Source organism: Vulpes lagopus, chromosome 1 (genome assembly GCF_018345385.1).
Source record: "Vulpes lagopus strain Blue_001 chromosome 1, ASM1834538v1, whole genome shotgun sequence".
Taxonomy (NCBI): domain Eukaryota; kingdom Metazoa; phylum Chordata; class Mammalia; order Carnivora; family Canidae; genus Vulpes; species Vulpes lagopus.
Window position 1 is genome coordinate 72,557,499 of NC_054824.1, and position 63,325 is coordinate 72,620,823.

The 63,325-nt window shown below is 51.1% G+C and overlaps 6 protein-coding genes across 15 annotated transcripts; 5 read left to right on the forward strand and 1 right to left on the reverse strand.

The window, feature by feature from the left end:
• Positions 1–10,180: 10,180 nt before the first annotated feature.
• On the forward strand, positions 10,181–11,621 carry IER3 (immediate early response 3). Its single transcript, XM_041725246.1, has 2 exons — positions 10,181–10,506; positions 10,586–11,621. Exons 1-2 carry the CDS (start codon positions 10,297–10,299, stop codon positions 10,844–10,846), a joined length of 471 nt encoding a protein of 156 aa, XP_041581180.1. The 5' UTR covers positions 10,181–10,296; the 3' UTR covers positions 10,847–11,621.
• Positions 11,622–12,142: 521 nt separating this feature from the next.
• On the forward strand, positions 12,143–22,750 carry FLOT1 (flotillin 1). 2 transcript variants are annotated; one of them, XM_041753366.1, is made up of 13 exons: positions 12,143–12,407; positions 12,701–12,757; positions 13,059–13,134; positions 13,220–13,310; positions 13,549–13,692; positions 13,816–13,935; positions 14,026–14,121; positions 14,348–14,500; positions 19,845–20,026; positions 20,208–20,253; positions 20,370–20,507; positions 20,753–20,917; positions 22,335–22,750. In XM_041753366.1, exons 2-13 carry the CDS (start codon positions 12,715–12,717, stop codon positions 22,362–22,364), a joined length of 1,284 nt encoding a protein of 427 aa, XP_041609300.1. In that variant the 5' UTR covers positions 12,143–12,407; positions 12,701–12,714; the 3' UTR covers positions 22,365–22,750. The 2 variants fall into 2 exon arrangements, with proteins under 2 accessions (XP_041609300.1, XP_041609307.1); XM_041753373.1 differs by lacking the exons at positions 12,143–12,407; positions 13,220–13,310 and having other exon boundaries at positions 12,697–12,757.
• Positions 22,751–24,376: 1,626 nt separating this feature from the next.
• Positions 24,377–28,088, reverse strand: TUBB (tubulin beta class I). Its single transcript, XM_041753356.1, has 4 exons — positions 27,841–28,088; positions 26,429–26,537; positions 26,106–26,216; positions 24,377–25,607 (listed from the first exon to the last, which is right to left on the reverse strand). The coding sequence occupies exons 1-4, from the start codon at positions 27,895–27,897 to the stop codon at positions 24,550–24,552; spliced, it is 1,335 nt and encodes a 444-aa protein (XP_041609290.1). The 5' UTR covers positions 27,898–28,088; the 3' UTR covers positions 24,377–24,549.
• A 2,944-nt stretch (positions 28,089–31,032) lies between these two features.
• On the forward strand, positions 31,033–44,831 carry MDC1 (mediator of DNA damage checkpoint 1). Of its 8 annotated transcripts, none has more exons than XM_041762428.1 (15): positions 31,033–31,162; positions 33,556–33,694; positions 34,250–34,630; positions 34,717–34,786; positions 35,303–36,765; positions 37,493–37,558; positions 37,724–37,816; positions 38,368–39,132; positions 39,248–39,291; positions 39,770–41,776; positions 41,857–41,976; positions 42,105–42,287; positions 42,501–42,626; positions 42,738–42,848; positions 44,125–44,831. In XM_041762428.1, exons 2-15 carry the CDS (start codon positions 33,559–33,561, stop codon positions 44,290–44,292), a joined length of 5,733 nt encoding a protein of 1,910 aa, XP_041618362.1. In that variant the 5' UTR covers positions 31,033–31,162; positions 33,556–33,558; the 3' UTR covers positions 44,293–44,831. The 8 variants fall into 8 exon arrangements, with proteins under 8 accessions (XP_041618362.1, XP_041618382.1, XP_041618356.1 ...); XM_041762422.1 differs by having other exon boundaries at positions 31,151–31,322; XM_041762439.1 differs by having other exon boundaries at positions 31,151–31,322; positions 37,727–37,816.
• Positions 44,832–48,392: 3,561 nt separating this feature from the next.
• On the forward strand, positions 48,393–51,472 carry NRM (nurim). Of its 2 annotated transcripts, none has more exons than XM_041758384.1 (4): positions 48,393–48,618; positions 49,090–49,286; positions 49,874–50,050; positions 50,610–51,472. In XM_041758384.1, exons 1-4 carry the CDS (start codon positions 48,447–48,449, stop codon positions 50,889–50,891), a joined length of 828 nt encoding a protein of 275 aa, XP_041614318.1. In that variant the 5' UTR covers positions 48,393–48,446; the 3' UTR covers positions 50,892–51,472. The 2 variants fall into 2 exon arrangements, with proteins under 2 accessions (XP_041614318.1, XP_041614399.1); XM_041758465.1 differs by having other exon boundaries at positions 48,393–48,579.
• A 1,600-nt stretch (positions 51,473–53,072) lies between these two features.
• PPP1R18 (protein phosphatase 1 regulatory subunit 18) lies at positions 53,073–60,587 on the forward strand. The gene is made up of 3 exons (XM_041760214.1): positions 53,073–54,706; positions 58,837–59,068; positions 59,724–60,587. Exons 1-3 carry the CDS (start codon positions 53,081–53,083, stop codon positions 59,741–59,743), a joined length of 1,878 nt encoding a protein of 625 aa, XP_041616148.1. The 5' UTR covers positions 53,073–53,080; the 3' UTR covers positions 59,744–60,587.
• The last annotated feature ends 2,738 nt before the right edge of the window (positions 60,588–63,325 follow it).

Consider the following 63,325-nt stretch of genomic DNA (forward strand, 5'->3'; position numbering starts at 1 on the left):
ACAAGCAAGGACGCAAATGTCAGGACAGTATAAAATCCCAAAGACACTAAGAACCAGGGCAGCGATCCAAATAATAACATAAATAGGGATCCCTGGGTGGCTCAGCGGTTTAGCACCTGCCTTTGGCCCAGGGCGTAATCCTGGAGTCCCAGGATTGAGTCCCGCGTCGGGCTCCTGGCATGGAGCCTGCTTATGTCTCTGCCTCTCTCTCTCTCTCTCTCTCTCTCTCTCTCTATCATGAACAAATAAATAAATAAATCTTAAAAAAAAGTTCAAAATAATTGTTAAACAAAAAACAAATAATAACATAAATAATGAGGATTGTTGAGATACAGGAAAACATAGAGGTTGGTTGCTCTGTCTCTGGAGCCAAACTTCCTGCATGTCAATTCCAGCCTTGCCGGTCTCCTGCTGTGTAATGCCTCTTTTCACTTATAAAACAGATGTTATAATAGCCCTCCTTTCAGAGGCTTATAAATACAAACTTGAACATGAAATTGAACCCAAGTAGACTAGCTCCAGACCCGTCTCTGACCAATATGCCATATTGTTGGCCTTCAGAATGAGGTAGACCAGAGTTCCAATCTAACTCTTACTACTTTATGGTTATGCCGTCTTGGGAAAGTGAGCTGCTTCATTGTCTCATTTTCCTCATCTGTAAAATGAGGGTATAAATAATAATAGTAGGGATGCACCTGGGTGGCTCAGTCAGTTAAGCATTGGACTCTTAATTTCCGCTCAGGTCGTGATCTCAGGGCTGTGAGATTGAGTCCTGTGTCCAGCTCCACGCTCATAGGGGAATCTGCTCGGGATTCTCATTCTCCCTCTGCCCCTTCCCACCCACCTCAAATAAATTAATACATAAATTTTAAAATAATAATAATAATAGGGTTTGTGAAGGCTTAATGAATTGATTTATGTATAGTAGTCAGAAAGAACAGTGCCTAATGGCAGTATGAGCTCAAGTTACTTTACATGGTGCCATGCGACCTGTGCAGAGCCATATAGCAGAAACTGAGTGGGGAGCGAGGCAGACAGATACCAAGCCACGGGTGGTCTGGGGGGCAGGCAAGGTGTGTTCTTGGAGCTGCTGCAGTTCCAAGGGAAACTACTGCGGCACCCCGAGAACATGCCAGTTCTTTAAGGGATAGGTCGCTAACCAAGGAGTTAGTTGCATTCCAGCCCATCCCTGTCCCTTGAGGTAACCTGAGATCCTGTTCTCCGATGAAGAAATCATTTTCACTTGGCAGATTTGGTAGACAGGGATTTTTTTGTTTGTTTTATTTTGTTTTTTAAGTAAGCTATACTTAGCCCAGAGTAGGGTTTGAACTCACCACCCTGGGATCAAGAGTTGGATGCTCTACCAACTGAGCCAACCAGCGCCCCAGCAGAGATACTTTGAGGTAGCTTCCTTAAACAGTCCTGTCAAAGAATAAAATGATAAACCACTCTGAAAAACAACATGGCAATGTCTTGTAAAGTTAAATCCATACCTAATTATACTACTCTTACAGAGAAAATATAAGAGCACAAGAAAAATAAGAACAGGGGATCCCTGGGTGGCGCAGCAGTTTGGCGCCTGCCTTTGGCCCAGGGCGCGATCCTGGAGACCCGGGATCGAATCCCACGTCAGGCTCCCGGTGCATGGAGCCTGCTTCTCCCTCTGTCTGTGTCTCTGCCTCTCTCTCTCTCTCTCTCTCTGTGACTATCATAAAAAATAAATAAATTAAAAAAAAGAAAAATAAGAACACATGTCCACAAAAAGATTTGTATAAAATATTTATAGTAGCTTTATTCATAATAGCCAGAAAGAAGAAAAAAACACAAACGTCCACCAACAGTGAATGAGTAGCCAAATGTAGTATATTGATACAATGGAATACAATTCAGAAATCAAAAGGAAAGATCTTGATTCATGCAAGAACACGGGTAAATCACAGAGATATTATACTGAGCAAAAGAATTCAGACACAAAAGAGTGCCTAGCATAGTTTTATTTATATGACATTTTAGAAAAGGCAAAACTACAGAAATGAATATCAGATTAGTGGTTGCCAGGGGCTGAGACTAGAGAGAGGGTACTGACCACAAAGGGGCATAAGGAATTTTGTGAGGCAATGGAAATATTCTGTATCATGATTGTAGTGACATTTGTACAATGTATGAGTTTGTCAAAACTCATCACACTGTACTTCTATAAAGGATGCATTTTACTATACGTAAACTATACTTCAACGTGCCTGGCTTTTAATAAAGACAATATCACTAAGCACTAGCAAATTCTCTGTGAAAGAGTGGGAGTCAGAAACAGGATGATCACAACCCATAGGAATAGGTTGAAAATATCTGGTTTATGCATTTTTTTCTGATTTTAAGTGCTGACAATTTCTTTAAAATTTTTTATTTATTTATTAGAGATAGAGTGTGTGTGTGTGTGTGTGTGTGTGTGTGTGTGTGTGTGTGTGTGTTGGGGGAGGAGCAGAGGGAGAGGGAGAAGCAGACTCCCTACCAAGCAGGGAGCCTGACACAGGGCTCCATCCTGGGACTCCGGATCGTGACCCGAGCCGAAGGCAGATGCTTAACCGACTGAGCCATGGAGGCACACCTAAATGCTGATAATTTAATAACCTTTTTTTGCCTCGTCAAAAGGTTCCCGGCATCAAAATGGCTGCACCACAATGTCTGGTGATGGCGACCAAAAAGGGCAATGGCAGGTCCAAGCAATTAGAAAGTTCAACAGACAGGACACCTGGGTGGCTTTGTCAGTTAAATGACCAATTCTTGATTTCAGCCCAGGTCATGATCTCAGGGCTGTGAAATCAAGCACTGTGTTGCATTGGGCTCCGAGCTCAGCAAGCGAATCTGTTTGAGATTCTCCCTCTCCTGCTAGTGCTATCTTTCTCTCTCAAATAAATACTTTAAAAAATAAAAATGATCAACTGTGTTTGATGCCTCAAGAGGTACAAAGTAGATGGACTAATATTACATGCAGGAGTCAGGGCAGGGTTTTCTCAGGAGAATGGAGAGGAAAAATAAGAAGAAACCACATATGTGAAGGGTCCAATACGTAAGAGTTTGGCACATGTGAGAAAAAGCACAAAACCAGATGTAGTGCTGTATCTCAGGATAGCAGGAAAGCACTGGAAGAGTTGAGAGAGAAAGCCTGGATTCAGGTTGGGAAGCCAGTATAGACCCATGAAAGTCTGGAAGCACAGAGTTGCTAGGCAGACACTGACTTGGTCAAGTTTATCTTTTAACAAGAAAGCTCTGGGGAAGACAAAGAAGATGGATTGTGGGGAAAAGAGTTAGGAAGGTTCTTTGTGGCCCATCCTTGTCATAAAATACACTGAAATAAAATGTGCCTCTCTGGTAGTGGACTGTTCTGCATGCCAAAAGTATTAGATAAGTCTCAGTATAAAGCAGCCCTGAGGGTAGCTCAGCTGCCCAGTACTTTGGGACCACCCTGTATGTCTTCCTGAACTGGGAAACCCTAGCTCCCAAGCAACCCCTTAGTTCAGGCTCCCAGGATTAGCACCACTTGGTCTATTTCAGACCTGTAACCACCATACAATGGTTACAGGAGCAAACCTAAACAGTCATGGTTCACGGTACAAATCAACAGACGCAAGGGACACAGCATTTTCAGCCTCCCCTGGTGAGCAATCCCCTTTTGTGCTGGGTGGGATTTCCAACCTGGGGAAAAACCTGACCAGGCTGGGAAGGGAGACTCTCATAGAAGGGTCAGGGCCGCCCCAGAGCCAGGATGATGACAACATGAGGCCCAGACACTCCAGGGAATCTGTGAGGCCATAGAGAGAAAACATGAGGGAAGGCAGGGCTACTGTCTGCCTGGTCCAGCTTCCTCTTTCATGAGCTCATGATCAAAGTCAGGCCAGGCAGGAGGGTGCCAGAGATCGAGTGAGCATGTTTTTTCCCTAACTTGGTTCTGAGTCACACAGGCACCTACCCTTCCCAGAAAACCACTCCAGGGCTCACCCCCTGGCAGCCAGTCAAGCCTAGTGCTAACACGCGATACTACCAGGCAGGCCAGCAGCTGGAGATGGGCCAGCAACTGGAGACAGGCGGGTCAGGAACACTCATCCCGCCCCCAGAGGCCTCTTCCAACCTTCAAAGAAAAGGCAGCAGTGTTGGAAGTAGAAGGAAGGCTTAGTTTAACTTTTGAGAACCCATGGGAGACATTGCTGAATCATGGGGTTACAGAGGAGGGAAAGACATCAAAGAGCCTTTAATCTAAGCACTTGACTTTACAGATCAACTCATCCAGTAAATGCAGGGTGTCTGAAAAGGCAGGACAAAGGGGGAAATACTTATTTGTTTCACTTTCTCCTCCCCTACCGCCCATCTTATGCTTTGAGTTAAATCACAATCATACCCTCTAATGCTGATGTAGGAGCGTTCTACAGTGAGATACAAGCTGCTTCCCACATGAACAGCTCTGTAACATTAATAAATTAAAGGGCCCTACATTTCTAGCCTTTTCAAGTAGCCTGTAATGATGGATAAGCACAGTTTTAGGCACTGACTATAGAGCAGTGAACAAGACTGATAAAATCCTGCTCTCATGGAGTTATTATCTGGTAGGAAACTGAGAGGCCAAAGGGAGGAGCTACAATGCCAGGCCCTGGGAAGCCTGTGTTGGCAGAACAGGCACATTGCACCCTTTCCCAGCTCCCCATCTCTCCCAGCAGCCTCCAGGGAATTCTGGTTGAGTTGGGCTGAGCTAGGACGGGCCAAACTACATCCTGGGGCAGGGGATACTATGTTTTCTTGTGACCTTGCGTTGGTGCTCCAGGCACTCTTGCCTTCCTTTTGCATCAGGGGAAACTGCCAGGGACTGATCTTGACCCTCCTAAGGTCCTAATGGGTGTCTTTGATGGTCATTTATTAACTTGCTGCCAAGAACTCACCACACCACCGTACCCTACATGCCTCTGGCAAGAATTGTTCCAGCTAGAATGTGTGTGCATGGGGCCAAGGGAAGGATGTTTAAAATCAGTCACTTTGGCTCAACAAGAACTAGGAATGCAGAAGTCTCTGCTTCTTTGGAGAAAAGCAAAAGCCACAAAACCTGCCTGAGTTGGAGAGGGAAGGAAGGGGGGATGAAAACAGAAAGAGAAAGTCTATCTCCTGATGATCTTAGCACTTGAAGGCTATTTGTCATCCTGGTCACCTACTCCTGGGTTAGCTCACTGCTGCCCATTTCATCTCCAAAGGAGCTCCTCTTCGTATAATCATAATAATGGCCCTCACAGAAGTGCCTAAGAGCAGTCCACTTGGTATCCTTAATCTTCATAATAACCTTAAAGCCAATATGCCCACTTTTCAATAGAGGAGACATTTTCAGAGACGAAGTAGCTGGCCCAGTATCATGTAGTTAATAGTAGCAGAGCTGGAATTTAAAGCTAGTTTCCTCTAACACCACCAGATCCTAACATGCTCTTTTTGTTACACCATGCCTCCTTTCTATCACAAATTCATCTCAAGTCAACGAAGTTACTGAGTATCTACCAAATGCCGGGTATAGCTGAGGTTTTAGTTTCCATTTCTTGAGCACCCTGACTCCAGACCTCTGTTTCCCCTTTTCAAATGTTCCCACTTCCAAATATCTGTCTTGTTCCCATTACCCTCATCCCCCATTCTAGACTTTGGTCTGCAATGCAGCAGTTATCTAGGTGGGCCATCAGGCAAGATTCACTCCTTTGCCAAGGAGGGCCAGTGCTTTGCCATCCATCACCTGCACAGTTATTCTCAATTTAATGGCAGATCCTTCTGTGCCATGGTTGAGCATCCCGCATCCCATCTTTGAAGAGGAAGCATTTGAACCCAGGAGGGGGCCTCTGAAAGGACACAGCTGGGTAACAGACACTTCCAAGGCTGAGGGGTAGCTCCTCAGAGGGGATGTTTTTAAGGATACACATTAATCCCCTACTAGGTGAAAGGCCAAGTACTGGAGATACTACCAAGATATCATGAGAAAAAGAGTGGATGTGGTCCTGTTTATTTATGGAGATTATATTCCAGTGGGGGGACACAAAACAACAACATACATAAAAATACATAAAATGATGCCCCACTGTAGCAAGAGTTCTAAGAACATGAACAAGGGGCTAAGAAGGACGTTGGTGGGAGGTCAAGATCACAGGTCAAATGAGGGAAAGGAAGGAGCATTGGCAATCTTGGGGAAGATGGAGAGGAAATGAGGAACAGTGAGAGCAGTGAAATGGAATGGGGCCAAAGGCCTGTCTCCCCGGGATTAGGGCAGTGAGAACTGGTCCAGCTGCTGGTCTCAGCCCCTGGTCCTTCCTGGCCTTAACTCATCCTCCAGCTCTACCCCCACCCCACCCCCACCACAACCTTTCATTGGCTTAATGATTCACTCTCAACCTTTCCCTAGCTTCCTGCATGGCAAGGAGGGGGTAATGCAGACCCTTGGCTCTCTGAGGGTAGCAGGAACAGGGATGACATTGGTTGAGAAGGAATGATGAGCAGTCTAAGATTTCTGGTTCTTCTCTGTCCCATTCTGGTCTTGCCACAAAGAAAGGTCTCTCTGTGCCAGGAGGACAGTGAAGATAACTAGGCCCAGCTGGAGGCCCTGATTCCAGATGTGGGAGGTAGTGGTGAAATAAGATCCTGACATCCCACTTCATTTCCCCTCCCCTGCCCCTGCCCTAGAGAAATTTTCCATCATAAACAAGTTATGCATTCCTGACCTTGGGTGCCCCCCCAAGCCATCTTCTCCCATCATCACCATCTCCCTCACCCCTGATTTATATCTGTGTGAGCCTGTATGTGGGCCATCCATCCGCATATGTAAGTAGTTCATGTATTAATGCTAATCATTGTGTAGTGTACAGCTTGCCCTGCAATAAGGGTGTAAGTAGGTGCAGGCTCACTGCTTGGGTGTAAAAACAATGATGGCAGGTGTGGAAGGCACGTATGGGGAAGGGACATGTCTCTGTGGAGGTGTGTTTTATGCTGGTCAGGAAGAAGTGTGGTAACACATGAATTTAGACAGTAGTAATAGGTGTAAAATCAAGCGACATAGAGGCCCAGGAAGTGGTTGTATATACAGCAATAATGTATCAATTGAAGCCCAATTGTGGGAATGTCCCTGTTTGCATCCCACACATCTTGGTTGAGAAATGCCATTAGGTGTTCCTTGTTTGATGTGTGTGTAAGAATTGTCACAGCTGTTCTTAATATACTGTAAATTAAATTTTAAAAAGATACTGTAAATTTGTATGTGGGGTTTGAAAGAGTATATCCACGTCTCAAAGCTTGGGGTGACACAGCCAGGGGGTGAATACCATATGTGTGTGTATAGTTCTGCATTTTCAGCCTTCGGTTAACAAGACTGTGGAGCAACTACTGCATGTAAGGCAGTGTGCTGGGTTTTATGGAGGGCACAGACATATGTGTGACACAGCCTGTGGTGGAAGAGATCATATGTGTACTCTGTGTACACCAGACATAATATGATCTGGAGTAAAGACCTGAGCCAGATGCATTTCAAATCCCTGGAGTTAGCCTTGATGCCTTCATGCTCTCACAGTCAGCACCCCAAACTCTCCATGCTCTCTGATTCTTCTTTTTTAAGATTTTATTTATTTATTTATTTATTTATTTATTTATTTATTTATTTATTTAACTTATTTATGAGAGAGAGAGAGAGAGAGAGGCAGAAACACAGGCAGAGGGAGAAGCAGGCTCCATGCAGGAAGCCCGACGTGGGACTAAATTCCAGGTCTCCAGGATCACGCCCTGGACTGAAGGCGGCGCTAAACCGCTGAGCCACCCGGGCTGCCCCATGCTCCCTGATTCTAATGATTCCCATCTCATTACTAAATCCCTGTGGTCTTAGGCTAGGAAAGTTGCTTCCTGCCACTCCTCCTCTTGGCTCCCTTTGCCATGGCCCATCTCCGGCCCTTGTTACCATCCACCTGAACATTTCCAGTAGCCTCTGATCCCCTATTACAGTGTCTCTCCATGCAGGGCATACTTGGCATCTGATTTAGTTCCCAGCTTGAACTGCCTTCCTTTTATAATCTCTCATGATCCACGGAATCCAGGATCTAGTCTGGCCTCGCAGCTCAGCTCTCCACACTCTGCCCTCCTTTCCAGAATCATTACTTCCCACTACTCCTTTACAGGAAACTTACTGTAAGATTGTTTTTCTAGCAATTCCCCAAACACATCCTGTACTTTTCCAGTGCAGGGCTTTTGCTGATCCCATTCTCTTCCTCACAGTCATCTTCCACATCTGATTTTGTGGTATCCCACCCACTGTTCAAAGTCATCTCAAATGCCACTCTTCCATGAAGCCTCGCCTTATTGACTAGACAGACGTGAACATTCGTTGTTTTGGGTCCCTCCTCCTCCTTTGCACTTAGTGTTCAGTTGTCTTAAGACCCTCCAGAGAGGGACGCCTGGGTGGCTCAGTGGTTAAGCATGTCTGCCTTCAGCCCAGGGCGTGATCCTGGAGAACCAGGATCGAGTCCTGCATCAGGCTCCCTGCACGGAGTCTGCTTCTGTCTCTGCCTCTCTCTTTCTGTGTCTCTCATGAATAAATAAATAAAATCTTAAAAAAAAAAAAAAAAAAGAAGACCTTCCAGAGAGTTCTCCAGGTCCGGGGTCCAGGTCCCCTCTGCATGCATAGGGTGAGCCGCCTGCTGAATCTGGCTTGCCCTACTCATCAGCCCATACACTGAAACCAACCTCAGTACTTTCAAACCAACCTCAGTACTTTCAACAGGACCTTTACTGCCTGGCTCCAGTAAATGCTCAAAGGTTGTTAAACTGTGTCCATGAGGAGCTGTCTCTAAGGCAGTTATGAAAATATGCAATTCTCTCTTAGTACCACTACCACACTTAAATAACATCTCACAGTTTAAAATGTTCTTTTCATATAAATTGTGTTAAAAAATAACAAGGGACAAATCTGATGGCAAGGGACAAATCTGGGTGGCTGCTTACCTCTTGCCTTTGTTTTGTAGCACCTTCCCTACGTGAGCATTTCTGCACACATCTATGTGGGTAGTAGCTCTGTTGTGTTGCCCCTGTGAAGTCTCTGCCCCTTTGCTCTGTGTATGTGTGTGCCCGCACACACATGTGTTATGTGCGTGTTAAAGGGGAACAGACCAGGCCACCCCAGTATGTGCTGACGGCAATCAACACCCAGCACACAAGAAGAGCTTTTTACCCCTCTCCCTTAACTGCCTAAAAGAATTTAGATAGGGGGCAGCCCCAGTGGCGCAGAGGTTTAGCCTGGGGTGTGATCCTGGAGACCTGGGATCGAGTCCCACATCGGGCTTCCTGCTTCTCCCTCCGCCTGTGTCTCTGCCTCTCTCTTCACTCTCTCTGAATGAATGAATAAATAAATCTTAGAAAAACAATAATAATAATTTAGATAGGCACCTGAACTATGAAGACAGCTATTACCACAGATAACTTTTTATCAGGACAGAACAAACATCTGCCTCAGAGCATCTTATCTTCCTGTGAATTGCCCTCCTCCCCTTTGAAGCCCCAGGCTCCTGTTCCATTCCTTAGCTCAAGATAGCATGTAACCCCCAATTGCCTTATTGCCTTTGAATCTCATGGCTTCCCAGGCTCCCGACGTATGTAATTAAACCTGCTTTTCTCCTGTTACTCTATCTTGTATCAATTTAATTATTAGACCAGCCCAAGAAGCTAGAAGGAAAGAAGGGACGTTCTTTTTGTCCCTACAACATGTGTGCTGAGGTCAGCAGCATGGTGGACTAATGTGTTCATTTCTGTCTTCTTGGCTATTTCTGTAACTACTTTCCTCTTGAGGTGTGTGTGTGTGTGTTTTCTGTGTGTACCTACAAGTGTATAAATGTGCGTGTGTAACTGTAATTCCTTGATTTTGCTGAGTGGCTATCGTCCCAGCGTGGCCAGATTTGTCAGTCCTCCTGCCTCCCCAGAGATGGGGCCGGTGGCCCAGGCATCTCCTAAGCTATCCGGCGGTCCCTGCCTAGTTGCCACATGCCCCGACATGTGCCTGCAGCCCGGGATCTCACCCACCCCACTCACAACCCCCACACTCCCAACAAACACACACTTGGGCGCCTGGCGGTGCACAGACCAAGTCTCCACCCCCTCTCTTTGCTTAACCGTCGGAATTTCCAGCTCGCTCGGGCCATCCCTCCCGGCGGCGGGAGGAGTCGAGGAGGACCCGCCCAGGTCTGAGGCGCCCTTAATGCGCTCGGCACCGCCGCGGGTCCGCATCTGGCCTTCCGCTCCGCTCGCCGCGCGATGTGTCGCTCCCGCAGCTCCCTCCCCACCATGACCGTCCCGCGGGCTCCGACCTCCGTCTCGTCCGCCAGCCCCGGACCCCGGCGGGGCTCTGGTCCCGAGATCTTCACCTTCGATCCTCTCCCGGAGCCTGCGGTGGCCCCTGCCGCGCGCCCCGGCGCGTCCCGCGGGCATCGGAAGCGCAGCCGTAGGGTCCTCTACCCGCGAGTGGTGAGTGCCGCGGGAGCCGGCGGCGGGCGGGGGCGGCGACGCGGGGTCCCGCCAACCTGTCCCCTTGCTTGTCTCCCAGGTCCGGCGCCCGCTGCCGGCCGAGGATCCGAGCCCGGCCAAAAGGCTCCTGTTCGTCCTGCTCGCCGTCATCTTCTGCCAGATTCTGCTGGCCGAGGAGGGTGTGCCGGCGCCCCTGGCCCGGGGGGACGTCCCCAGCGGAGCATCCCCTGCGCCCTCCCCGGCGCCCCCGGTCCTCGAGCCCCTCAACCTGACCTCTGCGCCCTCGGACTACGCTCTGGACCTTAGCACTTTCCTACAGCAACACCCGGCCGCCTTCTAACGCGAGCTCCCCACCTCCCCCCGAAAGAGCCGGAAAACCCAAATAAACACCAGGTGTGCCTGGTGCGCGAGAGCGTATCCCAAACTGGGACTTGAGAGGCAACTTGAGCGGAGAGAGAGCACGTCGGCAGAGACGCCAGCCCGCGCCGGAGCCGAGCCGAGCCGAGCCGAGCCGAGCCGAGCCGAGCCGAGCCGAGCCGAGCCGAGCCGAGCCGGAGCCGAGCCGGAGCCGAGCCGGAGCCGAGCCGGAGCCGAGCCGGAGCCGAGCCGAGCCGAGCCGAGCCGAGCCGAGCCGAGCCGAGCCGCGGCCCTCCGGGGCCAGGCCCGGTGCGGAAGAGCGTCATTAATTTATTTCTCACTGATCCTAATTAATATTTATACGTATTTATGAATGTCCCCCTAGGTGATGGCGGGGTGTCTAATATTTATTCTAACTTATGCAGGGGAGCGCGATGTGCCCCCTGCTGTAAACGCAGAACTCTCGGTATTCGTTGAGCTTCGTGGGAGAGGCGGAGGCGGGCGCGTGGAGCTGGAGCCCGCCCGGAGGGCCGCGGACGCCGCTGGGAGTGGGCTTGGGGGCTGGTGTTCCGCCCCCCGGGATTTCGGCTCCTCGGATCCGCTGTGAGGCCTCGGCGGACACTGGGGCGAGGTCCTCGGCCGTCGGTCTTCTCCGAGTTGCCCCCAGACCGTGGCGGGGGTGTCGAGGGGCGGCGGGGGCGGCTGCGCGCCGCCCAGTATGTTCCGTGAACACCAATAAAGTCGACTTCCAGTCCGTAGTCCTGAGTGTATTCTGCCAGCGGCGACTCCCCCCTCGAGTCCCTGCCTCCAGGCGCCAGCGGCGAGCGGGGGGGGCGGGGGCCGCGTCCCCGGGCGGCCGGACGCAGCCGGGTGCGGATTCCCAGGTCCCGCGGGGGAAACCAGAAATGAGGCAACCTCCGGGCCCGGCTGCCAGGCCCGCGGAGGTCATGTCCCGCGTCCCGCGGCGGAGCTCACGGCTGGGGGAGGGCCCAAGGCGGGGGCGGCCTGCCGGGAAGGGGGCGGGGCGCGGGCGGGGCGGCCGCCGGGAAGGGGGCGGGGCGCGGGCGGGGCGGCCGCCGGGGAGGGGGGGCGCGGGCGGGGCGGCCGCCGGGGAGGGGGGGGCGCGGGCGGGGCGGCCGCCGGGAAGGGGGCGGGGCGCGGGCGGGGCGGCCGCCGGGAAGGGGGCGGGGCGCGGGCGGGGCGGCCGCGGGGGAGGGGGGGCGCGGGCGGGGCGGCCGCGGGGGAGGGGGGGCGCGGGCGGGGCGGCCGCGGGGGAGGGGGGGCGCGGGCGGGGCGGCCGCGGGGGAGGAAGGGGCGCGGGCGGGGCGGCCGCCGGGGGAGGAAGGGCCGCGGGGGAGGGGCGCGGGCCTGCGGCTGCCGCAGGGTGGAGCCGCGCTCCTGGAGGGCCGTTCCCCCGCCGATCCCCGGGGGCTCCTGGAGGGCCGTTCCCCGCCGATCCCCGGCCGCTGCTCGCCGCGCTCCTGGAGGGCCGATCCGCCGCGCCCCCCGGCCTGCGTGCGGGGAGGCGGGTGGGGCGCCGAGAGGTAATCGGACCGCGGAGGGCCGGGGAGGGCGGCGCGCGGTCTGGGGCCTCTCGGCGCGGGAGCGCTTTATCCGAGGATCGAGAAACCGTCCTCCCTGAAAGCAGGAAGTGGCCGTGAGCCGGCGGGGGAGAGCCCTGGCGATCGGCGGGACTTCACGGGGAAATGCCTTAGTGGACCCATGGGTTCGGGAGGGACCGGGCCCTGGTGGCTGGGGATGGGGCTAGACTGCCGGAAAGAGAATTTGCACTCCCCCGGACCCCGCCCGCAAAGGCTTTCTCTCCCTCTTCCTCCAGCTTCAGCCTGAGCCATGTTTTTCACCTGTGGCCCGAATGAGGCCATGGTGGTCTCTGGTAAGTAATGCTCTCTTCCCAGCCAGTGCCCCCAAGCCCTGTGGTCCCGCCTCTACCCCCTACCCTTCTCCCCACCAGCTCCCGGGTCCAGGCCTTCTGTCCACACAGCACCCTCCCGCGACCTCCCCATGGCTGCAAGCCACCCCACTTGTGATTCCCAGCGCTACCTTCCAAGGCCTGGACTGCCTCCTCTTCGACTCCCAGATTTCCTTTTTGGGATCAACCCCCACCCCACGTTTTCAGTCTTCCGTTTTCTAGCACTACTCCTGTCACTGCAGTCTGCTACCCCCTCACCTTGCAGGTTTCTGCCGAAGCCCCCCAGTCATGGTGGCCGGAGGACGTGTCTTTGTCCTGCCCTGCATCCAGCAAATCCAGAGGTAGGTAGAAAAGAACCAGGAAGGGGAACCCCAGTTTTCTCTCTTTCCTGTTTTCCTCACTGTCCACTCCTTCTTTTTCCTGTAGGATCTCTCTCAACACACTGACCCTCAATGTCAAGAGTGAAAAGGTTTACACTCGCCATGGGGTCCCCATCTCAGTCACTGGCATTGCCCAGGTGAGGCTTTCAGAGCCTTTTCCCCCAAAGGCCATTCCTTCATCCCCTTCTTTGTCCCCAGACATTAAGAATCTTCTGACCATGGCCTCCCCAACCTCTGGCCACAAAGAAATTTCTCTGCTAAGTTTCACCTTCTCCAGGGACTCCCAAGGCACTTAACTCTTCCATTCTCTTCCCGCTTGCTACTTGGCTTCAGGAGGGCTTCACCACACTTTCCCTATCCCTGCTCTGGTTACAGGTGAAAATCCAGGGGCAGAACAAGGAGATGTTGGCAGCTGCCTGCCAGATGTTCCTGGGGAAAACGGAGGCTGAGATTGCCCACATTGCACTGGAGACTCTGGAGGGGCACCAGAGGGCTATCATGGCCCACATGACTGTGGAGGTGGGCTTGAGGGCAGGGAAAGATCTGGGAGAGATGCCCTGAAGAACCCAGCTAGTCTGTGGGAAACAGTAGCCAGAAGACTGAGAGCTTCAGTTCCTCCTTCCTACCATTCTGTTACCCTAGGAAATCTATAAGGACAGGCAGAAGTTCTCAGAGCAAGTTTTCAAGGTGGCCTCCTCAGACCTGGTCAACATGGGCATCAGTGTGGTTAGCTACACCCTGAAGGACATTCATGATGATCAGGTAAACTTAGGTGGGGCTGATCCTCTCCAGTTCCCTGCTCCTATCTCTTAAGCCCTCCTGAGGATTCTGATTGCTGCTTCTCTTCCTCAGGACTATTTGCACTCCTTAGGGAAAGCTAGAACAGCTCAAGTCCAAAAAGATGCTCGCATTGGGGAAGCAGAAGCCAAAAGAGACGCTGGGATCCGGGTGAGCTGAATCCCATTTGAGGGCTCACTTGGTCACCATGGGCTTCTTGGGCATGCAGTGGGAGATGGGGATGGAAGGGGGCACGACTGAGTGAGGACTCGGAGAGCGGGGTTGGCAGAGGAAAGAGATGAGGCCATGGGCAGGGGAGCCTGGTGAGGAGCTGGCTCTCTGCCTTGGGGCCTTCCTCTCCCTACTCTAACTTCCTCCCTGATCTCTGTGTGGACAGGAAGCCAAAGCTAAGCAAGAAAAGGTGTCTGCTCAGTACCTGAGTGAGATTGAGATGGCCAAGGCGCAGAGAGACTATGAGCTAAAGAAGGCTGCATATGACATCGAGGTCAACACCCGCCGAGCCCAGGCTGACCTGGCCTATCAGCTTCAGGTCAGACCTCTCACACTGGGCAGTTATTTCCTCTCAAGCCCTCCATTTTAGCCCTCCACACTTTCCCAAGTTCTAACTCTAATCCCTTTATTCTGGCTCTACATTTCTGACCCAACTTCTTCATATGAGGAAGATTTGAAAGACCTAAGCATTTCGGTTGAAAAGCAGAGGCCAAGAAGGGACATGGTCAGTAGGATGGGATCATATGTTTGGGCAGACTGGGCAAGGGCCCTGGATGAGGGGGAAAGCAGAGCTAAGGTCCAGCTGGTGCTCCGTTCACCATGCTCTGCATTCCGGCATAGGTGAATGGTGCCGCATCCACCTAGGGGAAAGGGCAGCTTTTTCTGATTTCCCATGGGCTCACAGCAGCCATTTGGGGACTTGGAAATGGGGACTTGGGCTTTGAACCCTGCAAAGTAAGATATGGGCAGCCCTTGATACTGCGAGGAGGCATGGACAGTCCTCATTGTTTACAGATTCTGTATTTGAGATTTTGCCTACTCACTAAAATTTACTGGTAACCCCAGAAACAGTACTTGTGGCACCTTTGTGATCATTTGTGGACATGCACAGAGCATTGAAAAATCTGAGTTGCCTGATGTGCAGTTGAGGGTGAACGAGATGTTCTGCCTCATGTTGCAGTTCTCGTAGTGTAAACTGTCAGTAGTGTAAACACTGTCATTTTCACCGTATAGTGACTGCTACATTTTTTTGCATTTTTGTACTCTTTGTTGGTGATTTTGCTGTTTAAAATGACCCCCAAGCCTCCCGCTAAAGCATTAAGTGTTCCTAAGTGCAAAGAGGCTGTAATATGCCTTATAAAGAAATTACATGCTTCTTTCAGGCATGAGTTACAGTACTGTTGGCAATGACTTCATTGTTAATGAATTAACCATGTATGTTGCATAAGGTATCTTTAATCAGAAACACATATAAAGCAAGGACATATACTGATCTGTTGACGAAATGTTGTGAACAGGGGCACATAGGAACCTAACCGTATATTTCCCCTAACAACAAAATAAGTGTTTGCTAATGCAGTATTTTTGGCTACTTTATGGAGCAGATCCACCATGAATAATGAGAATCAACTATACGTTAAGACTTTAGGGAAAGCAAAGGATAGCAATAGTGTGAGATTTGTTTTTGCCAAGAGTTGGTATATGCTGAAAGGATAATGAAGTACAAAGCATCTCTGGTTATGATGTTAAATTCCTGGTGGTTTGACAGGTCATTGAGTGTGGCATAGCACTTTTTCCTCAGTGTGGTCTGCCTTCCAACAGCATCAGCATCCTTGTGGAGCTTGTTAGATACAAAATCTGAAGCTCCAGTTCTACTAACTTAATCAGAGTCTGCATTTTTTTTTTTTTTTTAAGTAGGCTCCACGCCCAACATGGGGGTTGAATGCATGACCCTAAGATCAAGAGTTGCATGCTCTACCGACTGAGCCAGCCAGGTGCCCTTAGAATCTGTATCTTAACAAAATCTCTAGGGGATTCATGTACACATTGGAGTTTGAGAAGCATTAACATAGCAGAAATTAGCTTGTGTGGTCCTTAACTAAATATGGTTTTCCTCCTCTGCAAATTAAAGGATTGGGCTGGTTTTGGCTCTGTTCCAGTTTTACCAGTTCTTTATTTTGTGCCAGACTTTGTGCTGGGTGCTTGGGAAATAAGGACTCATTCAACAAATAGCTATTAAGTGCTTACTATGTACCAGACATTGTTTTATTTTTATTTTTTTATAATAAATTTATTTTTTATTGGTGTTCAATTTGCCAACATACAAAATAACACCCAGTGCTCAATCCCGTCAAGTGCCCCCCTCAGTGCCCGTCACCCATTCAGGCATTGTTTTAGAAGTGAGGATATAAGCATGAATGAAACAGAAAAGATTCCTGCCATCATGGAGCTTACATTTTAACACAGGAAATAACTAATAAAGCAAGTAAATAACTTTCATAGGTTCTAATTATCTTGTGTAAGTGCTATGAAGGAAATATAGAGAGTGATGCAAAAAACAGTGGAGAGATACTATATTAGGTTGGGGCTGATCTAAGAAAGCTTCAATGAGGAAGTGATTTATGAGATAAACTGGAAGATGAGAAGGAGCCAGCAATGTAGAGTTGTGGGCCAATACCATTCTAGGCCATTGCTATTCAAATAGAATTTTCTGTGATGATGGAAATGCTGTAAATTTGTGCAGTGATGTTGAGTGCTTGAAATGTGGCTTGTGGAACTGTGGCTAGTGAAATATGAGGAACAGAATTTTAAATTTTACTTATTTTAATTAATTTTAAAAGGTTTTTTTTTTTTTTTTAAGATTTTATTCATTCATGATAGTCACACAGAGAGACAGAGAGAGAGGCAGAGACACAGGCAGAGAGAGAAGCAGGCTCCATGCAGGGAGCCTGACGTGGGAGTCTATCCCGGGTCTCCAGGATCGGGCCCCGGGCCAAAGGCAGGCGCCAAACCGCTGCGCCACCCAGGGATCCCTTAATTAATTTTAAATATAAATAGCCATATGTGGCTAGACAGAGGACCATCGTCTGCAAAGGCCCTGAGATACGAAAGAGGTTGATGTATCCCAAGAACAGAGAGGAGGATTCTGATCTGGTGGGGCTGGTATGCTGTGAGTGAGATGGCAAGGTAGGCAGGGCCAGGTCATAGGGTTCAAGTGGCCCTGTTGGAGACTTAGAAGGGAATTCAGAGCCCAGTGGAATGCTATTGGAGAACTTTAAGCAGGGAGGTGCCGTGGTCTAATTTACATTTTTACGAGGATCAGTCTGACTGTTGTGTGGAGAATTGATGGTCAGAAGACAAGAGAGGATGCAGGAAGATAAGTTGGAAGCTTTTTCAAAGATGATGGATTAAATCAATACAGTTCATTGCACTCCCTCTCTAAAACCTCACTGAAACGACAGAGTGATTTTCAGAAAAGAGGAAGAAGGCGAAAACAGATGGAGAGAATAGCATCAGGATGAAGAGAAAGCATGGTATCATTTTGGAAGCCAGAAAGCCATTGTAATCGATGAAGCCAGTAATCGATAAGGCCATAATCATTTTATCAGTGACGGGCACAATGTGACCATTGAATGTTAAAGGCTGACAGTCTCCCCTAACTCCTTTACCCCATTTGGGCCCAAGACCCTCCATCTTCCAAAGAAGTCATCAGAAAACTGTGCTGGGGAACACAACCAATCCAAAGATCCTTAATCATAGGTTCTTCGGCAGATGACCTGTCCAGATCACCCTAGAATGAAGCCTCAACCACATGCTGGGTTTCAGTGTTTTAGACCTCCTTCACTGTGAGCAGGCCATCAAAGATTACCTAATATATGAGGGAATCCTGCAATGTTAAAGTCCGAGACTGGAACCACAAACAGCAAAGCAATTTGGAGGTTATGCAGGGAGAAGAAAGCTTAAATTTTTTTTTTAAATGTTCTCAGTGACAGAAGAATTCACATCCAGAAAATCAGAGCATAAAACAGAAAACAAAAAAAGAGTTCTTAGAAATCAGTAAGATGACAGAAATGAGAGGGGCAAATCATATTGAAAGAAATTATAATAAATCTACAGATTTACTCATCTAATTCTAATAAATTCCGATTTTAATAAATTTATTAATCCTAGTCTACAGATTATTAATCATAAAGTATGAACAGAACAAAGAAAATGGTAGGAAAATCACCAATGGAAAAAAATTTTTTAATGTTCTGAAAGGTATGACTTTCTAGATTGATACTTTCTACATTGGACTGTTTCAATGCACAATACAATGAATGAAAAACAACTACACTGTGAAATTTCAGAACATGGAGAACAGAGAAAGGATATAAAAGCTTCCAGAGAGAAAGAACAGATTGCACAGGGCCAAGCATCAAAATGACTTCAGATTTCTCAAGAAGCTAGAAGACCATGGAGCAGTGCCTTCAAAAATGCTGATAGAAAATGAATTCTAACCTGTACTCAATCTCATTGTCATTCAAGGAGAAAGGTAGAATAAAAATCTCAGAAAAGCAAGATCTCAAAAAATGTATTGCCCATATACTTCTACCAAGGAAGCTACTGGGGGTTATTTCATCAAAAAGGATGCCTAAACAAAGGAGGCAGGAGGGGCTCCAATATAGAGAGAGATCCTGCACACTGGGGTAGAGAACAAGTAGCTCAGTTTGGAACTGGTTTGCAAATTTAGGGTCAAAGACAGCACAGGGTGCCATATCCAGAAGCCTTTCCTCTGGGGTGAACAGATGAGTGCAATAAAGGCAGGGGCGTCATCTCTGCTATTGATAAGACCCACAGGGATGATGGTACATGGCTGAGCTGGAGCAGTGGGACAGGAAAGAAGCATGTTCCTCTACTGGTACCTCTCCTCACCAAAATCTTGGCAAGAGCCTTCCGATCTCTGTACAGGAATAAGAAAATGAAATCTGCCTAAGGAAGAGGAATCCTATATGTACAGTCTTGTAAATGCTTAGAATCTCCCTGGAAGAAGAAGACACAAGAAGCTGATCACAATGCTTCCCTCTGGGGAAAGGAACAAGGTAGTTTGAGGAAATAAGTAGAGGAAACCTTGATTCTCATTGTCCATTTTTTTTCTTTTGAGTTTGTATCATATACAAAAGATAAAAGAGATATATACACGCCCCACCACCACCAAAGCCAGTAGGAAGCTATTGCAGGGAGGGCGAGTTTGGTGGTGGCTTACAAGACGGTTACAGCAGCTCATATGGAGAGAAGTGGATGGATTTGAGTGACTGGAGGTGGAAGATGCCACCGCACATCAGAGCCCTGCAGGTTCTCAGACTCTAGAGGGGGACGCTGTGGAGAAATAGACTAATACGGGAGCTCAAAAAGAGGGACACTTAGCCTGGCCTGAGGGAGAACAGGGACTGGATTCCAGCCCTAGCCAGCTTTTGATGGTCAGGCTGCCTGGAAGATACCTCTGAGGAGGATCAGGCCATCCCCCAAGCCACAACTGGGATCCATATGGGAAATGGACTCCACTGGGCTGGCTGAACCCACCAGGGACTGACTTCATGTCCTTACTCTGTTTTTATTTTTATTTTTTTTAAGATTTTATTTATTCATGAGACACAGAGAGAGAGAGAGAGAAGGCAGAGACACAGGCAGAGGGAGAAGCAGGCTCCATGCAGGGAGCCTGACGTGGGACTCGATCCCGGGACCCCAGGATCAGGCTCTGGGCTGAAGGCGGCGCTAAACCGCTGAGCCACGCGGGCTGCCCCTTACTCTGTTTTTATATCTCACCCTGGAGCCCTTGCCCTGGCTTTTCTCTGTGGTTCCTGGGACCTTCAGCCCTGATGTTGAGCATTGCTCCTTCCCAGGTGGCCAAAACTAAGCAGCAGATTGAGGAACAGCGGGTACAGGTGCAGGTGGTGGAGCGGGCCCAGCAGGTGGCAGTGCAGGAACAGGAGATCGCCCGGCGAGAGAAGGAGCTGGAGGCCCGAGTTCGGAAGCCAGCAGAAGCTGAGCGCTACAAGCTGGAGCGCCTCGCTGAGGCAGAGAAGTAAACACCCGCTCCCAAGCCCTATCCTGCTCCTTTCTCATCTGGCTCCCCCAGGTGAAGAGTGGAGGCCCTCACTACCTGAACTCCTGTGGAACTCAGGTTACAGAAGCCTCTGTCTCTCCAGCAGGGCCTGCCTTTTGCCCTTCCTCAGCCCCTCCCTCCTCTTCCTTTCTGTGCACAGGTCCCAGCTAATTATGCAGGCTGAGGCAGAAGCGGAGTCAGTGAGGGTGAGTGAAGAGGTGGCTCTTGCTGGCTTGCAGAGGGAATGGGAGTTGCTGCTTGAGCTGGGTTTCTTGTCCTTAACTACAGCCATCAGCACCACAATCTCCCTTTCCCTTCTCAGATGCGTGGGGAGGCTGAGGCCTTTGCCATCGGGGCTCGAGCCCGGGCCGAGGCCGAGCAGATGGCCAAGAAGGCAGAAGCATTCCAGCTGTACCAGGAGGCTGCTCAGCTGGACATGCTGCTGGAGAAGCTGCCCCAGGTCTGGAGGTTGTGTGGGCACCAGGAGAGGAACAGAACCAGGGAGTGTAGGGTGGGGGGAAATGAGGGGCTTGGGGAGAACAGACTAGGGGACCATAAACGAGGGGTAGGAATTAGAACCCAGTGACTGAAGTAAAGAAAGATAATCCTTACAAAGTGAAGATGATCAATGATCTTGAAGCCCAGCGTAAAGCAATTTAGGAGGGTCAGACTACAGGTGTTGAGTGGGCATCTCTCACCTACCAGGTGGCAGAAGAGATCAGTGGTCCCTTGACCTCAGCCAATAAGATCACACTAGTGTCCAGTGGAGGTGGGGCCATGGGGGCGGCCAAAGTGACTGGAGAAGTACTGGACATCCTGAGCCGCCTGCCAGAGAGTGTGGAGAGACTCACAGGTGTCAGCATCTCCCAGGTGAGGGTCTCTAGGGTGGGAGGTGTGGATTTTCTGTGAATTTCTGGGTTCCTGGGCATGTGATGCAGCAGGCCAGCAGTAGGCCAGCAAGGAGGGTTGGGGGGGGGGGGGCACTGATATTTTTGCTTTCTATATGCTAGATGCCATGCTAAGCCTCTACACCAATGGTATGTTGTTGTTTTAATCAAACTATCCTTTGGGTATATAGTATTTTACAAAGTAAAGAAACAACTTCCAATATGTTAAGGAATTTTGCCCCTGACATACAGCTGGTAAAGCTAGACTTCAAACCCAGGCTGACTGCCTTTTAGAGCCTATGGTTGCACTAGTACACAGAACTGGTTGCAGCCTATTAACAGTTAATTCCAAGGCATATCACTGCTTTTCTTCTTTTTTTTTTTTTTTTTTTTAGGTTTTATTTATTTATTAATGTGAGACACACACGGAGAGGGGGAGAGAGAGAGACAGAGACAGACACAGGCAGAGGGAGAAGCAGGCTCCATGCAGGGAGCCTGATGTGGTACTCGATCCCGGGTCTCCAGGACCATGCCCCAGGCTGCAGGTGGCGCTAAACCGCTGCGCCACTAGGGCTGCCCATCACTGCTTTTCTTAATGCCTCTTTATTCACCTATAGATTATGATAAAAGTCAGAGCAGTCTCTGGAATCATACTGTTTTGGTGTGAATCCTGGCCCCAGTGCATGCTAGCTGTGACCTTACACAAGTTAGCTACTTCTCTGTACCTCTTTCCTCACCTTAAAATCAGGTTAATAATAGGATCTACTGTTGAATTGTTAAAGGGATTAAATGAGTAAATATTGGCAGTGTTTAGGACAGTGCCTGACACATAGTTAAGTACTATACACGAGAGTGCTTAAAATGTATATCTATATCTTCCTGTCTATCTGCACCTGGGTGGGTCATCTGGCTCTTGGTTACAGCTCAGGACATGATCTCAGGGTCCTGGTATTGGCCTGCATTGGGCCCAGTGCTCAGTGCAGTCTGCTTGTCCTACTCCCTTCCCTTTCTGTTCCTTCCTCACCACCACCCCCCTTGCACACATTCTCTCAAATATAGAAGTTCTTAGAAAGATATTTAAGTGAAAACAATAGACTGTAGCAGTGACCTTCAAGCTGGGTTCCTTGGAGCCTTCTTGAGGCTGGCATTGAATGCACTGAATGAGATTAGGAGCCAAGGAGAGTCTACGCTAGCAGGGCTTTGGCCCCTCCACTCCTTTGCAGTGATTTGATGCTGTACATGGCTCCTTATGACTGCTTGACAAGAGGTTAAGGTAGGGCGGCAGAAAAAACTTAGAAGCTTCCTGGAAATACGTGTCCTCTCTGTAGCTTTCATCCAAATGGGGAGCTGGGAGAACAGGGTACATGGTTCCCGTGTCATCACTGTGGTCTTTTTACCAGGTTAACCACAAGCCTCTGCGAACAGCTTGAGCCCTCAACCTTTGCCGATGCCTTGCTTCATGGTTGCCAGAATGGTCCCCATACTGCATGCACAACTGGCTTCTCTGCGTACACCCTTGACAATGGGGTTCCACCCCTCATCTCCTTGCCAAATAGCTTGTGCCTTGCCTTGGAGAGGGGTTGCTCTTCTTCCCAGTCCCCCACGGGTTTCATGCCAGTCTTCTGATTATCCTACTCACCCTGCACCCTGCAATTTAACTTTCTAACTGGACTGTATACACTTATGGCCTAGAATTTTCCTGACCAAAACCGAGGGATCGCCTAGAGGTTCTCAACTTTATCAAATGAGTTGCTGTTACAAAGTACTGATACTGATTAATAATTAACTTAATAAAGCAGAACTGATTAAAAGTTAATACTGGAACGTAGCATCTTCCCTTCATTCAACACTTTTTAGAATGGGAGAAAAGCAAGTTAACATGTAGTTAATGTCATACAATTTTCTTCGGCAAAAGTTGGTAATACGCAAAAAAGCATGCTAAAATGGAAGAAATTGGGAGAACTGCACTAGTTCCTTTTATTAATTGGAATAGGGCCAAGGAAAATTACATGGACTTAAATTTCCAGGGTAGCTGACTTATTTTGTGCCTTAGAAAAGCATATTTATTTGGTGAAACAGTACTTTAGAATGGGACCATTAAGTAGCATCCTTCACTAGTTATCTTTATCTTTCCCTGGAGTTAAATGAGAAAATGCCAAGGTGTAAGAGAAAAAAGCAAGACCTGTAACTCAAATGAACCCTGGATGTGCTGTGCACTGAAGGTAGTGCAATAATAGCGTTCAACTCTGCATTCACAAGATTCTCCTGGAGTACTGCTAAACAGATTAGTCAGCTGGTTTCTGGTTCAGTACATCTGGGTAGGCCTGGTGATCTGCATTTCTACCCAAGTTCCCAAGAGGATATTCATCTGGGAGCCACTTACGCACTATTCAACATTCATCTCAGTTCCCATTTCTGTCAATCCTGTAGGAGTCTATGCCTATCCTAGTTATTGAGACTGGTAGTGAGGATGGTGAAATGGCACAAGATAAGGTAAGTACAAGGATATTCTCATCAGTTTATTAAGAGCAGAGTATGTGTAGCTGAACTTGAGCCTCGGGTTGTCCAATGGCAATCTTTCCCTAAATGAGCACACATCTCGCAACTTTTTTTCAGTTTTTTTATTTTTGGCTTTTGGGGCAATGGTATCTTTTCAATATGAAAAAAAGCAAGTTCAACACAAAGTAGAAATTTGAAATGTAGGACAGGACAAAAATCAAGGGTGTGTGGGGAAAGGGAATAGCAGAAGGAAGAGCTGAGGTGTTGCCAAAAGGTGGAGGGTCTCCCTGTCCCCTCTGGAAGAATGACTCGAATGATTTAGGTGGCAATACACTTTTCCATATGTACACAGCAGAGCTGGAGTTTTGTTAGGAAAAAGTGGGGAGTGGGAGTGGGCCTTTCCAGAGACTTTAGGAGATCAAGGCCAGTCCCTCTTTCCCCTGGGGAAAAGGAAGAAATTGAACACGTGAAGCAGTTTATGTAGGAGGGAAGGATCCCACTCAACAAAGTGGCACAGACCCCTCAAAAGAAACAGCTCAGGACTGAGCTTGGAAGAAGACTAAAAATAGACAATACTGTCAACATCTCCCCTGAAGCTGAGAGCAAGAAGATTCCTGGATTTGGACTTCAAGAGCCTGGATTTCCCTCTCTAAAACTGCTCTAGAATAGAAAACCCTACCTTCTCAATATGTACCTCTACTGCTATGAGGTAGCTTGGTTTCCTTTCCCCTGGGCTACCACATGGGCTTAAGATGGTGGTGATGTTTTCAGCACATGTTCTAAATGGGATCTAATGAGACCCAGCTTCTCGGAGAATCACCTTAAAAAACAAAGGGAAATATCAACTGCACAAACGGGAAAATGGACACCAAAGGAAAATACACGGTCACCCAGAACAGCAGAAATCTAGGTTTCCCAGAGTGGAAGAGAGGAGACATTCAACAAACGACAAGTATTTATTGAGCGCCTATTACGTGCCAGGCACTGTTCTAGGAACACCCCCCCCCCAAAAAAAAAGGGAAAAAAAAATAAGAGGCAGAGAATGCAAATTGAGGGAGAGGACAGGGGCAGCTGAGGAAGAGGGAATGGAGAAGCCTAAGGTGATGGTACTCTGCCTTAAGCCTCCTCTTCAGCCTCCTCACCGAAATCCTCCTCTTCTTCTGCGGTGGCATCCTGGTACTGCTGATACTCAGAGACAAGGTCGTTCATGTTGCTCTCCGCTTCGGTGAACTCCATCTCGTCCATGCCTTCGCCTGTGTACCAGTGGAGGAAGGCTTTGCGGCGGAACATGGCTGTGAACTGCTCTGAGATGCGCTTGAAAAGCTCCTGGATGGCTGTGCTATTTCCAATGAAGGTGACTGCCATCTTGAGGCCACGGGGTGGGATATCGCAGACAGCGGTCTTGACATTGTTGGGGATCCATTCCACAAAGTAGCTACTATTCTTGTTTTGCACGTTGAGCATCTGCTCATCTACCTCCTTCATGGACATCCGCCCACGGAAGACAGCAGCCACAGTGAGGTAACGGCCATGGCGAGGGTCACAGGCAGCCATCATGTTCTTGGCATCAAAGACCTGCTGGGTGAGTTCAGGTACAGTGAGGGCCCGATACTGCTGGCTTCCACGGCTGGTCAGAGGTGCAAAGCCAGGCATGAAGAAATGGAGACGTGGGAAGGGCACCATGTTGACTGCCAGCTTGCGGAGGTCAGCATTGAGCTGACCAGGGAAGCGGAGGCAGGTGGTGACACCACTCATAGTGGCTGAGACAAGGTGGTTGAGGTCCCCATAGGTTGGCGTGGTCAGCTTGAGGGTGCGGAAGCAGATGTCGTACAGGGCCTCATTGTCAATGCAATAGGTCTCATCTGTGTTCTCTACCAACTGATGGACAGAGAGGGTGGCATTGTAGGGCTCAACCACCGTGTCAGACACTTTGGGGGAGGGCACCACACTGAAGGTGTTCATGATGCGGTCAGGGTACTCTTCTCGGATCTTGCTGATGAGCAGCGTGCCCATGCCAGAGCCTGTGCCCCCACCCAGTGAGTGGGTCAGCTGGAAGCCCTGCAGGCAGTCACAGCTCTCAGCTTCCTTCCGCACCACATCCAGGACTGAGTCCACTAGCTCAGCCCCCTCTGTGTAGTGGCCCTTGGCCCAGTTGTTGCCAGCCCCAGACTGCCCTGGAATGAGGTGAACAAAATTCTCTTTATTAGCAAAGCATCAAAAATAAAGGACCCATTTCCACTCTTCAGCTTTTAGAATAACGTACACGAATGTGCCTTTTTTTCTCACTCACCTGTGATACATCCCTGCCTCAGTATCTACCATCTAAAGCGGTCATTCCCAACACCCTGCGTTAGAGATCTCAAAACATATCCCCAGATAAACGCTCCAGCATTAAAAATAACTTCTTGGGATCCCTGGGTGGCGCAGTGGTTTGGCGCTTGCCTTTGGCCCAGGGCGCGATCCTGGAGACCCCGGATCGAATCCCACATCAGGCTCCCGGTGCATGGAGCCTGCTTCTCCCTCTGCCTATGTATCTGCCTCTCTCTCTCTCTCTGTCACAATCATAAATAAATAAAAATTAAAAAAAAAAATTTAAAAAATAACTTCTTAGCTCTTGCAGTCTCCTTCCTTCAAATACACTGAATAGCACTACTAATATGTGCATAACTCACCAAAAACAAAGTTGTCTGGTCTGAATATCTGCCCAAAAGGACCTGAGCGAACAGAGTCCATGGTCCCGGGTTCTAGATCCACCAAGATAGCACGAGGTACGTATTTGCCACCTATATGGAAGAAAGAGTAGAGTAAGAATTGGTGGACCAGAAGACCAAATGGAGCTGGAGGACACCAGGGGGCAGCAGAGCTGACCTTTTGCCACACCGTGAAAAGTCAAATCAGGGTAAGACCTTTAAAAATCAGACCCATCCCCAGGTGGCTTCTCCAGGGCTGGAAAGGAGACCCCGGAAAAGTGGGAGTCCCGCGTTCCCGCCCTCACCTGTAGCTTCGTTGTAATACACGGAGATGCGATCCAGCTGCAGGTCGCTGTCACCGTGGTAGGTTCCGGTGGGATCGATGCCGTGTTCATCGCTGATGACCTCCCAGAACTGCCGAGGAAGAGCAGGGAGACTTGCACAGCTCTGGTCCCAGCCAGTGATGCCCCCCGACCGACACATTTCAAGTGCAAACACGCACGCGGAGAGCGCACCTCCACGGCCTACCGGGCACTCTGCTTGCCCGCCGCGCCCTCCACCAGACACCCGCAGCCGCCGAAGGGCTGCAGCGTCCACTGCTCGGGTTGTGAGGGGGTGCAGCCGCGGAGGCCCAGCCACCGGTGGACGCGGTGCGGTGGGCGTGAGCCGCGCGGAGGCTGCCGAGCCGAGCCGAGCCGAGCGGCACACCCTCCCCCGCGCACAGCGGGCCGGGGTGAGGGACAGAGGCCGCCGCAGTGGACGCCCCTCCACGTGACTGCGGCGCCCGCCCGTCGGCGCTGACAAAGGGAGGCGTCGCGCGTGGGCGGGGGCCCGTGCCGCTAGCGCGCCCCCAGCCGGCCGGCTCGGCGCATGGAGCCCCGCCCCGCCGCGCCCCGCCCCCCGCCCCGCCGCGGGCTACAGCGTAGCGGCAGGACTTCCTCCCCGCCCTGCCCCCGCCACACTGTAACCGCGCGCAGAAAAAGAAACTACCCCCACCTCCGGCTTGAGCCTCCGATTTTCTTCCTTTGCCGGCTTGTTACGCCTGGCTCTACGTACGGATTCTCGGCCCTTCTCCCACCGTGTAGCCCTGGGGGACCCTTGAAAGAAAAGGATCCTCCCGCCCTCTTTCTCCACATCGGTGCACGCCCTAAAAGGGTCTCTTTACTGGAGATGAAAGGAAACTAATCCCGCGGCGACCAGTCTTCCGTCCACGAGGGCCTACGGGACCGCCCCTCGCGGGCTGCCCACCCTGGCGCGTCGCGCCCCCCTCCCCACCGTGGGCCCAGGGCCCCGCGGCCGCCGCCCAGCCGCGCTCCCTGTCCTCCTCCCCTCCGTGGACCGGGCCCCCCGCCGAGGGGATGCACTCGGGGACAGCCTCTCCGCGCTTTATCTCGGACCGTTTCCGCATCTCCTCTCTCCCCGTTCCTCGGACCACCACAACACTTTCAAGTAAAATTTTAAAGAGCCAGTCTTCCGACTCCAAACCCGAAACGTCCTCAAAAGCTCACCCAAAATTAGCCAGCCGAGTACAATTCCCCCGCTTTTCAAAAGTAAATTCTAGGCGCAACCGTGTATTGTATGCGGAAAACTTTTGAGGGCAAAGCGGGACAATGGATGGAACGCAAATATGTCCCACATTCTTCATCATTTAGCTGGATTTTTTTTCTTCTCAAAAAAAAAAAAACCATAGTTAAAAGAAAAGGCTTAAAATCCTTACCTTGGCACCGATCTGGTTACCACACTGACCGGCCTGGATGTGCACGATTTCCCTCATTGTTAAAATTTATTTTAATTCTTTTTGCTTCTCTCAAAGGTGTGTACGGGGCAGAGAGTGAGATGGGTTTTTCCCTATACTGCAATTCGCAGGCTGGAAGGACGGGACGCGTCCGGAGGCTGGAGCAACGAGGTCCGAGCGCAGCGGCAGGAACGTTCTGAGAGGTAGAAAGAAGCGGGGAGGGCGAAGAAGGAGGAAAGGCGGGCAGGGCGGGGCGCGCGTGCGCGGAGGCTGCAGGCGGGAGAGCGCCCGCGCCGCGGCAGGCAGACAAAGCCTCACTGGGGCGGGCCCTCATTGGTCGGTGCCAGTCACGTAGGTCCTGTCTGTTGGGCTCCGCTCGGGGGGTGACGCTGGCTCCCTGGGAGTCGTAGTCCTCCATTGTTGTCTACGCTGGAAAATGAAGGGAGGGATGAGTGGATACTGGATTTTTGGGTTGGGGGTGGGGGTAGAGTTGGCCTTGTTGTTGTTGTTTTTTAATGAAAAATGACCTTGCGCAAATTTCTTCCCCCTACACTTGAGTTTTTTGTACTAAAAGGGAGTCATTTGGGGGGATACAGGCATTGGGAACCCTGGGGTGCCAGGAGTTGGAAGGCGAAGTGGGCACGCCCTGAACGTTCCCTGCTGCGGTAGCTCTTGGTAAAGAGGGCTGCTTAGCTCAGCTAAAACTGGGGAGAAATGCGGCACCCTGCTCTGGTAGCAAACAGCGGGTCCTTCGGTGACCCACGGCATGAAATCCAGGAAGCCGCTGCTCCCCCAGATAGGAAAAACAGGGGATGGCCCTCCTGCTATTTCCTTGGAAATTTTCTAATGATAATGTTTAGAAAGAGAAACAAAAATGCAGCAATAGGTTTTCAGAATAGAGATGTAATTGAGGGTGTGTTCAAATAATAAACTGAATGGTTTAGAAAAGCCTGTATTTAGAATCTGAAGTCAGAAGTCTATCCATGAAAGTGATGAAGTTTTTGGAATTATAAGGTGAGGTTCGGAGCCGACGGCCAAGAAAGGATTCTTGAGATGTCTTTGCTGCGAAATGGTGGCTTTATTAAAGCAGGGGGACAGTACCCATGGGCAGGAGGAGCTGCTGCCCTGCCCCGTGAGGGGTGGCTGATTATATACCTGGGAGTTGGGAGGGGTTTGAGGATAGTGTGCTCTCTAAGGAATTTGGAAGCAAGGTTTCCAGGACCTTGAGGGGGCCAGCTATTGTTGGGAAAAGGTCACTTATTACCATCTAATAAAACCTGAGTCATGAGACCCTTCAGATGTGTATGGGTGGGCCATGTGCTTGGGGGATGATTGCCAACATGTATCTTGTGGGTTTAGATAAAGGATCTTTCTAAAGGAATTTTTATGTTAAAATACACTTACAGGATCCTGGGGGTCGGGCTAAGATTGCCTTTTCTCCTTAGCAAAGTATGAACAACGAGGCAGTTGAGTCCGTAGAGGAAGGTCCCTCTCTGCCTGTTTCAAGGGCTTGTCAATGTGCTGCCCTGGGCTTGTGCTTTGTCCTCAGCCAGTCCTCTGTTCCCCCATCAAAAGGGGTTCTTAGGGCAGCCCCGGTGGCTCAGCGGTTTAGCGCACCTTCGCAGGGCGTGATCCTGGAGACACGGAATGGAGTCCGACGTCGGGCTCCCTGCATGGAGCCTGCTTCTCCCTCTGCCTGGGTCTCTGCCTCTCTCTCTCTGCGTGTGTCTCTCATGAATAAATAAATTCTTTAAAAGGGGGGGGGGCATTGAAGCAGCATTGAAGACACTGCTTTTGTCGAGAGAATTATGAGGTGAGGTGCCTGAATTTCAGTGTCTTCCAGGATGCCTCTCCAGACATTTTGGTGGAAGTGTTTTTCAGTTTGCCGAATTCACTGATTAGGGGGCTGGCCATTGCAATCTCTCAAAAGCCTCAGGATTGAAACAAAAGAGGGGGGCTGATGGGAGAAAATTGGATGGGCTCAAGTCAGAGGGGCATGCTCCTTAAGGGTTCGTTTGATAGATACTAAGTGTCCACCAAGCCAGAAGCTAGGGATACAATGTGAGTAAAAATTAGTTCTGTCTTCAGTCTCTGCAATTTGATGGGAAATGTGTAAACAATGGAGGGTGTTACCACATTGTAATAGGACATAGGACTTGTGCTATCAAGGTCATCATTGTTCACTCACAGTCCAGTCAACACATTTCTCCTCACCTAAACAAAAAATAAACAGCAAGTTGTGCAAGACCTTCTCTACCCACTTAAAAGAGAATGTTCTGTGTTTCAGGGCATGATCATAATGAAAGCAGTCATTTTGTGCTAGTGGGGAAAGTCCAGAATTTAGAATCAGAGGACTTGTCTCAAGTTGTCCTTCCCTTCCATTAGCTGTAGGAACGTCGGCAGGTCTTTTAACTTCGCAGACTTCAATTCCCCCCCTGAAATCTGATTGTTGTGGTTGGAGGACAGATAATGAACGCAAAGGACTTCCTAAAGTACACACGTAATAGTATTGTCACTATTCTCCTCTCTTCTTAGTGTGAGATAATGAAATCGATGGTTTTATCATCCGTCCTCCACCTCTTGACAGACCTCGGTCAACCTTTAAGACAGTTAACAAACAGTTCTCCCTCTTTGCCTAGGGATCCTTAGGAAAATGACCTCCACATGTCCATCAGGATGTAGTGTCAGAAAGGGAAGGACATGACTTGCCCTAAAAAAGCCAAGGCCAAAGGAAATGAATTTCCACTGTGATGGAGACTCTTCCAGCGGCACGCCTACGGGCAGCTCTCCAACCTGCAGCCTCCGGCCACGACTGCAACCCGCAGCTCATTTCCATTTCTCCTGAGTCAGCGGACTCCATGTCTGGGAGGACCGAGGAAGGCTCTCTGGCCGCGGCCGACGCCTCGCGACGACGGTGGTCGGCCCCTCTATCCACCGACGGGAGCCAGACTCTGTGGTCGCGGTTTGGAAATCTGCGCGGGAAGTGGGCGGTGGGCGGTGCGCGGTGCGCGGTGCTGCGCCGTGCCCCGGAGCTGCCCAATCGGGGCGCGCCACCCAGTGCGCGCACGGCAGCCTCGGGTTACCGCCTCACGTAACCGGTTTCAGGCGCCCAGGAAGGCCTGCCCCGTTGAGCTGCTGAGGGGCGGGGCGGGGCCTTGGCGGCGCCTCCCGGTTGGGCGCTTCCTCAGTCGGCGGCTGTGAACGACAGCAGCAGCAGCCAATCAAAGGGCCGGGGCCCTCTCGGCGCGAGCTCCCGCGCGCCGGGTCGCGGCCGTTACTGGCGGCGCGCGGGGACTCACAGTGGGTGAGTTGTGGGGGCCGCGCCCACCGCTCCGCGGGAGCCATCTTGATCCTCCCGTAGGGCGGGAGGGGCGTGCCCTGCTGCGACGGGGCGGACGGCACTTGCCAGTTGATTTCTCGGATCATAGTATTCAGCCTTACTTGACGCCCCTCCCCGAGGTTAGGTATGAAGACGGGGAGACGTGGGGCCCGGCGGGAAGCCCCTGGGGTGGAGATGAAAGATGGTGGCGCCCCGGAGGAGCCGCGGGGCCTGGGCTCCCGCTGAGTCCTGCCTTCGGGACGGAGTTAGCTCTCTCCCCCGGGACGACGCCTGCTTTCCCTGTCAGCAGTTAACCTCTAAGTGAATTCCACCCTCACCGTTTTGAGTTTTCATCACCTTCCATTTGTCCTTTCGCAGGAGGGTGGGGTTAATTTTGTTTGTTGTGTGACTGTATTCCGAGCTCCTTGAACAGTTCCAGGTGCGCAGTACGTGCTCAATAGGTATTATTGAATGAATATGATGTGACCTAGGGGAAGAGACACAGTTTGCGAAGGCAGAAATGGAAAGTAATGGTTGCGGTATGGTGAGAAGTATCAGGGGAAGTAAAAGTTCTCCGACCACGGGGGGCATGTGGGGACACCAAGAACAGAGAGAGCAGGGACGCCTCCAGGAAAGGCCTTACTGAGGAGGCGACATTTGGACTGAATCGTAAATCATGGGTAGGAGTTGGACCAGGAAACTAGGAGCTAAGGGCCAAGGAACTGACCGAGGCATGCAGGTATGGGGAACAACAGGAACGGTGTGTTCAGAGTTCGGGGAGAAGGTCCATGTGGCTGAACCATAGGCTTTGGCAGAGGGGAGCAGGACCTGAGGTTCAGATCATGGAGGATCTTGCTAAAGACGTGAGATTTTATTTCATCCTGTGGGCATGGAAAGCCATGAAATATTAAACAGAGGACAGAAAATACCTTGTTTACCTTGGGCAAGTTCCTTGACCCACCTATGTTGCAGTTGCTTAGTCTGATAGAGTAACAATAATAGTTTAAGACATTTTTATGAGGATTAAGTGAGTGTCAGTATAAACTAGAGTAATGCTTCATACAGAACAAGCCTCTGTGTACCTTGGTTGTTAGGATTCTCGGCAGTTACTCGATCACATTGAGATGTTCTGCTAAAGTATAAAAAGCATGCGGTTTGCCTCCAGAAGCACATTTATTCCTATCCTTTCCACCTACCTGCTATGTTACCCTAAGCAAGTCATTTAATGTTTTAATGTTTTAGCCTTAATTTTTAAGGCTTTATTTATTTATTCATGAGAGACAGAGAGAGGCAGAGACATAGGCAGAGGGAGAAGCAGGCTCCATGCAGGGAGCCTGATGTGGGACTCGATTCGGGTCTTCAGGGTAAATGCCTGCCTCATATGTCCATGATGCCTAACACATAACACAATGCTGAGCACATAGTTGATGCTTGGCAAAGTTTAGCTCTCTCTAAAATATTTTTTTTCAGGCTGTGGGTTCCAAACCAGTAAGTGGATGGTGAAATCAATTTAGCAGGTTGCAGATCAGCATTTAAACAATAGTGGAGGGATCCCTGGGTGGCGCAGCGGTTTGGCGCCTGCCTTTGGCCCGGGGCGCGATCCTGGAGACCCGGGATCGAATCCCACGTTGGGCTCCCGGTGCATGGAGCCTGCTTCTCCCTCTGCCTGTGTCTCTGCCTCTCTGTCTCTCTCTGTGTGACTATCATAAATTAAAAAAAAAAAAATTAAAAAAAAATAAATAAACAATAGTGGATGGGGGGAAAAAAAAAGAATGAAAACTGTCAGTATATCATATACCATAAGGCTAAGCATTGCTTTTTCTCAGAATGTTTGTCTCTTTACATAAGCACATGCATTTGTAGTATGTGTACTTGGAATTTCATACTGTTTATTCCCAACCCCGTAATATTTATTTATTATTATAGACAGAAATGTTTTTTAAATAGTTCAGAAGGATAATAACAGGGTGGTTGTCAGAAGGAGACATGTCGGGACACCTGGGTGGCTAAGCGGTTGAGCGCCTGCCTTCCACCCAGGTCGTGATCCTGGGGTCCCGGGATGGAGTCCCACATTTTATTTTGGGATTTTATTTATTTATTCATGAGAGACGCAGAGAGAGGGGCAGAAGGAGAAGCAGGCTGCCCGCAGGGAGCCCGATGTGCGATGGGATCCTGGGACCCCAGAATCACCACCTGGCCCGAAGGCAGGCACCCAACCACTGAGCCATCCAGGTGTCCTGATAAATAAAATCTTAAAAAAAAAAAAAGAAAAGAGACATGTCAATCTCCTATAACTCTCCAGGGTTATCTCCAGTTATCAGCCTCCTCTCTCAGACTGCGCAAGAACCTGAGACGATGATAATGTGTTTACTTCCCAGGTCATGGAGGACACCCAGGCTATCAACTGGGAGGTTGAAGAAGAGGAGGAGACAGAGAGACCCAGTGAAGCCTTGGGGCGTGGCTTAGAGCCTGTAGGGCGGTTGCATATCTTCAGTAGTGCCCATGGACCAGAAAAAGGTCAGAGGTTCTTGGATGATAAAGTACTGGTATAGGCCTCTTATTTTTATGGGGAGGTAGTTGGAGGGTTGTAAGCATCTTTTATATGTTTCGAGGAGATCAGAGTTTTTCACTGGGAATGCAGAGGAGGGACTGATTGAGTTGATTGCTCCTGGCAAGTACCCTGGACTCAATGGGCTCAATTTTACTTTGGTAGAAGATGAAGAGATTCAGATGGAAATCCAGCATGGTCTGGAAATGAATGGTGGTGATGGTTGCACAACAATGTGACTGTACTTAATGCTACTAAACTGTACACTTAAAAATGGTTAAGTCGTAAATTTTATGTATACTTTACTGCAGTAGAAAAAATCCAATGTGGATGGATGGGGTATTGACAACGAATAACGCATTGCTTATATTCTTCAATACTTATACGTCCTACCGTCTTTTATTTTTCTTATGTGTGTGGGGACCTTACTTAACAGGGGTAGTGGGGTACTTACTTAACAGGAATATTTTCCTGATAGCAGGCCAAGACTCAGGCCTTAACCTATCTCTCTCTCTAATTCATAGATTTTCCCCTGTATCTTGGGAAGAATATGGTAGGCCGAATGCCTGATTGCTCTGTGACCCTGCCCTTTTCATCCATCTCCAAACAACATGCAGTCATTGAAATCTTGGCCTGGGACAAGGCACCTGTCCTCCAAGATTGTGGCAGCCTCAATGGTACTCAAGTCCTAAGGCCTCCTAAGGTCCTAAGCCCAGGGGTGAGTCATCGGCTGAGGGACCAGGAGTTGATTCTCTTTGCTGACTTGCCCTGCCAGTACCATCGCCTGAATGTCCCCCTGCCCTTTGTTTCCCGGGGCCCTCTAACTGTAGAAGAGACACCCAGGGTTCAGGGAGGAACTCAACCCCAGGGGCTCCTGTTGGCTGAGGACTCGGAGGAGGAAGTAGGTATGTTTGTATATTGGGAGGGTGGGTGAGAAGATGGGGATGGTGAGTATAGAACAGTCAACTAACTTAATTCTTTTTACTCTTAGATTCTCCTTCTGAAAGGTGTGTGATGAAAGAACCAAGGACCTCCCCTTTGGCAGCAGTAGTTCCAGAGAGGTAAGTGCCAAAGGGCCAGATACTTACATCTTTAAAAGGAGGAGGAACCAGGGACTGTAGAATCTATCTGCAAGAGATGATTGTTATGAAAGTGGGGCTGGGGAATTGCACATACTCTTATGCTCAGCTGAAGTTTTTTTTTTTTTTTTTAATTTTTTATTTATTTATGATAGAGAGAGAGAGGGAGGGGCAGAGACACAGGCAGAGAGAGAAGCAGGCTCCATGCACTGGGAGCCCGATGTGGGATTCGATCCCGGGTCTCCAGGATCGCGCCCTGGGCCAGAGGCAGGCGCCAAACCGCTGCGCCACCCAGGGATCCCAACTCAGCTGAACTTTTATTGAGCATCTCTGATGTGCCAAGTGAGAACTAATTGCTGGAGAGAAAAGAAAAAAACAAAAACAAAAAACAAACAGCTACTGCCTTGTGTCTGCCCTTAAGGTGCTCATAGTTGAGTGAAGTATTCCTTCTTGGGAAATAGATGCTATCAACCCTTTCTCTTCTGTTCCCTTTTACAGTGATGAAGAGGGGCCTTCTCCTGCCCCAGATGGCCCTGGGCCACCTTTTGCCTTCAACCTGGACAGTGACACAGATGAGGAAGAAAGTCAGCATTCAGCAGCGGGAGAGGCCTCCTTATCTGCCAGAAGAGGCTCCACTGCAGAAACAGAACAGCTGAAAGCTATGACACCTGCAACCCAGCTTGGAAAGGATCAGTGTTCAGTGAAGGAGAGGAACAATAACATAAAAGTTGAGAGGGATGCAAGGAATGGGGTGGTCTCACTTGGGGGGATTCTGGAGAGAAACCAAAGTGCTGGGGAGGACAGTGACACAGATGTGGATGAGAGCAGGCCTCCAGTAAGGCCTGCTGAAGTCCATTTGGAAAGGGCCCAACCTTCTGAATTCATAGACAGTGATACTGATGTGGAAGAAGAACGGATCCCTGCAACACCAGCTGTAGTTCCTATGAAGAAGAGGCAAATCTTCCACAGAGTTAGTACAAAGAGTCTTCAGGAACCTGCTTTGGTACATCTACAGGAGAACCCAGCTGGTAGTGATACAGATGTGGAGGAAAGTGAGATCCAACCGGCAGTCCCTCTGGAGAGAAACCAAATTTCCATGGTGATTGACAGCAATACGGATGATGAGGAAGAAGTCTTAGCAGCACTCACTTTGGCACGTCTGAAAGAGAGCGGATCTGATACATGGAACAGAGGTACAGATGTGGAAGAGGACAGGGCCCAACCTGTGGCCCTTCTGGAGCAAAGCCAAACCTCTGCTGGGAGAGATAGTAAGACAGACATGGAGGAGGAGGGTCTCCCAATGGAAAACAGAAGAACTGTGCCCAAGTGTCCTACAGACAAGGCATGCTCAGAAAAGAGGCAATTTTCTCTCCAAGACAGTGATCTAGAGGTAGATAAGAGCTTACTTGAGGTCCACCTGGAGAGAAATCAAGCCTCTGCCACCATAGACATCACACAAGTGGAAGAGAAAGTCCTACCAGGACCAGCTGTTATACTTGTGGAGAAGCATCAGGTGCCTGTGGTATGGACAAATCAAACAAATGTGGAAGTAGAAGGGGACCAAGCAAAGCTGCCTGTGATGCACCTAGGGGAACCCCAGCCTCCTCTATCTGAGGACTGTGGGACAGATGTGGAGGAGGACACATCCTTAGCAGCCTCACTGGTGGCAGATACTGGAAAGCACCAGCTTCTAGCAGAAGGGGATGCTGGGACAGAATCGGCTGCACCAGTTCTTGAGCAGGAGAGAGTTCTTGAGGCGAGGGCCCAGGGGGATTCACTTGTATCACAGGTGGAGCAAGATCTTCTCCCTGTCTCAAAGGAGAACCTTATAGATCAGGTGGTGGACACAGGCACTTCAGGAGAAACCATCCAACCACAGAGAGAGGGAGCCCAGACCCCCACAGAAAGGAAGAGGGAACCACATGTGGACAGGACCAAGAACTCTGGAGACAACCATGGTGGTAAGTGCTGGCCTTCTTTCTTGACTCCGAAAAGAAAGAATGCTTATAGAATATCTTAGTCCACTTGGGGTACTGTACCAGAATACCATAGGCTGGGTGGTTTATAAACAATAGAAATTCTTTCTCATGGTGTGAAGGCTTAGAAGTCTAAGATCAAAGTTCTGGTATGGGGCAGGCCCCGTGGCACAGCGGTTTAGTGCCGCCTGCAGCCCGGGGTGTGATCCTGCTGGAGACCTGGGATGGAGTCCCACGTCGAGCTCCCTGCATGGAGCCTGCTTCTCCCTCTGCCTGTCTCTCTCTCTCTCTCTCTCTCTCTCTCAGTCTGTGTCTCTATGAATAAATAAAATCTTAAAAAAAAAAAAAAAACAACAAAGTTCTGGTATGATTGTGTTCTGATGAAGACCTACTTCCTTATTCATAGGCAGCTGTTGTCTCACTGTGTCCTCACATGGTAGAAGCAGAAGGGCACAAGTTAATTGTGGGGTCTCTTTTATAAGGGTACCAATCCCATTCAGTGGGTTCTACCCTCATGACCTAATCATCTCCCAAAGACCTTACCTCCTAATAAAATCACATTGGGGATTAGGTTTCAACATATGAATTTTGGGTGGGATACAAACATTCAGTCCATTGTAGAGGGCTTGGGGTTGGGGAGAAAATGGTAGAGAAAGAGTAAGGAGTTAAACATGAGATACGACTTATCTATCTTATATTGCTCCCCCATCAGATTCTGAAGACCTGGACCTACAGGCTACCCAGTGTTTTGTGGAGAGAGAGAATCAGAGCCCAGAAGGTGAGGGCATCTGTGTTGTATGGATGTTGGTGCAATTGGGAGCTGGGAGCCCAGACTGGTGGTCCTTGAAGGTTGTGAAAGCTGGTGTAGGTGGGGCAGGAGGCCAAGAATGGGTCCCCAGAGTTCTGTGGAAGAGCTAGGCGTGAGCCAGCTTTTCTTCTGCAGCAGTCCAGAACATGGAGGATGAAGCCACTCAGGCCTTCCTGGCTACTCTACCCCAAGAGTCTGGCCCTTTCTGTTACAGCTTCCAGGCCTCAGGTATAAGAAACTCTATCCTTCATGCTCCTAACTTGGCATCATTGCTTTTTCTCTTTACATGTTTCTTTCATATTCTTTGACTTTTTACTGACGTTTCTCCATCTCCATCATTTTTAAAGAGGCTGCTATGAGAACTTCTGTATGCATGTGGGATCTTATTTTTTTGGTCCTCTTCCCAACTTTCCTTTAATGACCAGCTGATGGTGATGATGATGATGATGATGATTAGGTTTATTATTCATGAATTTTTTATTTTAAAAATTTTATTGCTTTATTTGAGGGAGAGAAAGAGAGCACACCTGCACGATTTGGGGAAGGGGTGGAGGGAGAGGGAGAAACACGTGCTCAATCCCAGGACCCAAGATCATGACCTGAGCTGAAGGCAGGCGCTTAACCTACTGAACCACCCAGGCATCCCTATTATTCATGAATTTATCTTAATCTTTTCTCATCCTATTTATTACTTTCCCAATCTGCATCTCTCTCTCTGTCTCTGTCTCTGTCTTTGTCTCTCTGTCTCTCTGTCTCTCTCCCTGACTCTTTACTTCCAGGTGCCCTGGATGAGCCGTGGGAAGTCTTGGCAACACAGCCATTCTGTCCAAGAGAGTCTGAGGCCCCTGAGCCCCAGCCCATTGCTGCCCACATTGATGCCCATGGATCTTGCCCCTCTACACCTAGGACAGCACCACAAGCCCAACATCCAGAGAGCCCAGTTCATGCAGAGCCACTGGGGATTCAAGGCAGAGGGATGCAGACTGTGGAGAAAGACATGGGTACACCAAGAGAAGCACCAGAGGAGGTGGCCCCTGAGAGAGGCCCATTGGACAGGGAAACCAAGAAGCTGCCAGCAGGAGAGAGAGAAGATGTGTTAGGAGAAGAGTTAACTAGAGGGATACGGGTGTTAGCTAGAGATAATCAGGAACAAGAGTCTGACCAAAAGGTGGAAAGTGCAAGTACTGAAAGGAACATGGAGAGTTTAAACATAGAAATTGAGGTACCCAGGGAAGCACAAGAGAAAGAGACAGAAAAGCAGTCTATTGCAAGAGAAATATTTGAGAGAGAAGCAGAGAAACCAGTACTAGAGAGAGAGGGTGAGCCAAGTGGATTAGGCATGAAGGTACCAGAAGTAAAACTGGAGAGAGGCCCACAGAGAGGGGAGATAGAGAAAGGGAGCCAAGACCAGGAAGGGCAGGCCTCCAGTCTAACACCAGAGCCTAGTGCAGGGATGGGGGCCCAGCAGGGACTTGCTTCAGTCCCAGGAGCTTCTGGGAGCCAGTCAGGTGGAGCCCCGATGAGCCCCAGCAGGCAGGAGAGAGGTAAGTGAAGGCAGAGGGGAACCTAAGGTGGTACACAGCACTTGTGCTAAACAACCCCTAAGTGGCTGAGTGCTTAGACCCCAGCTACATACACTTGTTTTTACTTTCTGTCTAGGCCACCTGACTTGCAAGGCACCACCTGCTGAGAAGGCCTCTGTGGTGAGAACTGCTTTTTCTACCTCCCTCTATTTCACTGCCCCTTCCCCTGACCTTGCTTTAATCTCTTCCTTTCTCCATCTTCCCAATTTTCTTCCATTGTCACCACTCCTTAGTTGGCTCTGTACCTTTCCCTTCACACCTATCATTTTCTGTATCTGTTTCCCAAGGTCTGTCTCCCTCTGCCTGACTTAGAATGTCCTTTTTTTTTTTTTTTTTCCATGTCTTTCCCATCTTTTTCCAGCCATCCTTTTATTACCATCATCCATCTGTGGGGAACACTATACTGGCATGAGGATAGGTCTGTGGGAATGAGGACTGCTTCCTCCCTAGGAAGTTCCAAGTCTCATGGAAGGGAGGTCACAGACAAGTGAAGTGCCAGGAAACACTCTAACCATAAACAACTATCAAGAATAGTATCTAAGTACTGTCTCTCTTCTCTCTGCCTCTTCCTCCCTCACTTACTTCTATTTCTCCTCAGGGTGATCAGGAATCCGCAGATGCTCATCTGCCTGCTGCAGTGCCTGAAGCTTCAACCCCACACCACAACCCCCTCCTCTCTCAGAGTCAAAAACATCCTGTGTCTCAGCCCTTCCTTTCTTCCTCTCCATCTTCTTTAGAGCCCATTCCCAGGACCAGGCAAAATGGGAATCAGGAAGTTCCAGGGACTCCTTTATCCTCAGAGATGGAGCCTCTGTATCCAAAATCCAGAGTCAGGCTCCGAGGGTCCTCCAGGAAGGCACTCTCTGCAATTTCTTCTTTAGCCCTTGAACCTCACTCAACCATCCCCACAGACCAGCCCCTCTGTCCTGAGCCCACATCTCGGGTCACTCGGGGCAGGACACGTAGGTCCTCTCTCAAGACCCCTGAACTCCTTGTCCCTGAAGTCCAGCCTTCCACCTCCAAAGACCAGTCTGTCACTGCTGAGCCCATATCTCAAGGCAGGACACGTAAATCTGTCAAGACTCCTGAACCAGTCGTCTCCACAGCCACTCAGAGCAGGGCACTTAGGTCTTCTGTCAAGACTCCCAAAGTAGACATCTCCACAACCCCTGCGCTCCAGCCTTCTACTTCCAAAGACCAGCCTGTCACCCCTGAGCCCACATCTCAGGTCACTTGGGGCAGGACACGTAGGTCCTCTGTCAAGATCCCTGAACCAACTGTCCCCACAGCCCCTGCACTCCAGCCTTCCACCTCTGAAGACCAGTCTGTCATCACTGAGCACACATCTGGGGGCACTCACAGCAGGACACGTAGGTCTTCTGTCAAGACTCCTGAGCCAATTGTCCCAACAGCTCCTGAAGTCCAGCCTACTATCTCCAAAGACCAGCCTGTCACCCCTGAGCCCACATCTCCGATCACTTGGGGCAGAACACGTAGGTCCTCTGTCAAGACCCCTGAACCAACTGTCCCCACAGCTCCTGAACTTCAGCCTTCTACCTCCAAAGACCATTCTGTCATCACTGAGCCCACATCAGGAGCCACTCACAGCAGGACACACAGGTCTTCTCTCAAGACTCCTAAGCCAACTGTCCCCACAGCCACTGAGCTCCAGCCTACCACCCACAAAGGCCAGCCTGTCACCCCCAAACGTATATCTCAGGGCAGGACACCTAAGTCTTCTAGCAAGACTCCCACATCAGTTGTCTCCACAGTCCCTGAGCTCCAGGCTTGCACCCCCACAGACCAGCCTGTCACCCCCAAACTTGCATTTCAGGCCACTCGGGGTAGGACACAAAGGTCCTCTATCAAAACCCCTGAACCAGTTGCCCCCACAGTGCCTGAACCCCAGCCTTCCATCTCCACAGATCAGCCTGTCACTCCTGAGCCCACATCTCGGGCCACTCGGGGCAGGACACATAGGTCCTTTGTCAAGATGCTCCAGCCAATTGAACCCACAGCCCCTGATCTTGAATCTGTCACCCCCACAGATCAACTGTTCTCCCCCAAGGTTCAGGGAAGTCAGGGTAAGATGCTAAGGTCTTCTACAATAAGTGCTGTGCCAGTTCTTACCACTCCTGAATTCCAGCCTTCTGTCCCCACAGACCAGCCTATTCCCCCTGAGCCCATCTCTCAAGCCAATTGCAGCAGGAGGCTGAGGGCCACTAGGAACCATAAGTCCCTTATAGCTCCCATTATCTGTGAGCCCTACTCTGCACTCCCTGAACCTAAATCTCGGTCCTCAAGGAACCAAAGACAAAGAGCAGTGAGAGCAGTTGAGTCCCTCAGGACCATTCCCAAGCCGGCCTTTGCCCAGCTTCCTGAAGCCCCCACTCATGCTACCCAGATCCACAAGTTGGAGGCAGCAGGCAGATCTGAGTTCACCCTGGGGCCCCAACCTAAGGCCTCTCAGAGCCACAAGAGGCCTTTGGCTACTGTGGATTCACCCCCACCTCAAAAACGGCACCAAAGAGGAGAAGTCACCCAGGAGACAGTGTTCCTCAAGGAGGAGGAAGAAGATCCAATGGAGAGGCCAAGGGAGGAGGAGGTGAGGACAGGGCCTGACTGTGAAGCTAGGAAAGGGCTTGGAGGCTCCGAAACTCCCAGCAAGATCTTTTTCAATCCCAGGATGTAGTGGTTCCAGGACCAGGCAAGCGAAAGAGAGACCAAGCAGAGGAGGAGCCCAAGGGAATCCCAAGCCGCAGTCTTAGACGAACCAAACCTAACCAAGAGTCCACATCCCCCAAAGTAGGAGAGAAGGGGCATGGGGCTTGGTGGGAGGCAGATGCGGGAGGATGGGAGGATACCAAGGGGTTTGGAAACAGGCGCTGATGGCATGGGTTGCTGTGTCCAGCTCAGGCTAACTCCCTCCGCAGGTTCTCTTCACAGGAGTGGTGGATGCCCGTGGTGAGCGGGTAGTGCTGGCCCTCGGGGGGAGTCTGGCCAGCTCAGTGGCAGAGGCTTCCCACTTGGTGACTGATCGAGTCCGCCGTACGGTCAAGTTCCTGTGTGCCCTGGGGCGGGGGATTCCCATCCTCTCCTTGGATTGGCTTCACCAGGTGAGAGGCTAGAAGATGACAGCAGAGGTACCATGGCAGAAAACTACTCTCAGGGTGCCCTAGAAAGGGGAAGGAGGGGCCCAGGAAGACCAGGGAGGTGAATAAAACAGAAAGCTTAATTCAAAAAACATTGTAAGGTCCCTCCAAATGCTAGGCAGAAGAGCTGGGTGGTGAGCTGGGCTGAGCTTTGATGCTGACTGCTACTGTCCTTAGTCCCGCAAGGCTGGTTGCTTTTTGCCCCCGGATGAATATGTGGTGACTGATCCTGAGCAGGAGAAGAACTTTGGCTTCAGCCTTCGAGATGCCCTGAGCCGGGCTCGAAAGCAAAGGTTGCTGGAGGTAAGAGGCTGTCTTGTGCCCCATGCTCCAACCCTCCCTCCTGAGGCTCCCCAGCTATTCATAGCCTCTCAGTGCATACATCTGTGGCCTCCACCATTTTCTTTCTCTTAGGGCTATGAGATCCATGTGACTCCAGGAGTCCAGCCACCACCACCTCAGATGGGAGAGATCATCAGCTGCTGTGGAGGCACTGTACTACCCAGCATGCCCCGGTCTTATAAGGTATGGGTGGGAACACAAGTATTGAGAGGATAGGGGAGCCCTGTAGTATGTAAAGGGATAGGAATGAAGGAGAAGTCTGTTGATTCCAAGTGGATTTATTTGTATTGTATTTTAAAAATTTTCAAACATACAGAGAGAACCTCTATTATCAATGAACCTCCATATATCAATCACTCAGAATTAACAAGGTAGTTTAAATTTTGCTACATTTTCTTCATGTATTGTTTTTCTTTGCTGAACTATTTTATTTATTTTTTAGTTGTTTTTTTTTTTTTTTTTTTTTAAGATTTATTTATTCATGAGAGACAGAGAGGCAGAGATACAGGTAGAGAGAGAAACAGGCTCCTCCAGGGGAGCCCGATGTGAGACTTGATCTTGGATCCTGGGATCACACCCTGAGCTGCAGACGCTCAACTGCTGAGCCACTCTGAACTATTTTAAAGGAAACTGCATACATCATATTATTTCCCCCTATATACTTAAAGTATACTTTTCTAAGAAATTATGTACTTTTTTTTTAACGTAATGACAATGCAATTATTGATCCATAACAAAATTAACAATAGCTTCTTAGTCATTTTCTCATACTCCATTAGTCAGATTTCTCCAGTTGGCCAAAAAGTTCTCTTTACAGTTCAAACCAGGATTCAAACAAGGTCTATGTATTGCCACAATTGCATATCTCTTTATTCTCTTTCACTCTAGAAGATCTTCCCCCCACCCCCAACCCACCTAGGCTTTTTTTTTTTTTTTTTTTTTTTTATTCCATTGACTTCCTGCAGAAACTAGGTCAGCTGTTTTTTACAATGTTCCCGTCTGGGTTTTACTGTTTGCCCCCATGCTGTGTCATTTATCTTGTTCTTCTTTTACATTCCTTATAAACTATAGTTAATTTTAAAAGCTTGAATAGGGATGCCTGAGTGGCTCAGCAGTTTGGCACCTGCCTTCGGCCCAGAGTGTGATCTTGAAGACAGAGGATTGAGTCTCACATCGGGCTCCCTTGCATGGAGTCTGCTTCTCCCTCTGCCTTTGTCTCTGCCTCTCTCTCTGTGTCTCTCATGAATAAATAAATAAAATCTTTAAAATAAAAAAAAAATTTTAAATAAAAATAAAAGCTTGAATAAATTCAGGTTTGGCTTTTCTGGCAAGAGTACTTTTGGCAAGTGCTTCATATCAGGCAGTCTATTTCAGTGATGCTGAAACTGATTCGTGGATTCTGAACCTATTCCTAGAATTCTTTTTCACCTCTGACTTTGTCTTTGCTGTCTTTCCCCAGCCTCAGAGAGTTGTGATTACATGCTCCCAGGACTTCCCTCGATGCTCTATTCCGTTTCGGATTGGGCTGCCCATCCTCTCACCTGAGTTCCTGCTAACAGGAGTGCTAAAGCAGGAAGCCAAGCCAGAGGCGTTCATCTTCTCCACTTTGGAAATGTCATCCTCCTGAAAATGTCACTACAGTACTCTTTTCCCTCCCAGACCAGTGAATAAAAGTGTTAGAGTAAAATATGGAAGAAAGAACCTAGGGCTTTAGAGATGGTTGGGGTAACTTGACCTGACTTATCTTGGACTATTATGGGTAAACAACAGATAGGGAGGTCTGGAGCCACAGATTTCTTAGAGTTGGGTGGTACCATACTCAGATATCTTAGCAGAACTGATGTACTTACTGCTCTGGGCAGACACAGTATCCTACCTCCCGTTTGGAAGCCACTTCTTTTCCTCTTACTGGGATCCTTACTCATCCTCTGAAAGATAGTGGAACAGTTTTAGTGTCAGGAACTTGAAGGGATGCTGGGAATGAGTAAATTTGAAGTTGGAGTTATGGAATCCTCTAGAATATTTTCCTTTCTCCTCCATCGTGTTAGAAGCGTTCTTTAGCTTTGACTTTGAGCAAATCTCTGCACTTTTCTGGCCTGCTTTTCCAGTGTTTACAAAATTAGCTTAGGTTAACGTCTGATAAATAAATATTCACTCTGTGCCTTATGGTGTAGTGCGGTTTTTTGTTTTTGTTTTTGTTTTAGTGCGGTTTTTTTTTTTAAACGTATCTTAAATTTAAATTTTAAGAAAGTTGGTTGATTACAATGATATGGAGAAATTATAACCCTTATTATACATTCCTGGTAGGAATATAAAATGGTTCAGCTACTGTGGTAAACAACCTGACAGTTTCTCAAAAAAAATTAGATGTAAAATTACCAAATGACCCAGTAATTCCCTTAGTAGGTATACACCCAAAAGAATTAGAGTGTTCAAACAAATACTTGTACAAAAATGTTTATATCCACACTTCACAAGAGCGAAAAGGTGAAAAGAAAAATGTCTATCAACATTATTTATGTGAATAAACACATGTGAAGTATCTATACAGTGGAATATTATACATCCATAAAGGGAGATGAAGTACAGATTCATGTTACAGTGTTTTAAGGATGAACTTTCAAAAGCATTATACTAAGTGAAAGGACCCAAACACAAAAGGTCACCTTGGATGATTCCACTTACATGAAATACCTAGAATAGGTAAGTGCATAGAGACAGAGTAGAGTGGATGTTGCCAGAAGCAGGGGAAGTGGGGAATGGCTGCGTAATGGATACAGGGATTTATTTTGGAGGGATGCAAATGCTTTGAACTAGAGATAAGGTGACTGCCCAAATTATGAATGTATTAAATGTCACTAGACTTTTTTTTTTTTAATTTTTATTTATTTATGATAGTCACGCAGAGAGAGAGGCAGAGACACAGGCAGAGAGAGAAGCAGGCTCCATGCACCGGGAGCCCGATGTGGGATTCGATCCCAGGTCTCCAGGATCGCGCCCTGGGCCAAAGGCAGGCGCCAAACCGCTGCGCCACCCAGGGATCCCATAGACTTTTTTTTTTTTTTAAGATTTATTTATTCATGAGAGACACAGAGAAAGAGAGGCAGAGACACGGGCAGAGGGAAAAGCAGGCTCCCTGCAGGAAACCTGATGAAGGACTTAATCGCGGACCCCAGGATCATGCCCTGAACTGAAGGTAGACGCTCAACTGCTGAGCCACCCAGGCATCCCTAGACTATTCTCTCTTTTTTTTTTTTTTTAAGATTTTATTTATTCATAGAGACACAGAGAGAGAGGCAGAGATACAGGCAGAGGGAGAAGCAGGCTCCACACAGAGAGCCTGACGTGGGACTCGATCCAGGGTCTCCAGGATCACACCCTGGGCTGCAGGTGGCGCTAAACCGCTGCGCCACGGGGGCTGCCCTAGACTATTCTCTTTAAAATAATTTTGTTACGTGAATTTCACCTTAATAAAAATGATGGGTGATTAGTTTGTGACTTTTCTGTGAGTAAATTATACTTAAGTTTGTAAATTTTTGGTGTAGTAGAAAGAACGTGAGCTTTACCAAATGCTGCTCACTTTTAATTTTTTTTTTTTATTTATTTATGATAGTCACAGAGAGAGAGAGAGAGAGGCAGAGACACAGGCGGAGGGAGAAGCAGGCTCCATGCACCGGGAGCCCGATGTGGGATTCGATCCCGGGTCTCCAGGATCGCGCCCTGGGCCAAAGGCAGGCGCCAAACCGCTGCGCCACCCAGGGATCCCCTGCTGCTCACTTTTAAACATACAAACATGTCTCAATAAATATTAAGCACAGCCATTGTAGGTGTGGCACATGATAGGACCCAAATAAATGTTAGTCTGCTTGTATAACTCAGAGCCTGTACTGTGTAAAACTGACTATGGCCTTGAGGTCCTCAGGATTCCTTACAATATCAACTGCCTCTATATTCCCACTTAGCGCTTGTGCACTCCTACTTAGTGACATTGAAGTGCCCCAGTTTAAATTTCTGGAAAATAGAGATCCTTTTTTACATTTTCAATAAATACTATATAGCTTGTAGCACAAATGAGAAGTATCTCTATCAGAGTCCTAGCAGAAAATGATGGTACAGTGAAATTAGAAAAATTTGAAGACTGGGGCACCTGGGTGGCTCAGTGATTGAGCATCTATCTGCCTTTGGCTCAGGTCACAATCCTGGGGTCCTGGGATGGAGTCCCTGCATGAGGCTCCCTGCAGGCAGAATGCTTCTCCCTCTGCCTGTGTCTCTGCTTCTCTCTCTCTATCTCATGAATAAATCTTGAAAAAATAATTTGGAGAGAGTTTAATAAAGTGAAAATTACAAAGAAGTTGGGAGAGTTAGAGAAATCATGATGTTGCAGTACTCCAGTACCCACAGCTCTTGTGTCCACACCTTAACTCCTAATGCTTGACACAAAGGAGCAGTTATGCAGAGAGGGCTTCCTCAATGAAAGCTGTGATTTTTTTTTTAAGCCCCCAAAGCTGTGATTTTCATTGATACAGTGAATTCAGGACAACTTCTTGAAGCGAAAGCAGGGGGTGGAGGGTGCAACTGGAGGAAAAACCTAAGATGTCTGGTAACAGTTTACGACAGCATTGATTAAGAGGAGGGTGGGAGTACGGGACTCCAAGAGGAGTGTAAAGGCTGTGGGATGCTGTCTAGCAATTTTCTCATTCATGAACCCACAGGACTAGCAGCAAGTTAACTCTCATCTTGGTAAATTTTCTTTGTATTTCCTCTGTCTATAAGCCACGGGATTTCACTTAATGATGTCTCACTTCCCTGCTACGGTCATAGCTACTCTGACTAGGTCCTTAGCAACATGATCTTTAATTCTGATGGAGGAAAACATTACTTATACTTTTTCAGATATATCAGTCTGTAGGTATTACAAACAGGTCCAAAGGAAAATGTGTTCAGAAAATAGATCTTGGCGGTTTCTCACTAATAAGTGGGGTCAGACTAATAAGCTTGCAGGGTAAAGTCATAGATAGTGAATTATCACAGGCTTGGATGAAATTAATAGACTACAAAGTTTACAACAAAATTTTCTATCACAAATATTTTAACATTGTTACGCTCATGATTACAAATCAACAGCCTTTGGCATTATTAGAAATAATCTGTAAGTGTTACAAGAAGTTTTTTGTCCTTGGCAAGTGGAGAGAATAAGTTACAGAATAAACATTAATTTACTTTATGGTAAAATAGTCTTTAATAAGACGTAATGGGTGATTGAGAGCTTCGGGTTCTCAGACTCGGTCTACAATCTTCTGTTCTCTCACCGCTTATTAGTGAAGTGTTAACTGAGGCTCTGCAACCTCTGGCCAGGTTACAGAAAGGGGGCTTATAATTCTCGGCTTCTACAAGAATCCTCAAAGAGATGAACTGGCTTCACTTCAGATGAGACAAGTAGCCGAGCTTGCGACTCAACCCACTGGAGCGGCCGCAGGACCCCTGCCCTTCCCATTTGTCCCTCGGAGTTCTGACACCTCTCTGTGACACGGGAACTCGGCGCAGGGAACCCGGGGCCCGCAGGGCAGGCAGTGAACGGGGGCGCGCAGCGGACGCGAGCTGGGCAGCCTGGTCCTCCGAGCGCAGGAGCCCCGCCTTCCCGGGCAGGACCCGGGCCCCGGGGAGGGGGCGGGCCCCGGGGAGGGGGCGGGCCCCGGGGAGGGGCGGGCCCCGGGGAGGGGCGGGGCCTGCGGCAGCGGGAACTCCAGGCCTGCCCCTTCCCCCGCCCCTCCGCGGGTCGCCATGGCCCCAGCTCTGCTCCTGATCCCTGCTGCCCTTGCCTCATTCATCCTGGCCTTTGGCACCGGAGTGGAGTTCGTGCGCTTCACCTCTCTTCGGCCACTTCTCGGAGGGGCCCCGGAGCCTGGTGGTCCGGGTGAGCCCGCGGGACCGCGGAGGAGCCCTGGGACGGGAGGTGGGGCCGGACGCGGGGCGGGGGCGGGACTTGGAGACCTATGACGGAGGGAGTCCGGGAGAGGGAGCTGCAACCCTGGAAGCCGGAGGAGCTTCGGGGCAGGCCGGAGGGCTAAATTAGGAACTCGGGGATTAGCGGTTTGAAGACGCTGGAGTGAGGACTGTGGGGAGAGCAAGGGCGATAAGCGAGGAAAGGAAAGTGCTTTTATAAGGAGGACTATGGAGGGGAGAGTGTTAGAGGAAGCGTGTGGAGTACCCGAACCAGAGGGCTGCCTCTCCAGCCTTGCCTTTCCGGCTACTCTGCAGGGGGCCAGGGGAAAGGGGAAGGAGCAGGGAATGGAAGAGCAAGGCTGGCAAAGCCTAGAGAGGAAGCATGAAGGGGACACGGATGGGGGCCGCAAAAGGAGATTGGGTTAGGGGGTGTTTTCCACAACCTTTTTGATCTTTTGTCCCTTTCTTTGAAAACCCCTAGATGCCCGCCAGGGATGGCTGGCTGCCGTGCAGGACCGCAGCATCCTTGTTCCCCTGGCTTGGGATCTGGGTCTCCTCCTACTATTTGTGGGGCAGCACAGCCTCATGGCAACTGAAATCGTGAAGGCATGGATGTCTCGATATTTTGGGGTCCTTCAGAGGTCACTGTATGTGGCATGCACTGCCCTGGCCTTGCAGGTATGAGGTCTTGGCCACTGAGTCCCCAAGGGAAACTATCTGTGAGAAGGGTGTCCTAGATTGGAGGGGCAAGGACCTTACCTTCTGAAAATGTGGTTTTAGGAGAACTGAGGGTGTTCGGGACTCTAATCTCAGCTTCCATTCCTCTGCAGCACATATCCTTCTTATCAAGAATGGTGTACCATTCCTCATTCCCCAAGCAGATTTGTGTATTCTCACCTTTGCAACTTTGTTCATGTTGTTCTGCTTGAGATCCCCTTAGTAATACCTCTTTCAGTGCTACCCTTTCTTCGAACCACCTCCCTAGGTCTCAAGAGAAGGCTTTCCAGTTGGCACTCACTTGTCTCAGTGAGTGCTTGGCATAGCCTACTTTATGGACCTATCTGGTCACCCCCATCTGTTTTGTAAGTCCTCAGGGTAGATACAGGTCATCCTTACATACTTAGGACTCCACCGAGCACCCTCCACGTGATGACTGTTTGTGACGCTCATGGTAGAGGCAGGGACAGCTCCAGGCCAACCTGGGGTGGGGACAGCCTCTGGGCTTAGGTACTCAGCGAGATACTCAGTACCTCATCCTTTCCCAGTTGGTGATGCGGTACTGGGAACCTGTACCCAGAGGCCCTGTGTTATGGGAGGCTCGGGCTGAACCATGGGCCACCTGGGTGCCCCTCCTCTGCTTTGTGCTCCACGTCATATCCTGGCTTCTCATCTTCAGCATCCTTCTCGTCTTTGACTATGCCGAACTCATGGGCCTCAAACAGGTAAGGCTCCCAGATTCCTACCTAAGACCTATGATTCCATCCAGAACGCCTTTTTCCCTTCCAAGGATCTCTCTCTGTTCCTTCTCCCATGCTCTTCCAACTTCCTCTTCAACTCCCTCACCTACCTCCCCCCTTTTTTTTTTTTTAATTTTTTTTTTTTAATTTATTTATGATAGTCACAGAGAGAGAGAGGCAGAGACATAGGCAGAGGGAGAAGCAGGCTCCATGCACCGGGAGCCCGACGTGGGATTCGATGCCGGGTCTCCAGGATTGCGCCCTGGGCCAAAGGCAGGCGCTAAACCGCTGTGCCACCCAGGGATCCCTCCTCCCCTTTTTATAAAACAGTCTCCCCTCAGCTCTCCACTGAAGGCCTGAAACCATGGGCTTCCTGGGCCTAGGGAAAGTTTGTGAATCCAAGTTGAGGACCAGGGACCCAGGTCTCAGAAGGGTAGTTCTTGGGCCTAAGTTATAGAAAGGGAGGTTTCCTGGAAGGGGAGGAAAGAGGTGGCTAAGCTGCAAAAGGGGCTTGACCTCATTTCTAAGCTGTTTTCCCTCCTAGGTGTACTACCATGTGCTGGGCCTGGGTGAGCCTCTGGCCCTGAAGTCTCCCCGGGCTCTGAGACTCTTCTCCCACTTGCGCCATCCAGTGTGTGTGGAGCTGCTGATGGTGCTGTGGGTGGTGCCCACCCTGGGCACTGACCGCCTCCTCCTTGCTCTCCTCCTTACCCTCTACCTGGGCCTGGCTCATGGGCTTGACCAGCAAGACCTCCGCTACCTCCGGGCCCAGTTACAAAGAAAACTCCACTTGCTCTCCCGGCCCCAGGAAGGTGAGGCCGAGTGAGGAGCTAACCTGGTCCCAAGCCCTTTAACATCTGGGCTCTGGCTGCTTCAGACCAGAGGCCCAAATCTATGGACTGAAGGGGCCATCCTTTCCCCTGTTTGAGCCTCCACTCCTTGGGCCCAGCTCCATACCCTAAATCCTGAGTTTCAACCGCTGGACCCCAAGACCTACTTCTCACCAAACCACGGAAGAAGGGTGGGGAACTTCAGTGTTTCCTCACAGTTTAGGCCTTGACCCACCTCCACCCCACCTTAAGACCCTCCTTCTAAGGAAGAAGGGTGGGCCTGCCCACTTCCCTCCCACTGTTGCTCCCTTCTACACCTCAGGGATCCCCTTCTCCCCCTCAGGCTTCCCTTCCTAGGAGTAGGGTCAGGGTCTGCAGGTTTGATGGTAATGCCAGCCCTGCTGACTCACCTAGCCCCTCCTTAGGCCTTGCCCCTCCTTGGGCGCTGGCCCTGGGCTCTGTCCTCTAACCTGAGAGGATCCTCCCCCTCTTCGTGTTGGTGACTAAGAGATCTCTGCCCTCCCGAGGAACGTCTGCGGCGGAAAAATAAAATTCAGTCTGTTTTTTCTACATATGGCATGCAGTCTACCAGTGTGTCTCTGACTAGAGGGCTGACTTTGGGAGGAAGGCAAGCCCAGCCCAGGCACGCCAAGTCGAGTCCGGACAGCCACCGCGCCCTCTGGCGACCCCCCGAGGCCCAGCCCCCTTCCTCCAAGTCCCCAGTTCCCCCGCCGTGGACCGGGGCCCACGGGACGCAGGCTGAAGCTGAGGACTGGGCGGCGGCTGCCGTGGGGGCCAGTTACCAAAGCCGTCGGCTTCCGAGCACCTCTCCGGCCGCCCGCGGCCCGGTGGCCGCCCGGGGCCCCGCAGTGACGACGGCTGGTCGGGAGAGGCCGCCGCCTGGGGAGGGGCGGCCCGGCCGGGGCAGCGGCTGCTTCCTCCCCAAGTCCCTCGAGGGGCCCGGGTCACGGGCGGCGGCTGCCTGGGGCCGGCGAGGGCCTGGACACCCGCGCTCTGCAGGGCGGAGAGCTCCCGGGAGGAGGGGAGGGCCGGGCGGGCGGGGCGGGGCGGGGCGGGGCGGGGCGCGAGAAGGGGAGCCGGGGGGCGGGGCCCACGCGCGGGCTCCGGAGCCGGCCCCGCCCCCGCCCCGCCCCGCCCCGCCCCGCGCCCCCTTCCCTCCCCATTGTCCTCAGACAAAGCGGTCGCCGCCCCCCGCCCGGCCCCCGGGGCTCGGCCCCACCCCTCCCCCTCCCCCTCCCCCTCCCTCCGGACGCTTGCTCCTCCGCACCCCTCCCGTGGGAGCCCCGCGCGCGAGTCGGCCGAGGGGCTGCAGGCTCGGGGCGGGGGTGTCTCGCGGCGCCGCCCCCGCCCGCCCCCGCCCGCCCGCCGTCGAGCCGAGGTTGCCTGTCGGTGCGCTCCGAGCCGGGGGTGGCCGCTGTGCGGGGCGCGGGGCCGGGCCGGGGGCTGCGGGCGCCGGAGGGGCGGGGGCGGGCGCCGGAGGGGCGGGGGCGGGGGCGGGGGCGGGCGGGGCCGGGAGCCCCGGGGTGGGCGCAGACGCGCGGCGCGGCCTCCCCGGGACCCGGACGCCGGCTCCTCTCGGCCGCCGCTGCTCCCGCCTCCCGCCGCCCCTGTCGCCCCGCCTCTGCCCGTCGGCGGGATTCCCGGACCCCTCCCCGCTCTCTCCGCCTGGGGCAGCGGCGGGGAAACCCGGGCTGCTCCCGCCTCCCGCCGCCCCTGTCGCCCCGCCTCTGCCCGTCGGCGGGATTCCCGGACCCCTCCCCGCTCTCTCCGCCTGGGGCAGCGGCGGGGAAACCCGGGCTGGATCCTCCTGCTCGCGGCGCCCCGGCCCCGGCCCCGGCCCCGGCCCCGGCCCCCGCCCCCGGCCTCTCCTCTCCTCTCCCATCCTCGGGCCTCCCCGATACCGTGAGCCCTGCGCTGCCGGCTCCGACTCCCGTCTCCTCGCCCTCAATCTCTATTCTTCTCTCAGGGCCGCGCCGCCACCCCCTTGGCCCACTGCTTTTTCACTTTCTGTTTCCCCCTTGCTTTGCCCTCCATCTTCTCACGCTTCCCCTGCCTTCACCCTCAGCTCCTGGGCCCATCTCTGTGTCCCCCTCCCCCAGGACCTCTGGAGCCTCCCTTTCCTGTTCTCCAGCCCAGCACTTCCCACCCTTCCCTCCGCGCGACCATGGCTACCATCCCAGACTGGAAGCTACAGCTGCTGGCCCGACGGCGGCAGGAGGAGGCGGCCCTTCGCGGCCGGGAGAAGGCTGAGCGGGATCGTCTGTCCCAGATGCCAGCCTGGAAGCGGGGAATCCTGGAGCGCCGCCGGGCCAAGCTTGGTCTGTCTCCTGGAGAACCTAGCCCTGCCCCTGGGACTACAGAGGCTGGACCTCCAGACCCAGATGAGTCGGCTGTCCTCCTAGAAGCCATCGGGCCAGTGCACCAGAACCGATTCATTCGGCAGGAGCGCCAGCAGCAGCAGCAGCAGCAGCAGCAGCAGCGCAATGAAGAGTCACTTGCAGAGAGAAGGCCTGGGCCTTTGGAGGCCCGGGAGAGGAGACCCAGTCCTGGGGAAATTCGAGATCAGAGCCCCAAGGGAAGAGACTCAAAAGAAGAGCGGCTCAGTCCCAGGGAGGCCAGAGAGAGGAAGTTGGGGATAGGGGGAGCCCGAGAGTTGAGCCCCAGATCTTCAGAGGCTTGGGACTGGAGGCAGAGCCCAGGAGAGTCTGGAGACAGGAGCTCTAGACTGTCCGAGGCATGGAAATGGAGGCTGAGCCCTGGAGAAACTCCAGAGTGGAGTCTGAGACTGGCAGAGCCTGCAGAACAAAGCCCCAGGAGAAAAGAGGTGGTGGAAAGTAGACTGAGCCCCGCAGAATCTGACAACCAGAAGTTGGAGCTGTCAGAGTCCCATAAATGGAGGCCCGACTCTGGAGAGTCTCAGGAACAGAGTTTGGTACAACGGGAGGCATCAGGGTGGAGGCCCAGCTCAGAAGAAGAAAGAAAAGACTGTTCAGAGGAATGTAGGAGAAAAGAAGAGAGACCAATTCCAACACTGGCCTCAGAAGAGATTACAAAGCTGTCAGAGACCCTGACAAGGGAGGCTCCAGAGAGCAGCTCTGGAGAGGTGGAGGCAGCAGAGCAAAGGCCCGGCCCTGTGGAGGATAGTGAGAGGGGCCTGAGGCTGACAGAAGGCTGGAAATGGACCCTGAACTCTGGAAAGGTTCGAGAACGGACACCCAGGGACACAGAGACTCAACCTCAGAAACCAGTCCCCCCAGAGGCTGCTGAGAAGTATCTGGGGCCTCTTGGTACAGAGGCTGGAGAAGGGGAGGCTGAGAAGGAGAAGGCAGGGGCTCTGAGCAGGCCTCTGAGAACCCTGCAGAACTATAGCTCTGTGCCCTCCCCCTTCCCACCAGAGGACGCTGGGACTAAAGGCTCTACGAGGCAGGAAGAGGAAGCGGTGGATCTCCGGCCCCCACCAACTGCCCCTCTGTTTCCCCCACCCCCAGCCCCACCTGCTCCCCAGTCCCCTGGGGATCCCCTCATGAACCGTCTGTTCTATGGGGTGAAGGCAGGGCCAGGGGTGGGGACCCCTCGCCGCAGTGGACACACCTTCACAGTCAACCCCCGGCGGTCTGTGCCCCCTGCAGCCCCCAGCACTCCTGCCACCCCAGCCACGGCTGATGCTGCAGTTCCTGGAGTTGGGAAGAAGCGGTACCCGACTGCGGAGGAGATCTTGGTTCTGGGGGGCTACCTCCGCCTCAGCCGCAGCTGCCTTGTCAAGGGGTCCCCCGAAAGGCACCACAAACAGGTAGGGAGCAGCCCTCAGACTTCTCAGAAGCCTCAGCTCTCTCTGGCCTCCTTTCTTTTGTATAGCCCCGTATTCTTGTCTTCCTCTATGCTTTCTCGTTAATTCCTGCCACTACCCTTCCTCCTTGATGCACACCCTTCCTTCTTGTTGTAGCCCTCACTTTCCATTCATTTCCAAGCCCAAGGGTTCTGTCCCAAATCAAGTGCTGTCCCTGGGTGTGTCTCCCAGGGTGTGCCCAGGCTGCTCACTCTTCACCCTCGAGCTCTGGGTCCTTCCTCCCTGCCCCTTCAGCTCCCCCTCCCCTGGGCCGCCCCATTTCTTCCCTTCCTCTGAGCCATGCCAAACCCAGCCCTCCTGGTAGGAGAGTCAGACTGAGGCTCCAGCCTAGAATCTATGGGAGCAGGGTCATCAGGTTGAAAGCACATACAGCCTTCCAGGGAAGAGGACGTTGGGGCAGGAAGCCTGAAGAGGCACAAGCGGGTGGCTTTGGGGTTCCAGAGAGAAGTGAGTGGAGGAAGGTCTCAGCCCCAAGGCTGAGGGGGCAGAGCTGAATGAGGGTATGTCCGCGGGAGGGGATGAGGGGATGGAATAGGGCTGGCCAAAGAGCCAAGAGAAGACTTCTGAACCTCAAATCTGCTCCATGGGAGAGGCGCACACAGAGGCCATTTGAAGTGGGTGACCTCAGGGTTACACACCCTCAGCTGGGCCACTGCCTTAGACAGTGCTCCCTTCTCTCTTGGGACAAGAAAAGCCTTCTCTTCTTCCAAAATTCCCCCTCCCCTTCCCCTTCTTCCTTCTTCCCTGGGCTTCCCCTCCTTCCCCAGAACTGGCTCAGCAGTTGGTTTCCCTCCCTCCCCAGTCTTCCTGCTGCCCTTGCTGCCCTGGCCTCTCCCTCCCCTTGGGGTAGCAAAAGAGAGAAGTGACTTTGGAGGCCCTGTGCCCAAAGCAGGGAATACAATGGAAGTTGGGGACAGGGGTGAGGGCTGAAGCCAGCAGAGGATCAGATGTTAAAACTGGAAAAAGGACGAAGTGCAGGAAGTGGGATCAGCCAGGCTTCTTGCCCTGGCTGGCTTCAGCCCAGTCCCTTCCTCACACACCACCCAGTTTCCAGTTTGAAAATGTCTAAGAAAAAAAAAAAAAAAAAAGAAAGAAAATGTCTAAGGAGAGAGAGGTCCCTGCACCAAACACATCTCCCCAGAGACCAGGAAGCCCTTCCTAGTCTGCAGTCCTCATCTCCTCTGACATCCTCAGATTTGGTTCTTTTGTGTGTCCCTGGTCAGTGGGAAACCACAGGGACCAACAACCTAGATGAAGCTTGCAGGTCACTTGCTCCCCCAGTTCATCTCACATGAAGCTCAAGCTCTCATCCCTGAGCCATGGTACCTGAGTCTATCCTGGGCACTCTGGCTGCAACCAGCCCCTTCTTTCCTGGGCTGGGCAGATGTGAGGAAGTAGGTCAGGAACTGCCTGGATGAGGCGTTCAAACAAGTGACTTCCTATTGAGGTTGGCCTCTGCCTTTGGGGAGGAAAAGCAGAGGGAGGCCTGGAGAGCAGAGCAGAACCTGTGGTAGTGACCATACCTAGGTGAGGGAGAAGGGGAGCGGGAAGCAGATCACCCAAACAGGAAGCCTGGGGTGGGGGCGGGAAGGCTGGTAGGGCTGAGTGGGTAAATGCTGGGCCATGGGCTGGCCAGAACTGCTCAGGATGTGGTGAGAGAATAAGGAAGCGAGCTGCTCTGGGGGTGGGGGTGGGGATGCAGCACAGAGTTCTCTAGACCCAGACACCTCCCCCTCCACCCCACATCAGGCTGCCTTCCCTCTCTCTGCACCCTGCTCAGCACAGACTGGTGTGCCTTGACCCAGCTCTGACCCAACCCACTAGCTCGGAACCAGAGGACCCCACACACACCCCACCCTACCCACCCCGCCACTTCCCTAAATAACTCCTGTTTGCAAGCTAATGTCATCAAACACATCCTTGCCACAGGACAGAAATCCCAGCCCTGCCCTGTGGCTGGTGCCCTTCCCGAGAGCCCCTTCTAGCTGAGAGCTGGGCTCCTCCCCTCTCTGGCCCCCTTGTGACTTTATATAGCTGATGGGAGAGGAACAAGTGAATCACACCCCTCTGTTTCCCGTCCCACTCCACCCTCAGCTCCCATGCAGGCTGTGCATTCCTGAGGAGACCAGTCAGAAGTTGGGGCAGGGGTGAGGGGAGGGGGGTGAGGAGAGAAAAAGGGTTGGGGAAGAGAGACAAACATGACTCAGAACAAATAAAATGAATCTTTTTTCAGAGTGGATAATAAACTACAGAGCTTGTTGTCCCAAAAGGGGATGTGAAAAGAAAACAAGTGGGTCCCCAGGAGTTTAGGTAAATCTGTCAGAAACGGAACCAGAAGTGGTCCTTTTTGAAAAGCTGGGACGTAAGGGGTCTGGTTGCTGTCCCTCGTGTCTACCAGCAGTTCCACAGACAGACTGTGTACCTCCCACAGTTGGGTCTCTGGGGACCACATCTGAGGTTGGAGCAGCCCTTCCTTACTCACTGTGGCAACTTCCATGTTCTAATGGACAGCAGACCCAGGATAACAAATGTAAATCCCCTGGTACATTAGAAGGTGGTAAGTAATTGTGTGTGTGGGGGGGGGGGGTGGGTTAGAACAGGGTAAGTGGAACCTAGAGGGCCAGAAGGTTGGGGGTGTGACTGTGAACTTTCACTAAGGTGACTGGGAGAGAGGGAGCCATGGGGATATTTGGGGGAAGAGTGTTCCAGGCAGGAGGAATAGCCAGTGAAAGGCCCCGAGATGGGAGTGCCCCTGGTGAGCCAAGTGGAGCCTTGACCAGGGTGGCTGGAGCGGAAACGGATGCCTGAGAGGTGAGGCGGGAGCGGCACAGGGGCCCCAGTACCCTGTGGGCCTCAGTCAGGCTCTGGCTTTTCCTGCCAGTGAGATGAGGAGCCAGTGCCAGCTCCGGAGCCAAGGTGCCTCTGAGTTCCAGCTTCCTGTGAGGATCCAGGTTTCACATTCCATCTAGCCTTTAGCATCCACCATCCAGCCACCCTCCCAGCTTCTGTCTTCTCAAGGATGCAGGGCCCAAGCCCTGACTCCCCCAACAGGCACCTGGGAAGGCCCGAGTAGATGATCTGGACCTTTCCAAGTAGTTCACATGGAATCCTCCTGTTTGTCTTCTTAATCGCTTTGGCTCCCAGAGTTAATCCCACTCTGCCCCTGCCTCCCTGAGCTTCTTAGAAGGGCAAAGGGGAAGGGTAGAAAGGCAGTGAGGACAGCTGGAGCTGGCCTGCTCTGGGGACAGCGTGTTTGTGAAGGATTTTCTGTCCCCTTAGGTCCCCTCTGGCTCTTTGCCTGTCTGTGCGCTCCTCTGGGTGCATTCTCCACCCCAACCTGTGTTTGCATGCACTTTCCTCTCTGCCCTGCCACCTCCCCAAGCTGGGCCTTGCAGGGACTCAGGGACCCATCTCCCCTGTGTGTCAGGGTAGAGTCTTGTTTCCTCTGGGCCTCTCGGTAGGTCTCTTCTCCCCTCCCAGGCCCTAGCCCCAGTTTGTTGTGAGTCCCCTTGGGCTCTAGGAGAAGAGTGAGGGGAGCCGGAGGGCACAGGTATCCAGGCTGCTGGGTTTCCCAGGCACCCCAGGGGGCCTAGGGTGCGGAAACCAATGTGCTTGTGTTTGCTTCTGCCTGGGACTGTGTCCAGTCAGCTATTTCCTGCCAGGTCAAACTTCCCTCCTCTCCAGGAAGCCTTCCTGATTGCCCTCAGCGGTGCCTAAGGATTCAGCTCTGATTACAGGAGTATATTTTTTCATTTCTTTTTACCCTCCCACCACCCACAGTCTCCAGAGTAGGAACCCGAGTCCTGTATTGCTCCCCTCTGCCCAGGCAGTGCGGAGTCTGATGTTTTGGAAATGCTATGATAGAAGAGGGAGAATCTGGAATTGGAGGGCCTGTATCAGAAGGAAAACCGGCCCCGCGGCCCCAGGGGGATGCCCCGCTCCGCTCCCGCTCTCGCTCCGGCCTCGCTCCGGCCTCGCTCCGGCCCCGCTCCGGCCTCGCCCCGCCTTGCACGTGTTCCCCTGGGCGGCGCCTCCCGGGCTGAACTCGGCCCCCCGCTTCTCTCCCACCCTAGCTCAAGATCTCCTTCAGCGAGACAGCACTGGAGACCACGTACCAGTACCCCTCGGAGAGCTCGGTGCTGGAGGACTTGGGCCCGGACCCTGAGGCTCCCGGTGCCCCCGGCCCCCCCGGCCCCCCGGCGGCCCAGCCTGACGACGACGACGACGACGACGAGGACGACGAGGAGCTGCTGCTGCTGCAGCGGGAGCTCCGGGGCGGTCTGCGCACCAAGGCCCTGATCGTGGGTGAGCGGAGGCTCCGCCGGTCCGAGGGCGCCCCCTGGCGTCCAGGGCGGACACTGCGCCCTGGGAGGGAAGGGGCGGCGTGAGTCGAGTTGCTGCTTGGGAGAGCCTGGGCCGGCAGGACCTCCAGCAGGACCTCCAGGCGCACCGCTCTCTTTCACAGATGGGGAAGTGGACGTGCAGGCACAAGGGGTCTCCAGATTTCGGAACCAGGACCCCTTCTGAGCACTCTCGTGTGCTTAAAAACGCCGGGTTTGGGTCAGACAGGCCTGCATTTGATTTCTGTCTTGTTTCTTACATAGGGTGTAACCTCCAGGAAATCACCTGACCTCTGGCCTCAGTTTATTAATTATGACATGGAGTTAATAATAACCACCGCCTGGGGTTTACTGAAAAGGTTCAGTAATGTTTATGAGGCACCCTGTAACTATGGCTGGCCATCAAATTACTTAATCTCCTCTGGTGCTACTATGTGATTAAACAGGTTGTAAGAATGCCTGGCACAGGATGCGAGCTAGGTGAGCAATGGCTGCTGGTACTGTAGGAGCAGGTGCTGGGCATGGAAAACACTGACTTGCTCAGTGTAGAGAGTAAGTGGGGACGGTGGATGGCAGAGGCCCTCACTCACTCTCTACCATTACTGCCTCCTCTCCCACAGATGAGTCCTGCCGGAGGTGACCCTCCAACAGAGGGCCTATACCCCCCTTTACCAGAATGGAAGATCCTGGAGCCCAGAAGATTGAGAACAGAGAGACCCTGAAAATGAGCTTGGCAGTGAGGGGCAACCAACATCTTCCAACCTTCTTTCCTCATCCTGTTTAGGGGAGCAGAGCTAGTCACCTAGTTTCCACCCTCACCAAAGATCCCTGGTGTGAGTGTGTCAGACATGCTGGTGGCATCCTAGGTGAATTAAGAATGAGCATCACATCCTGGGGAGGATCACAGGGCTCACTGGGGCTGGGGTGTAGCACCTCCTCCATCTCCATGCTCTCCCTTCAGCCTTCCTTGACTCCCCACCACCCCGTGGGGGCTCTGAGGATTTAAGCACTCATCCTGGACAGCCTGCCCCATTCCATTTACAGGCCCCTCTCCTTCCTATTCATTAGGGCATTGCCCCCTTGCTTATACTTCCTGCCTCCTCCCCTGACCACCAGCCTGGTTTACAAATCCCATTAGCTCCCAGCCCCACCTGCCGAAGTCCCAGGTTTACAAGCACACCTAACTGTTGAGTCCATATGGAACACCCCCCGCCCTTTGTCTCTTTGGGGGTGTGGCTTCCTCCACTTTTGCTCAGTATTACTGTACCTCAGCTGTCCTCAAGAAGGAGAGCTGGGGATTTTAACCCTGTACCCCCACCTCATTATTTAATTCTGTTCCTTCCAGTGGTTCACAATTTAATTGAATTGCAAGTGGGTGTGGGGTGACTAACAAGGCACCTCAACCCTTCTCCCCCATTTCTCCTTCCTTATCAACTGCCTGTTTGTTTTTTAAGTTTTCCATAATAAAACGGAGATCTCTCCAACTCTCCAGCTGCTTTTCCTTCTTTAGAAAAAGGTATGGGGTGGGGGAGGGTCTGTGTTCTTCATTACAAGCCGCTCCCATCTTCCTATTGGCCACGAAGAGGTAGTGGCCACAGCTGCGGCGAGGTGATGGAGATGAAACAGGAACTCAGCATTGACATGAAGAAAGGGCTCTGGGAGAGCCCTGTAGCTGTTGCTTGAAGGAGTGGCAGGAAAAGGACCAGTTTAAGGAAGGACAGAAAGAATCCACTAAACTGGAAGTGCCATTGGGAAGCCTGGGTGGCTCAGCGGTTGAGGGTCTGCCTTCGGCTCAGGTCGTGTGATCCCGGGGTCCTGGAATCGAGTCCCACATCAGGCTCCCTGCATGGAGCCTGCTTCTCCCTCTACTTGTGTCTCTGCCTCTCTCTGTGTCTCTCATGAATAAATAAAATCTTAAAAAAAATAAACTGGAAGTGCCACAAGGGCAGACTGTAGTTGGGTTTAATGAAGCATCCCCATACCTCACAAAATTATCCCTAGCACACTTGCAAAATTATTACTAGAATGACTGAACAAACATGAATAGATGAAAAGAGCTAAAATATTGGAAACAGGACATTCTGAGTTGAAGAACTCCAGTATTTAGAAGCAGCTAGCTAGTGTGTAACACTGGCTAATCTAGGGGCTTTTACTCCAAGACTTGGCACCATAAATAATAAATCTAAAATTGCTGCAAAATACAGTGTATGTACAAAAGTACAGTTTCCTGGAGCGTCTGGGTGGCTTAGTTAAGTGCCATCTTTTGGCTCAGGTCATGATCCCAGGGTCTGGAGTGGAGCCCCATATCTGGCTCCCTGCTCAGTGGGGAATCTGCTTCTTGCTCTTCCTCTCCCTTTGCCCCTTCCCTTGCTCATGTTCTCTGTCATTCTGTCTAAAATAATTCTTTTTTAAAGTGCTGTTTTCTGGGCAGCCCAGGTGGCTCAGGGGTTTGGCACCGCCTTCGGCCCAGGGCGTGATCCCAGAGATCCTGGAGATCGAGTTCCACGACGGGCTCCCTGCATGGAGCCTGCTTCTCCCTCTGCTTGGGTCTCTGCCTCTCTCTCTCTCTCTCTCTCTCTCTCTCTCTCTCTCTGCGTGTGTGTGTCTCTCATGAATAAATAAAATCTTTTTTAAAAAACAAAAAAATAAAGTGTGGTTTTCTAAAAAAAAGTCTGTTAAACAATGGGTTTTATATCTCTAAAGGTTTACTTAAGAACCATTGATAAGGGGGGATCCCTGAGTGGCTCAGCGGTTTAGCGCCTGCCTTTGGCCCAGGACGTGATCCTGGAGTCTCAGGATCCAGTCCCACATTGGGCGTCCTGCATGGAGCCTGCTTCTCCCTCTGCCTGTGTCTCTCATGAGTAGATAAATAAAATCTTAGCAAAACAAACGAACAACAACAAAAAAAACATTGATAGGGACACCTGGGTGGCTCAGTGGTTGAGTGTCTCCCTTCAGTTCAGGTCGTGATCACAGGATCCTGTGAGCACAGTCCTGCAACGGGCTCCCCACTGGGAGCCTGCTTCTACCTCTGCCTGTGTCTCTGCTTGTGTGTGTGTGTGTGTGTGTGTGTGTGTGTGTGTGTGTCTCATGAGTAAATAAAATCTTAAAAAAAAAAAACATTGATAATTCATGGCTTTGTTGCCCAAGTATAGTTAATTGAGAGATTTTCCCATTTCAAAGAATTTCTATCTTCTACATATGTGGCAGGCACATCTATAGTTTACTTATCAGGTCTTTTTTTTTTTTTTTTTTTTTTTTTTTTTTTTTTCCAGTTTGCTAGGGTAGTAAAGACATGTTTGAGTAGTTATAGTCCTACCACTACAGGAATTTTCTCAGCTTAGTCAGAGGAGACCCCCTTTTACTAAATACAAAATAAGACAAACCGACCTTAAACGAATACCAAAACGAATACCAAAGTCTTTAACTTACTAGCAAAGGAACAACAAAGGTGTTAAAACAATGAGCCAGTTTAGAGAGTATGGAGGGAAACAATGCTTATACTCGTAGCTAATTAAATAAAGACCCTAATAGTTGTGACCCAGGAAACCAGAGGCAGGAAGCTCCGAGACGCCAGGGGTGCCCACAGTCCATCTCAGAAACAGAAAACAATGCATCTAAGAAGCCGATGCTGGGCAGCCCCGGTGGCGCAGCGGTTTGGCGCCGCCTCCAGCCCAGGGCATGATCCTGGAGACCCGGGATGAGTCCCACGTCGGGGTCCCTGCAGGGAGCTCGGCCTGCTTCTCCCTCTGCCTCTCTCTCTCCTCTCTCTGTCTCTCATGAATAAATAACTAAAAATCTTTAAAAGAGAGAGAGCGAGAGCGAGCGGGAGGGCAGGGGCTGGTGAGGGCCGAGGGAGAAGCAGGCCCTCTGCAGAGCGGGCTGCCCGCGGGGGGCCCTCCAGGACCGGCATCGCCGGGGCATCACCGGGGCATCACCGGGGCATCACCAGGGCAGCGGAGGGCAGCGGAGGGCAGCGGAGGGCAGACGCTCGACCACGGAGCCACCCAGGTGCTCCTCTGCTTATTTTTTGTTTGTTTGTTTCCTCTGCTTATTTTTGAATAAGCACCACCAGTGAATTTCTCAAGCTGTTAACCAAAGCGCAGAACACAGTTTACACGTTCCTGAGACTGGAGGTTTTCTTTTTTTTTTTTTTTTTTAAAAAAAACATTTATTGAGAACCTGTTTTGGTCTGGAAATACAGACAGAAAACAAATTGTGG

Bases quoted from the DNA above. Each gene is read 5' to 3' on its own strand.
- MDC1 (XM_041762428.1), top strand. From the start codon at position 33,559: ATGGAGGACACCCAGGCTATCAACTGGGAGGTTGAAGAAGAGGAGGAG. The intron at 39,292-39,769 runs GTGAGAACTGCT...ATTTCTCCTCAG, and splicing joins CTGCTGAGAAGGCCTCTGTG to GGTGATCAGGAATCCGCAGA. The intron at 42,627-42,737 runs GTAAGAGGCTGT...TCTTTCTCTTAG, and splicing joins GAAAGCAAAGGTTGCTGGAG to GGCTATGAGATCCATGTGAC.
- IER3 (XM_041725246.1), top strand. From the start codon at position 10,297: ATGTGTCGCTCCCGCAGCTCCCTCCCCACCATGACCGTCCCGCGGGCT. The intron at 10,507-10,585 runs GTGAGTGCCGCG...CTTGTCTCCCAG, and splicing joins GGGTCCTCTACCCGCGAGTG to GTCCGGCGCCCGCTGCCGGC.
- FLOT1 (XM_041753366.1), top strand. From the start codon at position 12,715: ATGTTTTTCACCTGTGGCCCGAATGAGGCCATGGTGGTCTCTG. The intron at 13,693-13,815 runs GTGGGCTTGAGG...CTGTTACCCTAG, and splicing joins TGGCCCACATGACTGTGGAG to GAAATCTATAAGGACAGGCA. The intron at 20,027-20,207 runs GTAAACACCCGC...TTCTGTGCACAG, and splicing joins CGCCTCGCTGAGGCAGAGAA to GTCCCAGCTAATTATGCAGG.
- NRM (XM_041758384.1), top strand. From the start codon at position 48,447: ATGGCCCCAGCTCTGCTCCTGATCCCTGCTGCCCTTGCCTCATTCATC. The intron at 48,619-49,089 runs GTGGGGCCGGAC...GAAAACCCCTAG, and splicing joins GAGGAGCCCTGGGACGGGAG to ATGCCCGCCAGGGATGGCTG. The intron at 50,051-50,609 runs GTAAGGCTCCCA...TTTCCCTCCTAG, and splicing joins AACTCATGGGCCTCAAACAG to GTGTACTACCATGTGCTGGG.
- PPP1R18 (XM_041760214.1), top strand. From the start codon at position 53,081: ATGGCTACCATCCCAGACTGGAAGCTACAGCTGCTGGCCCGACGGCGG. The intron at 54,707-58,836 runs GTAGGGAGCAGC...CTCCCACCCTAG, and splicing joins CCGAAAGGCACCACAAACAG to CTCAAGATCTCCTTCAGCGA. The intron at 59,069-59,723 runs GTGAGCGGAGGC...CCTCTCCCACAG, and splicing joins CACCAAGGCCCTGATCGTGG to ATGAGTCCTGCCGGAGGTGA.
- TUBB (XM_041753356.1), bottom strand. From the start codon at position 27,897: ATGAGGGAAATCGTGCACATCCAGGCCGGTCAGTGTGGTAACCAGATC. The intron at 26,217-26,428 runs GTGAGGGCGGGA...TCTTCCATATAG, and splicing joins GTATTACAACGAAGCTACAG to GTGGCAAATACGTACCTCGT. The intron at 25,608-26,105 runs GTGAGTTATGCA...ACCTCATTCCAG, and splicing joins ACCAGACAACTTTGTTTTTG to GGCAGTCTGGGGCTGGCAAC.